This window comes from Cajanus cajan, chromosome 11 (assembly GCF_000230855.2).
Source record: "Cajanus cajan strain Asha chromosome 11, NIPB_CcT2T_4, whole genome shotgun sequence".
NCBI classification, from domain to species: domain Eukaryota; kingdom Viridiplantae; phylum Streptophyta; class Magnoliopsida; order Fabales; family Fabaceae; genus Cajanus; species Cajanus cajan.
The window spans coordinates 28155713-28227801 of NC_138527.1; the positions used below are offsets into that span (position 1 = coordinate 28155713).

The 72089-nt window shown below is 31.5% G+C and overlaps 8 protein-coding genes, 1 long non-coding RNA gene and 1 pseudogene across 13 annotated transcripts in view; 6 read left to right on the forward strand and 4 right to left on the reverse strand.

The window, feature by feature from the left end:
• The first annotated feature begins 209 nt into the window (after positions 1–209).
• Positions 210–1624, forward strand: LOC109800340 (cullin-3A pseudogene; annotated as a pseudogene).
• A 325-nt stretch (positions 1625–1949) lies between these two features.
• Positions 1950–5466, reverse strand: LOC109801141 (Haloacid dehalogenase-like hydrolase (HAD) superfamily protein). Of its 2 annotated transcripts, none has more exons than XM_083067200.1 (9): positions 5268–5466; positions 5060–5167; positions 4823–4905; positions 3867–3950; positions 3452–3527; positions 3273–3345; positions 3020–3093; positions 2421–2514; positions 1950–2222 (listed from the first exon to the last, which is right to left on the reverse strand). In XM_083067200.1, the coding sequence occupies exons 1-9, from the start codon at positions 5377–5379 to the stop codon at positions 2153–2155; spliced, it is 774 nt and encodes a 257-aa protein (XP_082923326.1). In that variant the 5' UTR covers positions 5380–5466; the 3' UTR covers positions 1950–2152. The 2 variants fall into 2 exon arrangements, with proteins under 2 accessions (XP_082923326.1, XP_020217733.1); XM_020362144.3 differs by having other exon boundaries at positions 1950–2219; positions 5268–5465.
• A 9723-nt stretch (positions 5467–15189) lies between these two features.
• On the forward strand, positions 15190–15979 carry LOC109800341 (cullin-3A; the record flags this gene model as incomplete). Its single annotated transcript, XM_083067453.1, is given in 2 exon segments — positions 15190–15516; positions 15518–15979. Coding segments are annotated over 2 exon segments (789 nt in total), but the record flags the coding sequence as incomplete, so codon positions are not given.
• A 39-nt stretch (positions 15980–16018) lies between these two features.
• Positions 16019–17054, reverse strand: LOC109800342 (cullin-3A). Its single transcript, XM_083067199.1, is given in 2 exon segments — positions 16019–16492; positions 16494–17054. Coding segments are annotated over 2 exon segments (810 nt in total). The 5' UTR covers positions 16830–17054.
• A 9492-nt stretch (positions 17055–26546) lies between these two features.
• On the reverse strand, positions 26547–38803 carry LOC145953281 (uncharacterized). The gene is made up of 3 exons (XR_014430819.1): positions 38573–38803; positions 29487–38456; positions 26547–28260 (listed from the first exon to the last, which is right to left on the reverse strand). It is a non-coding gene; the product is annotated as an uncharacterized LOC145953281 (long non-coding RNA).
• Positions 32385–35995, forward strand: LOC109800343 (cullin-3A). The gene is made up of 3 exons (XM_020361133.3): positions 32385–32607; positions 32792–33021; positions 33836–35995. The coding sequence occupies exons 1-3, from the start codon at positions 32515–32517 to the stop codon at positions 35868–35870; spliced, it is 2358 nt and encodes a 785-aa protein (XP_020216722.2). The 5' UTR covers positions 32385–32514; the 3' UTR covers positions 35871–35995.
• A 3290-nt stretch (positions 38804–42093) lies between the features above and the next one.
• On the forward strand, positions 42094–45728 carry LOC109801052 (origin of replication complex subunit 6). Of its 2 annotated transcripts, XM_020362022.3 has the most exons (9): positions 42102–42434; positions 42521–42672; positions 42750–42830; positions 42909–43020; positions 43440–43502; positions 43607–43694; positions 43838–43905; positions 45178–45274; positions 45357–45728. In XM_020362022.3, exons 1-9 carry the CDS (start codon positions 42315–42317, stop codon positions 45434–45436), a joined length of 861 nt encoding a protein of 286 aa, XP_020217611.2. In that variant the 5' UTR covers positions 42102–42314; the 3' UTR covers positions 45437–45728. The 2 variants fall into 2 exon arrangements, with proteins under 2 accessions (XP_029127415.2, XP_020217611.2); XM_029271582.2 differs by lacking the exons at positions 45178–45274; positions 45357–45728 and adding an exon at positions 44652–45161 and having other exon boundaries at positions 42094–42434.
• A 3527-nt stretch (positions 45729–49255) lies between these two features.
• LOC145953487 (uncharacterized) lies at positions 49256–50363 on the forward strand. Its single transcript, XM_083067454.1, has 2 exons — positions 49256–49677; positions 50354–50363. Exons 1-2 carry the CDS (start codon positions 49256–49258, stop codon positions 50361–50363), a joined length of 432 nt encoding a protein of 143 aa, XP_082923580.1.
• A 3928-nt stretch (positions 50364–54291) lies between these two features.
• On the forward strand, positions 54292–57925 carry LOC109801001 (sphinganine C4-monooxygenase 1). The gene is made up of 2 exons (XM_020361958.3): positions 54292–54842; positions 57066–57925. Exons 1-2 carry the CDS (start codon positions 54618–54620, stop codon positions 57618–57620), a joined length of 780 nt encoding a protein of 259 aa, XP_020217547.1. The 5' UTR covers positions 54292–54617; the 3' UTR covers positions 57621–57925.
• A 10500-nt stretch (positions 57926–68425) lies between these two features.
• The window catches only part of LOC109801319 (protein PHYTOCHROME KINASE SUBSTRATE 1), a 5156-nt gene continuing 1492 nt past the window's right edge, over positions 68426–72089 (reverse strand). For 2 of the 3 annotated variants that reach the window (XM_020362364.3, XM_083066821.1), the window contains one exon: positions 68426–70509. In XM_020362364.3, coding sequence (XP_020217953.2) covers positions 68963–70509 — 1547 coding nt within the window. In that variant the 3' untranslated portion in view covers positions 68426–68962. Of the gene's footprint in view, positions 71127–72089 lie in introns of those variants that run through there. The other variant, XM_020362365.3, reaches the window with a different exon arrangement.

Consider the following 72089-nt stretch of genomic DNA (forward strand, 5'->3'; position numbering starts at 1 on the left):
CATAGAAGTGTTTGCGAATAGCATTCACTGCAGTCCATACACAGCTTACATACTGCCCATTTGTGCTACCAGTAAGCCATATTGAAAATCCATTTTTGTTCTCAAAACTGTGTTCGTTGTTGTTTTTATTTCTTTTCATGACTCATGAGGACAATGGATTTCATGTTTCTAACAAACTATTTTGCTTCATTATTGTGTGGATTCAGAAATGCATATAATATGGTTTTTCACAAATTCGGTGAGAAGCTATACTCGGGGCTGACTGCTCATCTCAAAGAGATAGCTAGGTCTATTGAAGCCACTCTAGAAGGCTCTTTTCTGGAAGAAATGAACAGGAAATGGAGTGATCATAATAAGGCATCAGATATGATTAGAGACATTATGATGTACATGGATAGGACTTACATCCCGGATGCTGGTAAAACCCCTCTTCATCAACTTGGCTTGAATTTGTGGAAAGAGAATGTTTATGTATTCAAACCAGATAAAGACCCAACTGTAGAATAAACTTTTGAAATTGGTGTGTGGTGAACGTGCTGGGAAAGTTATTAATAGAGGGCTGTTTAGAAATATAACAATGATGTTAATGGATTTAGGTCCTTCTGTTTATGAGCAAGAATTTGAGACTCATTTTCTTCAAGTTTTAGCTGAGTTCTACCGAGCAGAATCCCAAAAGTTTATTGAGTGTTGTGCTTGTGGGGATTATCTAAAGAATGCTGAGAAGCGTCTGAATGAGGAAATGGATAGAGTGAACCATTACTTGGATCCCGGGACAGGAAAGAAAATAACTAATGTGGTAGAGAAGGAGATGATTGAAAATTACATGCTTATATTAATACATAAGGAGAATTATGGGTTGGTAAGCATGCTTTGTTATGATAAATATGAAGATTTGGGTAGAATGTATAACCTGTTCCGTCGTGTTACTGACAGTCTCTCAAAAATACTTGAAGTGATGACTTCACATAACAGAGAGTCTGGTAAACAGCTTGTCACGGATCCTGAAAGGTTGAAGGATCCTGTTGAATTTGTGCAGAGGCTCTTAGACGAGAAAGAGAAGTATGACAAGATTATAAATTTGGCATTTAATAAAGATGGGTTCTTCCAGAATGCTTTGAATTCCTCATTTGAATATTTCATTAACTTGAATCCCCGTTTTCAAGAGTTCATTTCACTATTCGTAGATGATAAGGTGCGGCAAGGCCTCAATGGAGTTACTCTTGACAAGGTGATGATGTTATTCCGGTAGATAAAGAAACGGATTGAGTCTCTCATTCAGCGAGAATTTTTGGAAAGAAATGATAGTAACAGGAAGTTGTATAGATGTCTTATCTAGAACTGTTAAAGCTTGTTGATTTCAGTGAAATTAGTCATATAAAAGGGGATAGCAGCCGGAGAACCCTTAGTGAAGTGAACCCTAAAAGAACCTAACTGCCGTCCTGACCTAGAACATTCAAGAATGAGAAAAATATGTCTTTCCCCAATCCCCTTTCTCCTTATTTATATGGGTCTCATACCCCTGACACGAATCTTTGATCATGATCCCCTAAACTGCACCCGAATCCCTCTCTATAATGAGTCTATGAATCGTATTTATAATTGTAATCAAGTCTATGCAAGAATCCTGAAAATCACAACCTTGACTAATTCTATTGGAAATCACTCGTTAATACGTCATTCACTGGTCATAGTTTGGGTTGCTCGGTCAGATGGGGATCAAGAAAGTATATGTTGTTCAGTTTGTTCAGCCGACTCAGGGTCAGAAGGGTGCAGAGCCCTCCGGGCTCTTGTGTTGGTGACGCCAAGAGCCATTACTCAGCCAGTTCGGTCAATTAGAGATCTAGAAGGTACACAACTCTCCTAGCTCGAGCGTTAACGACGCTAAGAGCCATTCCTTTTGTATATTATGGTTAAAATTAGGTTAATTGACGATAGATATGAGGCACATATGAAGGATAAAATCTTGTTTCCTTTGTAACGAGTATCATCATTTCTGGGGCAACATATTATTAACCAAACTTGGAAACCAAGTTCATCACATCTATGTTTTAGCATCATGCATAAAAAATTGAGGAGGATAACATTAATCATCCACCTAATTAAATGCTAGTTATCGGTGTGAACAAATCAGAGCTACAAACCACATTAAGGGTTATGCGTCGGAATTGAGGATGCGAATTTGTATATCAGAGAATGTCTTCACATCAATACCCCATAACCTGCTTTGACGGATTAATTTAAAACAATGAGATATAAAAATTAATTTAAAATCCAACAAAAGAATATCATGAAATGATCGACCAGACAAACTATTCTGTTGATATTAACGCGCACTTTACTATAGGGATTGACATATTAGGAGAGTTATACCTCTTTATTAAAAAAAAAAGACAATATTACTTTAGACAAGAAACTCTTACCAGCAATCAATCCCCACAGCACTTGCCCCCAGTTTATCTGCCTTTTGATCATCTCCAATGTGTAAGGCTTTGCAAGCCTCTACTTTTACTTGATCTAGGAAAAACGGAAAACATTGGAAACGAGAGTCAATCAACTTAAGCATCATTGCCAAACAAAGCGTAGTATATGTTTTCTAATATTTTTTTTACAGCCAAAAGTGGTAAAAAGATATTAAGTCATGTCCATAAACAGTTAATTTATGTGTGATTCATTTATTGTACTAATGCTTTTTACAAAGACCAAATAAAGTGTGGCAGTTGTTGTTTACTTGTAGTTTCTTACATACTCTAGCAGTTGTATACTGCAGATATCTCCTCAGAAAAGAATAAAAAAAAAATGCTGTTTGATTTTGACTGTGATCTTTTCATAAAGTACCTCCAACTATCAAGCACGAAGGAGGCATTAGATATTAAAGGATGCAAAATGATGCAAAACAAAAGCCTGGCAAACAAAGGTTCCGTAATTGACAACTCAATATCTACCATATTTCACAAGAAAGCCGAGAGCAGGTTACAAAGATGAAAGATACTAAGCATTGTAAACTAATAATAATATATACCTAGAGCTGCTTGGAATATTCTTGGATCTGGTTTTTCATATCCAACCTCTGATGATATAATGACAGCATCAAACCTGAGGTGGAAACCAGAAAACAATACCTTAAATGTTATGTAAACAGCAGACATTGTGAAATTTCTTTAAATTAAGCATCAACAAGCAATCTTAGATGAACACCTCAAAGATGCCAATAAAATGTTCAAAATTGCTACATAGTTAAACTTCTGCACATTGAAGGAATGACTGATACTCACAGATTTAAAACATTAAGATCCTTCAATAGCTTCCTTAAGCGGTTGTCAAAATTGGATACAACAGCCATCTTAACTGCGTCACTGCTTGTCATGTTAGTAAAAACAAACTTCGAAGTATGTAGATAAATGATAGGGTTAACAATGTTAATTGCTCAAGATAAAGGAAATAATTATGTAACCTCCAGCATCCTTGAGAAGAGTAATTGTTTCAAAAGCTCCATCTGGAAGATGCCACGCATCACCTTTTGCATAGTACTGACACAAACAACATTAAAGTTCAAACTCGAATGTACCTCATTATTAATTTGAACACAAATGCTGGTATCTTTTGAAACATTCTCCTGCCAGTCTATTTTCCTGGGTAAGTAAGCAATAATATCTAGAACCAACAAGAAGAAAGAAAAAGAAACTTCAATGTCAAAACCTATAATATGGACACAGGATCTTGTTTTAAAATCCTTTTAATAAGTATAAATTGATTTTTCCAAAAAGAGTAAATCATTATACAGATAAATTAGCTTTTGCTGATAGAATCATCATAAATTAGAAATGAGGGATTGTCTAATAGAACAATAAGCTGCTGAGAAACCCTACCTCATAAACTTCCTCAAAATAATCTTCATCTCCACAACCAGTGGCTTCAGAAACTACAAGTTTCCAAAATGGCCTCCCATCTCCCTGTAGTGAACAAAAATTAAAGAGTTTATATTACTCCCATTCCATTTGCCCATCGGCTGACTTTCTGTTTGCATATTAAGTTGAAAGAAATTAAATGTGGTCAGGTTTCATGTTAGAAAAAAATATATGTAAAAAAATAGAAAATCACAGTGACAGCAATATCCTGTAATGGCAATAATACTATAACACAAAGCTGGCTTCAAAGTGACATAGTAGTTGAGCAAATACACCAATCCTGTAAACTTTATTTATACAACATTTTCCTCTTTCTTTTCCTTGTAGACAACAGCAAGCTTGTGGAGAGTCAAGAGTGGAGACAGTTCATATTATTAATCACATTTTCTATATAACATCATATACACTATGTTTCCAGAGTTATGACACAATAGCTCTTAAGAATGTGGGATTGACCCAACTAAACTTATAAAACCCGTTTCTAAGATGAAAATTGTCTCTCACTTATAAACACTACCTTGATCATAATACTAGACGATGTAAGATCCTTCCAACACACTTCTCTATTCTCAAGTGTGAAGTTTGCCGCTCTCTCCTTGAGCATAAAGTTTGCAAAATTGAACATATGTGGATAGTCTAGTAGCAAGTGGCACAATATGCCCAACACCACTAGAATAAGTTTTGGTACATTATTAAAATGTGGATTTTAAATTTAAGTCAACTTTGCAATACAAGGTGATAGTTGTATCTCACTTCTAAACACTATTTTAGTATTTTAGTAATATTACTTGTGCAGGTGAGATCTTCAACCCAACAACAACGACAAAAACAAAAAATGATTGACAGAAAGACATCCAAACTTAATGGGCAATCATGCGAAACATTAGAAGAAAAAAGAACAAAGGTAGGCGATAGACCTGGTAGCGTAGCTTTTCAGGCCAAGGAGCAGCAAATGCTCTCTTAAATCCTTGCTTTATCATAGCAGGATTGACAGTCACACCTGAAGACAGACATAGTATACACAATTATCCCGAAATGATAAATATGTTACAAATGGAAGGAACATGGAGAGTCTTGTAACAAGAGTAACATATATTATGAGAAAACATGTATTTGGGGTCCTCCAAAAACACTACAAAAAGAGAATAGTGTACCGTATTTGGATCCAATAGCAGCATAAGTGTCCTCAACTGGCTTTGCCAATTGCAAAAGGGTGCCCCCGGCATCCAACAGCAACGCATCATATGCCTTCCCACTAGTACCTGATGTTTGTGTTGTCAATCACACACAAAAACAACTCAATTAAAGTATTCAAAAATCAACATCACAAAATAATAATAAAGGAAAAGGGTACTTACTTACCTTGGTTGATATGCAATGAAGAAAGTGGAAGTGAATTGCGGGGTTTGGGTTTGGATTTGAGAACTCTGAAGAGAGCGTTGGCGTGGGAACATCTCATCATGGTAGTTCCCATCGTTTCATTTCTCTTCCCGTCGTTAAGCACTAAGCTGTTTTTGGAAATCTCAATTTTAAACCCTAAACCCACCCAACCCAACTGTTTCCCGGTTCAGATTTTATTTGAGAAATCCAAAAGTCAATTTATGTGATAATTTTAAATGTTCATGTTTAAAATATATTTAATCAGTTGTTTTCTTTTAAATAGTTTCAATTTAGTTTTAGTTTATATTTATTTTCTATATAACAACTGTTAAAATATAGATAAAAAAAAATTGTGCTTTACATAATTATATTTACAAGCATGGATTAAAGTAATATATATTAGAGGGGTAGAGGCACTTCGTGTCTCTAATAGTTATTCATTAATAAAATATTAAAAAGTTATGTATAATTATTTAAAGAAAATTTAAGATTTTTTTTTTACATTTGGAAGTATAATGGTCCAATAAAAAATGGAGACCAAAAAGCGGTTACATTTATATATATATATATATACGGCGAAAGCAAAAATCATCATATAATCAGAGTTTATAAAAGAGTACTTACAAAAGATTATTGTAAGAGATTGTTACTCAAAGAGAGATTTTCTTCAAAGATAATTTTTATAACAAGATTTATATTGCAAGCTAAACACTTGATGATTTACAATGGAGGAGAACTTCTCCTTATATAGGCAAACCTAGCACTCTAAATTTACAAACAAGGGTATCTCACACCATGAATTATTAAGGGTAAAGCAGGAAAGACTAAAAAGTACAATTATTTACAAAAGGACTTCGGAGGATAAGGGAATCCAATAAAGTCGATTCTTCTTGTCGTCTTGTGATAAGGCTGTTTCTTTTGTCGTCATATGTCGGCAGGATAATAACCATACACGTGTCTTCTTTAATAGTCTTGATTTAGTCAAACATATCTTCATTACAAAGATAAGGACTAGTAGATATTGAGTCCGAAGATCCTGTTTCCTCGGGTTGAGAGTCATCTTGAAGGGCACGAATTAATTTTAATCTTGATTCAAATTCTTCTTGAGAATTGGCAGAAGCTAGTTCTTCCATAATCTTGCTTTTTTCAGCTAGAAATTGAGCATCCTCAGCTATTCTCTTCTTTTGTTGCTGAAGAACTAAGGTGGGAGAGTTAGTCTTCGCCCATTCTTGAATTCTTGATTTACTAATTAGATTTAAATAAAATTTCTTCCACCATTTAACTTTAATACATCTTGCAAGAATCTTTAATGGAATATGGTCATAAGGTTGTCTAAATATATAATCCCATGTAAAAATCCAGGTAATGTTTTGAGAGGCTATGAAAGTAATCAGTTTGTAATTGGGTAAAAATGTAGTCACTTCTTTAAAATATTCATATTTTTTGGAGACTTCTGTTGGGAATAATTCCTTAATGGGTCCCCATTGGTAAAACCATTGAAGAAACCATTTTGGAAATTTTAACGAAATTCCTCTCCTGAACCAGAAGAACCAGGAGTGGGTCTTGGATTGAAGGTATAACATATATGTCCAGGCTGTTGTGTAATCATAATAAGTATAGGTTTGTGGATGGAATTGTCTTGAAAAAGATTTTGGTTTAAAAAGGGGTTGTCCCCATTCTTCGAGAGAAATGATCTTGAGGATTTTGATTTTTGAAAACTGAATATTGTTGTTTTTGTCTTTGTTGTGATACAATTCTATTAAGTCTGTGTCAACAAGGATAAATTCATAAAAAATTCTTGGCTGGAAAAGATTTGGGTAATGGTAGTCTTTTGGAAAAAGAGTATTGAGTAATTGTTCAAGGGTTAAATCTTTCCATTATGGCTCTATTGGAATAATGTCTATGGTTTGGTCTTTGGTAATGTAAGATTCTTCATAAGATATTGAATTGGAAGGGGTAGGTATAGGTAAGGTATTGTGAGTAATATTTTTGGATGGTGTTTGGGATAACTGTTTGGATGGAGATGGCATCGAACTAGGCTCAGGGTCTTGGTCTAATGCTGCTATTGGGTCAAATTTATTATGAAATAATAGTGACGAAGTGGCTGCTTCTAAAAAGGTTGAGGGGTTTGGTGATGTCTTACTATTGAGTGATGCTGGTACTTTCTTGAAGTACTCGGCGATGCTGATAATTTTCTTGAAGCTTCAGGCTTTGCCTGTTTAACTGTATTGATGCTGGGAGAGGCCTTGAATGGCGTCCTATATTGATCTTTAGAACTTTTGCTCATTTTCCTGTAAAAACTCTCTGGTTAAGTAATCTGGTAAAGTATTTGTCTCTCCTTTAATATGCTCAATCTCAAAATCGAAACAGGATAATAATGCTTGCCATCTTGCAAAAATATGTTTTGAAACTAAGTTTTTAACATCTTTTTGTAAAACAGAAGGTGCTGCTTTACAATCAGTTCTAATAAAAAAATGTGTTAAATAAATCATCTTGAAATTTTTGAAGACATAAAACAATTGATAAAATTTCTTTTTTGACTGTTGAATACTTTTGTTGAGCTGGATGCCAAATACCCGAATGATATCTGTCAATTTGTTCTTTTAAGGCTGATAAGACTTTTTATTTTAATATTCCCCCATATCCTAAGTCTGACGCATCACTTTCGACAATAAGATATGCTTCAGGGTCAGGTATCCCTAAACAGGGTAATCTTTTGACTATTTGCTTAACTTTAATAATGACCTGAGTCATTTCATCATCCCAAGGTTTTTGATTTTTCCTGAGGGGTGCATAAAGTGGTGCACAAATAATTCTAATGTTGGGAATAAAGTCTGCTACATAATTGACACAACCTAAAAATCTTTGAAGTTGGGTCTTATCTCTTATCTCATTTGGAAATTTGTCCGAAAATTCTATTGATCTTTGGATTGGCGTTATTGTTCCCTGATAAATTTCATAACCTAAAAATTTAATCTTTGTTTGGAATATTTTAATCTTTTTAGCTGATACAACTAATCCATTTTCTTTTATTAAATTAATAAATGTATGTAAATGATCTATATGTTGATTAATAGAGTTTGAAAATATTAGTACATCATCTAAATATACTAATGCGAATTTCATATAAGGATAGAAAATATCATTCATAATGTTTTGATATTCTAATGGGGCATTTTTTAATCCAAATGGCATTACATTCCATTCATAATGACCAAAAGGAACATTAAAGGCGGTTTTGTATTTATCTTCCTCTCTCACCCCAATTTGATAACAACCGGATTTCATATCAAATTTTGAAAATATTGTTGCATGATATAATCTTTTAATAAGATCTTGTTTGTTTGGTAAAGAATATCTAATCCATTTTAATACCTTATTGGGAGGTTTATAATTAATAACTAATCTTGGTGCTCCTTTTTCTAATTCTGCTGCATTTAATACATAAAAAGCAGAACAACTCCAAGGGGATTTTGATGGTCTAATTAATCCTTTTTCTAAATATTCTTGGATTTCTTTTTTGAAATATTCTAAGTATTGTGAATTCATTTGAATAGGTCTTCAAATTTCTTCCACCATTTAACTTTAATACATCTTGCAAGAATCTTTAATGGAATATGGTCATAAGGTTGTCTAAATATATAATCCCATGTAACAATCCAGGTAATGTTTTGAGAGGCTATGAAAGTAATCAGTTTGTAATTGGGTAAATATGTAGTCACTTCTTTAAAATATTCATATTTTTCGAAGAAGCCATATCTTCTTGTGTTGGTGGTCCTAGTAGTAAGACCTAGGGGATAAGGCAGTGAAACCGTTGGTCAGCCATGGAAAGAAGTAAAGCCTTTACCACTCTTAAAGAACAATCAAAAATTTCAAAAATCTTTGAAACTATTAGCAGTTTAGGAACCAAGAACAAGAATAAGCAAATAATTATGAGAACACCAAGTATAGATAGTGAAGCCTCATCACCAAATCAATTAGATCAAGAACTCAAAATAGAAGAAATAGAAAACTCATTACACAACTGGTCAATACCTATAGTAAAAAAATGTGAAGTATATAAGCAACATAGTGGTCAACAAGTCAAGATGAAATCCATACTCTAGAATATAGTTACCCAGGAACAAAAACCAACAAAATTGTTAATTTAATTGAACAAACCTTATTAGATGAACATATAAAAAAAAAAGATATAATTTTATGCATCTAGGATTAATCCAAGTAGTTGTTAAACCTAATTATAGATTAGGTATAAACAGTCCAATATTATTATTACTTCGAGATATTAGGATGAAACAATTTCAAGACTCTATTATTGCAATACTAGAAAGTAACCTACATGATGGCCCTGCCTTTTATAATTGTTATCCAAATTTTTCAATGGATATTAAAAATGAAAAAACAAGTAAATCATTAAAATTATATGTTAAAATTCCTGATGAAATTTTAGATGAAGAATCTGGACCAATACAAATTATTGTTAGATTATATTATAAAATTACAAAAATTGATTATAATTACAAAGCTCTTAGGTCTTCACCTAAGAATGAAACCGTATTAGTTGAAGCAAACCTTAAAAAATCTTCAATACAAGTACCCAGGTGTCTTAGTCACGCTGAAGTTATTTCAAAAATTCTAGAATATTGGTTATTAGAAGATATTATAGAAGAACCAAAAATCTACAATACTCAAGTTAGAGAAATTATTCAAGATGGTACAGATATTAGATTAAGGATAAATAGATCAACATCTTTCAAGAATAATTTACCACAAATGATTTTTAAAGGTAATAGTGCGAGACATTCAATTGATGGATCCACTATTAATATAGATTTAACTAAATTAGATATTAATTCCAAAATAACTAGACCTGTTTATACTCAAAACAATGAAAAAGATTATTTGAATCCCTCTGTCTCTCAAGTCCTCAACACTATTACAAGACAAGAACCTTTTCAAATTGATAAATATTGGATTAATCAAGACTTCAAAGCTAATTATAATAAAGACTTAAGAGAATGGTATTTTTCAAATTTTACTCAAGAAGAAACTATTAATCTTAGAAATAACTATTATTCTTTTATAGAAGAAAATGAGATTAATTTTTATTTCTTTGATTGGTTAGAAAACCATTGTAAAGAAAACAATATAATTAAATCTATAAATCCTTTAACAAGAAATAATAAAACCTGGAAAACAACAAATAATGAAATTATTATTTCCGAATATCCTCCTATGACTACTATTAAAATAAAAATAGATAATGAAGAAGTAGAAGCAAGTCCATACAAAACTATTAATGAATCAGAAAAAGAAGTTAGTAAAAAAGATATTAAAAAAAATCATAATCAAATAAATTTTTCTAATAGTATGTTAAAAACTATGTCAAAACAATTAACTAGAATAGAAGATAAAGACACTCCCTCTAGTAGCATAGTTAACAGTATTCCAAAACCATTAGTCAAGCCAATATATCAATTAAACACACACATAGATTCATTAAAATTAGGAAATGAAAGTGATTCAAAAATTGAAGAGATTAAAGAATTATTATCCAAATTAACATTAGGAAAACCTTCAATAAACACAATAGATACAGATGATTTTTCGATTAATAAAATTAAAACTCATTATCCAAAAACTACAACTTATTATCCAAGATCTTCTCCAGCAGATGTTCTTTATGAAGAACGAGGAGAAGTAGTTCAAAATAGTTATTCAGGAAGTGACATCTGTGAATGGAACATAGATGGAATGAGTGAACAAAATATATTAGATTTTATATGTCAAATGTCTATGGCCGCTAGTGCCTACAAAAGACGAGGAAATTCTGATAAAGCAACAGCCATGACTTTAGTCCAAGGATTTACTGGCCAACTTAAAGGTTGGTGGGATAATTTTTGGACACAAGCTGATAGAGAAGCCATATTAAATGTCGTAAAACACGAAACAAGAGAAGAGGATGCAGTTGCTACCCTCATCTATACAATAATTCAACATTTTGTAGGAGATCCCAATACCTTTAAAGATAGAGCGGCTAGCCAGCTAGCTAATCTCTATTGCCCAACAATGTCTGATTACCGATGGTATAAAGACGTATTTATGTCCAAAATTACATTAAGAGAAGACAGATTTCAAGGATTTTGGAAAGAAAGATTCCTTGCAGGATTGCCCAAATTATTTTCAGAAAAAGTTAAAATAAGATTAGAAAGTCATTTTGGAAAACCAATACCTTTCAATACTCTTACCTACGGACAGATTCATAGTATAATTATTGATACTGGAATACAAGCCTGCAATGACTTGTAACACCCCAATTTTTATTTCACTTTTTATTTATTTATTTTTAATTAAGGGTATTTTGGTAATTTTACAAAGGTAATAGGGGTGATTTAGTAGCTTGGAACAGGCTGTTCCGGAATTGGAACGGGTCGTTCCAAACTACCAAAAAACATGTGATTTAGTAGCTCGGAACGGGCCGTTCCGGAATTGGAACGGGTCGTTCCAAACTACCAAGTTGTGTGTGAGTTAATAGCCCAGAACGGGCCGTTCTCAAGGTAGAACGGGCCGTTCCAGACTATTAAATATGCCTTAAATGAGAACGAGCCTGGAACGGGACGTTCCCAAAATTATGGCCGTTGGGGGTAATTAATGCACACCAGAACGGGCCGTTCTAGTTTTGGAACGGGCCGTTCTGGATGTATTTTTTAGCCACGTTTTAAGGGTCCGGAACGGGCCGTTCCGAATTTGGAACGGGCCGTTCCGGTGTAAAAAGCCTATAAATAGAGCTGTTTTCCACTCCCAAAAAGCACACCTCTCATTTCTGATTTCTTTTCTTCTGCTCTCTCTTCTTTCCTCTACTTTCTGCTTCAGACCGAGGGGAACCCAGCGAGGGAGATCAACCAGATCTAGTCTAGATTCAGCTTCTTCATATCCAAGTACGGGGGAAAAGGGAATTATTTATATATAGAGTTACATGAGGGAATTGGGTAGAGGAAGAACCCCTTAGAATTATGAGCAATTTTAGAAATATTTCTGTTTGAAGAATTATTGGCATTATTTGATTCTGTATATATTTAGGACAATAAATATATAATTTGTTTGTAAAAATGATGCTCTAGGAGAGAGAACGAAATTATAGAAAAGTGTCTGTAGGCTAGGTTTTGGAACAATTAGGGGTTTTACTGTTTATGTTGAAAATATATTAAATTGGTAATTCCGTTGTTTATTATATTAATTTATGAATATCATTGTTATATTAGTTGATAAAAAATGATGATTTAAATGTGAATTACTTGATACGTGTGAAACCCATTATTTTGGACATATCTGATATATGTATGAAATTGAATTATGAGATGTTGTGTGGAATGTGAATGAGATGTGGTTGTGGTTCTTCACACCTATGACCAGGGGTGAGCACGGCCCGAGATTGTTACATGAGTATCGTGACCTTGGTTAACATGTCAGGGGTGAGCACGACCCTAGGTTAGGGGTAACGTGACCTTGGCACAGTGTTATATCAGGGGTGAGCACGGCTCTGGATTGTTACGTGGGTATCGTGACCTTGGTTAACATGTCAGGGGTGAGCACGGCCCTAGGATAGGGATAACGTGACCTTGACACAGTGTTATTTCAGGGGTGAGCACGACCCGACATTGTTAAATGGGTAGCGTGACCTTGGCATAGTGTGAAGTGCAAGATTTGTGATGATTGGTTTGATTGAGAATTATGACGTGATGACAATGCATGATTGATTGAAATACGATATGTTGAAATATTTACGAATATTAAATAATATATTGTGTTTTCTTATGTGCTATATATATAGATGTTTTCTTTTCTCACCGTGCGATTTGTGGATATTTTAGGTGAGGAAGATCTGGCTACGAGTGGTATCGAGAATGCCAACGGTTGAATTGTCGGGATGCTCTGATATTGTGACATCGGGGCAAAAAGGATTTTTAGAATATAGGTTTTTATTGTAAATGTTATTTTGAAAATAATTTGAAAACTCTTGCGTTTCATTTTTTTGTTATTGTGGTTATTGAAGGATAATTTTTAAGATTCTCATGTGAACCCTTTTACCGAAATTAAAAAATATTATTTATAAGTTTTTATTATTATAATATATATGTTGGGGTAGTAAGGGTGTCACAGACTTTAAACTTCAAAATAAACTTAGAAAAGAAACAGGAACCAATAAAAGAGAAATAGGAAATTTTTGTGAACAATATGGAGTAGAGCCTATTAGAGCACCTAGTGCAATTAAGAGAAAAAACCAAAGAAAACAAGTCTCTTTTCAAAAACCTTATAAAAAATCTTATAATAATTATAAAAAATCCTATAAAAAATGTTTCAAGAAAAACAAAGATTATTTTGAAAAACCCAAAACTTTTAATAAACCTAAATCCACAAAAAAGAATATTACTTGTTGGAAATGTGGAAAAGCATGCCATTTTGCCAATAAATGCAAAACTCAACAAAAGATTAATGAATTAGAAATAGATGAGTCATTAAAGAAAACTTTAATCGCAATAATGATTAATTCTGAATCAGAAGAAGATGATTCTACTTCTGAAGAAGATAACAATACTGAAATAATTTATCAATTAGAGGAAGACTCTAGTTCAAGTCAATTATCTCAAGAAGATGATTGTTGTTTAGGACCAGACCTTTGTACCTGTAATGATTGCAAAACAATTAATATGCTTACAATAGATCAAACCCATGCACTAATAGAATTAATATCCCAATTAGAACAGAATTCATCAATAAATTACAAAAATTATTAAAAAAGGATGAAAAAGAACAAGAAGAAATTAAAGAAATAGATTTAAAAGAAATCTATTCAAGATTTAGACAACCTTCTCCTATTACTATTAAAGACCTACAAGACGAAATTAAAATATTAAAAACAGAAATAACTAATTTAAAACAAGACAATATTTCTATAGAATATAGACTATTAGAATTAGAAGGAAAAGAAAAAATTAGAGAACAACAAAATCTTAATATTGATAAGCCTTTTAGTTCAACACCACCAAAAGAAGACATTGATTATTTAAATTTAATTACAACTCATAAATGGCATTGTAATATTAAACTATTAGTAAAAAATGAAGAATTCAATATAATTGCATTAATAGATTCAGGAGCAGAAATTAATTGTATACAAGAAGGAATCATTCCTTTTAAATATTACGAAAAAACCACTCAAAAGGTTTTAAGTGCCAATAACTCACACATGAAAATTAATTATAAACTATCCTCAGCAAAAATTTGTAAAAACAAAATCTGTTATGAAACTTCCTTTGTATTAGTTAAAAATATGAATATTTCTTGCATATTAGGAACCCCATTTCTATCATTATTATATCCCTTTAAGGTTACATCAAAAGGATTAGAAACTCAAGTTTTAGGAAATACATTATGCTTTGAGTTTATACATCCTCCAAAAACAAGAGAATTAAATCTTTTAAAAGAAAATGCAACAAGTATTATAGAAAGTAAACGTAAACATATTAATTTTTTATCAAAAGAAATTCAATATAAAAGAATAGAAGAACAATTACAAAGTAAAAATATTCAAGAAACTATTAAGACTATTAATGATAAAATCAAAAGAGAAATTTGTGAATTAAATCCAACAGCCTTTTAACATCGCAAAAAATATGAAGTATCTTTACCATATATAGAAAACTTTGATGAAAATAATATTAATACAAAAGCAAGACCTATTCAAATGAATTCACAATACTTAGAATATTGCAAAAAAGAAATCCAAGAATATTTAGAAAAAGGATTAATTAGACCATCAAAATCCCCGTGGAGTTTTGAAAACTGTGTTCTCAAAACTGTGTTCGTTGTTGTTTTTATTTCTTTTTCATGACTCATGAGGACGATGGATTTCATGTTTCTAACAAACTATTTTGCTTCATTATTGTGTGGATTCAAAAATGCATATAATATGGTTTTTCACAAATTCGGTGAGAAGCTATACTCAAGGCTGGTCGCCACTGTGACTGCTCATCTCAAAGAGATAGCTAGGTCTATTAAAGCCACTCTAGAAGGCTCTTTTCTGGAAGAAATGAACAGGAAATGGAGTGATCATAATAAGGCATCAGATATGATTAGAGACATTATGATGTACATGGATACGACTTACATCCCGGATGCTGGTAAAACCCCTCTTCATCAACTTGGCTTGAATTTGTGGAGAGAGAATGTTTATGTATTCAAACCAGATAAGGACTCGACTGTTGAATACACTTTTGAAATTGGTGTGTGGTGAACGTGTTGGGGAAGTTATTAATAGAGGGCTGTTTAGAAATATAACAATGATGTTAATGGATTTAGGTCCTTCTGTTTATGAGCAAGAATTTGAGACTCATTTTCTTCAAGTTTCAACTGAGTTCTACCGAGCAGAATCCCAAAAGTTTATTGAGTGTTGTGCTTGTGGTGATTATCTAAAGAATGCTGAGAAGCGTCTGACTGAGGAAATGGATAGAGTGAACCATTACTTGGATCCCGGGACAGGAAATAAAATAACTAATGTGGTAAAGAAGGAGATGATTGAAAATTACATGCTTATATTAATACATAAGGAGAATTATGGGTTGGTAAGCATGCTTTGTTATGATAAATATGATGATTTAGGTAGAATGTATAACCTGTTCCGTCGTGTTACTGACGGTCTCTCATATTTATACATTCTACCCAAATCATCATATTTATGAGAGACCGTCAGTAACATGACAGAACAGGTTATACATTCTACCCAAATCATCATATTTATCATAACAAAGCATGCTTACCAACCCAGAATTCTCCTTATGTATTAATATAAGCATGTAATTTTCAATCATCTCCTTCTTTACCACATTAGTTATTTTCTTTCCTGTCCCGGGATCCAAGTAATGGTTCACTCTATCCATTTCCTTATTCAGACGCTTCTCAGAATTCTTTAGATAATCACCACAAGCACAACACTCAATAAACTTTTGGGATTCTGCTCGGTAGAACTCAGCTGAAACTTGAAGAAAATGAGTCTCAAATTCTTGCTCATAAACAGAAGGACCTAAATCCATTAACATCATTGTTATATTTCTAAACAGCCCTCTATTAATAACTTCCCCAACACGTTCACCACACACCAATTTCAAAAGTGTATTTTACAGTCGGGTCCTTATCTGGTTTGAATACATAAACATTCTCTCTCCACAAATTCAAGCCAAGTTGATGAAGAGGGGTTTTACCAGCATCCGGGATGTAAGTCCTATCCATGTACATCATAATGTCTCTAATCATATCTGATGCCTTATTATGATCACTCCATTTCCTGTTCATTTCTTCCAGAAAAGAGCCTTCTAGAGTGGCTTTAATAGACCTAGCTATCTCTTTGAGATGAGCAGTCACAGTGGTGACCAGCCCTGAGTATAGCTTCTTACCGAATTTGTGAAAAACCATATTATATGCATTTTTGAATCCACACAATAATGAAGCAAAATAGTTTGTTAGAAACATGAAATCCATCATCCTCATGAGTCATGAAAAAGAAATAAAAACAACAACGAACACAGTTTTGAGAACACAGTTTTAAAAACTCCAAGGGGATTTTGATGGTCTAATTAATCCTTTTTCTAAATATTCTTGGATTTCTTTTTTGCAATATTCTAAGTATTGTGAATTCATTTGAATAGGTCTTGCTTTTGTATTAATATTCTTTTCATCAAAGTTTTCTATATATGGTAAAGATACTTCATATTTTTTGCGATGCCAAAAGGCTGTTGGATTTAATTCACAAATTTATCTTTCGATTTTATCATTAATAGTCTTAATAGTTTCTTGAATATTTTTACTTTGTAATTGTTCTTCTATTCTTTTATATTGAATTTATTTTGATAAAAAATTAATATGTTTACGTTTAGTTTTTATAATACTTGTTGCATTTTCTTTTAAAAGATTTAATTCTCTTGTTTTTGGAGGATGTATAAACTCAAAGCATAATGTATTTCCTAAAACTTGAGTTTCTAATCCTTTTGATGTAACCTTAAAGGGATATAATAATGATAGAAATGGGGTTCCTAATATGCAAGAAATATTCATATTGTTAACTAATACAAAGGAAGTTTCATAACAAATTTTGTTTTTACAAATTTTTGCAGAGGATAGTTTATAATTAATTTTCATGTGTGAGTTATTGACACTTAAAACCTTTTCAGTGGTTTTTTCATAATATTTAGAAGGAATGATTCCTTCTTGTATACAATTAATGTCTACTCCTGAATCTATTAATGCAATTATATTGAATTCTTCATTTTTTACTAATAGTTTAATATTACAATGGCATTTATGAGTTGTAATTAGATTTAAATAATTAATGTCTTCTTTTGGTGGTGTTGAATTAGAAGGCTTATCAATATTAAGATTTTGTTGTTCTCTAATTTTTTCTTTTCCTTATAATTCTAATAGTCTATATTCTATAGAAATATTGTCTTGTTTTAAATTAGTTATTTCTGTTTTTAATATTTTAATTTCGTCTTGTAGGTCTTTAATAGTAATAGGAGAAGGTTGTCTAAATCTTGAATAGATTTCTTTTAAATCTATTTCTTTAATTTCTTCTTGTTCTTTTTCATCCTTTTTTAATAATTCTTCTAATTTACTAATGAGTTCTATTCTAATTGGTCCATGTTCTAATTGGGATATTAATTCTATTAGTGCATGGGTTTGATCTACTGTAAGCATATTAATTGTTTTGCAATCATTACAGGTACAAAGGTATGGTCCTAAACAACAATCATCTTCTTGAGATAATTGACTTGAACTAGAGTCTTCCTCTAATTGATAAATTATTTCAATATTGCTTTCTTCTTCAGAAGTAGAATCATCTTCTTCTGATTCAGAATTAATCATTATTGCGATTAAATTTTTCTTTAATGACTCATCTATTTCTAATTCATTAATCTTTTGTTGAGTTTTGCATTTATTGGCAAAATGGCCTGCTTTTCCACATTTCCAACAAGTAATATTCTTTTTTGTGGATTTAGGTTTATTAAAAGTTTTGGGTTTTTCAGAATAATCTTTGTTTTTCTTGAAAGATTTTTTATAGGATTTTTTATAATTATTATAAGATTTTTTATAAGGTTTTTGAGAAGGGACTTGTTTTCTTTGGTTTTTTCTCTTAACTGCACTAGGTGCTCTAATAAGCTCTACTCCATATTGTTCACAAAAATTTCCTATTTCTCTTTTATTGCTTCCTGTTTCTTTTCAAAGTTTATTTTGAAATTTAAAGTCATTGCAGACTAATTTGGGTAATCCTGCAAGGAATCTTTCTTTCCAAAATCCTTAAAATCTGTCTTCTCTTAATGTAATTTTGGACATAAATACGTCTTTATACCATCGGTAATCAGACATAGTTGAGCAATAGAGATTAGCTAGCTGGCTAGCCGCTCTATCTTTAAAGGTATTGGGATCTCCTACAAAATGTTGAATTATTGTATAGATGAGGGTAGCAACTGCATCCTCTTCTCTTATTTCGTGTTTTACGACATTTAATATGGCTTCTCTATCAGCTTGTGTCCAAAACTTATCCCACCAACCTTTAAGTTGGCCAGTAAATCCTTGGACTAAAGTCATGGCTGTTGCTTTATCAGAATTTCCTCGTCTTTTGTAGGCACTAGCGGCCATAGACATTTGACATATAAAATCTAATATATTTTGTTCACTCATTCCATCTATGTTCCATTCACAGATGTTACTTCCTGAATAACTATTTTGAACTACTTCTCCTCGTTCTTCATAAAGAACATCTGCTGGAGAAGGTCTTGGATAATAAGTTGTAGTTTTTGCATAATGAGTTTTAATTTTATTAATCGAAAAATCATCTGTATCTATTGTGTTTATTGAAGGTTTTCCTAATGTTAATTTGGATAATAATTCTTTAATCTCTTCAATTTTTGAATCACTTTCATTTCCTAATTTTAATGAATCTATGTGTGTGTTTAATTGATATATTGGCTTGACTAATGGTTTTGGAATACTGTTAACTATGCTACTAGAGGGAGTGTCTTTATTTTTAAGTTAATTGTTTTGACATAGTTTCTAACATACTATTAGAAAAATTTATTTGATTATGAATTTTTTTAATATCTTTTTTACTAACTTCTTTTTCTGATTCATTAATAGTTTTGTATGGACTTGCTTTTACTTCTTCATTATCTATTTTTATTTTAATAGTAGTCAAAGGAGGATATTCGGAAATAATAATTTCATTATTTGTTGTTTTCCGGGTTTTATTATTTCTTGTTAAAGGATTTATAGATTTAATAATATTGTTTTCTTTACAATGGTTTTCTAACCAATCAAAGAAATAAACATTAATCTCATTTTCTTCCATAAAAGAATAATAGTTATTTTTAAGATTAATAGTTTCTTCTTGAGTGAAATTTGAAAAATACCATTCTCTTAAATCTTTATTATAATTAGCTTTAAAGTCTTGATTAATCCAATCTTTATCAATTTGAAAAGGTTCTTGTCTTGTAATAGTGTTGAGGACTTGAGAGGCAGAGGGATTAAAATCATCTTCTTCATTGTTTTGAGTATGAACAGGTTTAGTTATTTTGGAATTAATATCTAATTTAGTTAAATCTATATTAATAGTGGATCCATCAACTGAATGTCTCGCATTATTACCTTTAAAAATCATTTGTGGTAAATTATTCTTGAAAGATGTTGATCTATTTATCCTTAATCTAATATCTGTACCATCTTGAATAATTTCTCTAACTTGAGTATTGTAGATTTTTGATTCTTCTATAATATCTTCTAATAACCAATCTTCTGGAATTTTTGAAATAACTACAGCATGACTAAGACACCTGGGTACTTGTATTGAAGATTTTTTAAGGTTTGCTTCAACTATTACGGTTTCATTCTTAGGTGAAGACCTAAGAGCTTTGTAATTATAATCAATTTTTGTAATTTTATAATATAATCTAACAATAATTTGTATTGGTCCAGATTCTTCATCTAAAATTTCATCAGGAATTTTAACATATAATTTTAATGATTTACTTATTTTTTCATTTTTAATATCCATTGAAAAATTTGGATAACAATTATAAAAGGCAGGGCCATCATGTAGGTTACTTTCTAGTATTGTAATAATAGAGTCTTGAAATTGTTTCATCCTAATATCTCGAAGTAATAATAATATTGGACTGTTTATACCTAATCTATAATTAGGTTTAACAGCTACTTGGATTAATCCTAGATGCATAAAATTATATCCTTTTTTTATATGTTCATCTAATAAGGTTTGTTCAATTAAATTAACAATTTTGTTGGTTTTTGTTCTTGGGTAACTATATTCTAGAGTATGGATTTCATCTTGACTTGTTGACCATATACTATGTTGCTTATATACTTCACATTTTTTTACTATAGGTATTGACCAGTTGTGTAATGAGTTTTCTATTTATGCTATTTTGAGTTCTTGATCTAATTGATTTGATGATGAGGCTTCACTATCTATACTTAGTGTTCTCATAATTATTTGTTTATTCTTGTTCTTGGTTTCTAAACTGCTAATAGTTTCAAAGATTTTTGACATTTTTGATTGTTCTTTAAGAGTGGTAAAGGCTTTACTTCTTTTCATGGCTGACCAACGGTTTCACTACCTAATCCCCTAGGTCAATCTTTTAAAAGAAAATGCAACAAGTATTATAGAAAGTAAATGTAAACATATTAATTTTTTATCAAAAGAAATTCAATATAAAAGAATAGAAGAACAATTACAAAGTAAAAATATTCAAGAAACTATTAAGACTATTAATATATATATATATATATATATATATATATATATATATATATATATATATATATATATATACTCTACATACAACATGATATTTTACAAGTACAAAAATAAATATGATAGAATACGTTATCCATAATTTCTTTAACTTTAAAACTACAAAAATAAATAATACAATGTCATGTATTAATATGACATATTAACATTTTATGTAATTTTTTATAGTATATGAAAAAAAAACAAGACTACCTAAAAAATGAAGATATTTTGTTTTGCATAAAAGTTGTTAATATGACAGATATTACTTGATATTGCATTTTCAAGTGTCCTAATATTATTAAAAATATGAGTTAGAATTGATCTAAATGAGAAAATGGTATAACTATATTTTTTTATATAGTTATAAGATATTTTTATGACTATATTATTAGATTACCTTTTTAATTTTTGAGACAACAATTCCTTTTTCACTGTTTTTCAAAGTTGAGTTTTATCCACTATTACTATAAAACTTCATCCAATAGAATATACTTTTAAATGGTGAACTTGCAATAAAGAAATTTAAAATTGAATAAATAAGTAATAACAAAATATGAAAATGTCACTTTTAAATTAAATTTAACCTTGTTATCAATTTGACAAATTGTTGAGAGTGAATATTGGTTCAAATATTCCATAACATTTCAAAGTCAAATATAAGTAATATTATGAAATTATAATAAAGTTTCATAATAAAAAATAAAAAATATATATTATCACTTGCCTATTTATCAAAATACATGTTCAAATTCTTTCTATTAATCTCTTTATATAATTGAAAAATCTCCTAGAATCTTAATTTGACGATAAAAAAAAAAAGAAATAAAAAAAATTAGTTTTTGTATATCATCATCATAAATTAGACTAAATCCATAAATATTATAAATTAAAAGGGCTAACACCTGATTTTGGATAAAAAAACATTCTTTGAAAACAATATTTTTTTGTAAAGTTTAGTAAAATAGAATTTATTGTAAAAATAATACACAAAAAAATCATTGTTAAAAAGGACTAAACTTTAAAAACACGTAAGTGAATGTAATTAATTTAATTATAAAAAATATTAAATTGAAATTGATAGAAGGTGTTAAAATTAATATGTGATATATATTGAAATTGAAAGAAAATTTTAAATCAAAAGCAACAACAACAATTAATACGTTATATATCTTATTTTTTGAAATAATTTAATGAGTACATGTTGCACAATTAAAAGATTTTAAAATCAAATAATTTAATGAGTACATGTTGCATAATTAAAAGATTTTAAAATAAAGCTTAAGCATTCATAAAACAAATAAATGGTAGAAAACATGATGGCACTAACCATAAACAGAAGAACTTGATGAATCACAACAACCTGACAAATTGGTGACAGTGAGATTGATTGTGTGCCTATTACTGAAATAGAAAAAAATAAGAAAGAATGGAAGATGAAAGTAACCGTGCACCAAATTGACATCACCATGGTTTCTCACTAATAGCAAACAAGAACCAACTTAGAGTGAAAAATGAAATAAGCAAAAAAAATAAAATAAAATATGGAGCAAGTAGCAATAAACTATTATCTAAAAGAAGAAAGGTGAAAAAAAAAAAGATGTGAAATAACCTATATGTAACAGACAGTATAAAAATCAAGAAACAATATCATGAGTATATAAGAAAATTATCATTTAAAGGAAAATGCAAATGCTATCACCCTACTTAATTTCATTTAAAATTTTAGCAGACAAAAAAAATTAAGGAACACGAAGAAGTAGTAAGAAATCTAGAACAATAAAGTACTAAGAAATTTATCCAAGTTAAAAAAAAATACTAAAACCGGTGAAAGCAAAGAGATAACACAGTATGCATGTACAGTAAAGAAATAAATATCCATAATATTTAATAATGACAGAAAACATGAACGACTTGTCAACAACGGTTCTTAACATGATATCTTAATAACAACACAATAAATAACCCCTCTATTTGAATTGTAATTGCAGATGGTAAAAGAAAACCATGGTGCCATAATAGTATCATATCGATGTTGGTAAAAGAGAGAAATAAAGATTCTACCGATAATTGTTTCAATTGTAACTATTAAATATATTATACTTTTATTTTTTGTAACTGTAAAAACTCTTACTTGCTAATTAAATCAACAAATGCAAAGAAGCGATGATGATCATCAAAGCCAATAAAAGAAAAAAAATGTAGTAGAAAAAAATGAAAATGAGAGACAAAGAGTATAAAAAAATGATTAGGAACTTTGTCAAAGAGTATAAGATAACGGTTTGTGGCATAGATAGGGTCATCAGTGATGGGTTTAACTCAGGGATTGTCGATCAAATAATTGAACAAAGAATGAATTTGGAAATTAAAAACAAAGAATGCGAATGAATGAATAGAAAGAAATAATGACAATACGAACCCGTTAAGGATTCGGGTGGCGAGCGTGCAATATTGGCAAGGGATTCGAAGTGTCCACAATTTGAATTGCGCGTCACACGTGCTCTCATCAAGATGCGATTTTGAAAACACATCGGAGCGTGAGAGAGATGGAAAGTGGGAGAGTAGAAATCATTTGTACAGTTATATATCAACAGTTATATAGTATGATGGTTTCTAATTTTTGAAAGAAGCAGTTACAAATTTAATGAAATTCCAAATTTGTACAGTTGAAGAAACAAAGTAAATGAGAGAGTTTAAGAGGTGATTATGTCATCTATTAAAAGGTAAAAAAGACAAAAGAAAAGTGGTAACCAAAACATTTCTTATCGTTTTTATATAATACTAGTGATAATAAAATAAAATTTAAAATTTAAAATTCAAAATTCAAAATTTAAAAATTAGAATTTAAGATTTTAAAATGAATTTTTAAGATTTAAATCTATTAATAAAATTTAAAATTTAAAATTTAAAATTTACAATTCAAAATTCAAAAATTAAAACTTAAAATTTAAAATTTAAAATTTTAAAATTTAAAATTTAAAATTTAAAATTTAAAATTTAAAATTTAAAATTTAAATTTAAAATTTAAAATTCAAAAATTAAAACTTAAAATTTAAAATTTAAAATTTTAAAATTTAAAATTTAAAATTTAAAATTTAAAATTTAAAATTTAAAATTTAAATTTAAAATTTAAAATTAAAATTTAAAATTTAAAATTTAAAATTTAAAATTTAAAATTTAAAATTTAAAATTTAAAATTTAAAATTTAAAATTTAAAATTTAAAATTTAAAATTTAAAATTTAAAATTTAAAATTTAAAATTTAAAATTTAAGATTTAAAATTTAAAATTTAAAATTTAAAATTTAAAATTTAAAATTTAAAATTTAAGATTTAAGATTTAAAATTTAAAATTTAAGATTTAAGATTTAAAATTTAAAATTTAAAATTTAAAATTTAAAATTTAAAATTTAAATTTTAAAATTTAAGATTTAAAATTTAAAAATTAAAATTTAAAAATTAAAATTTATTAATTAAAATTTAAAATTAAAATTAAAATCTAAAGTTTAAAATCTAAAATCTAAAATCTAAAATCTAAAATCTAAAATCTAAAATCTAAAAATTAAAATTTAAAATTTAAAATATAAAATATAAAATCTAAAATTTAAAAATTTGAAATTTAAATTTAAATTTAAAATCTAAAGTTTAAAATTTAAAATTTAAAATTTAAAGTTTAAAGTTTAAAATTTTAAATTTTAAATCTAAAATCTAAAATTTAAAATTTTAAATTTAAAATTTAAAAGTTAAAATTTAAAATTTGTAATTTAGAAATTAATATTTAAAATTTAAAATTTAAAATTTAAAATTTAAAATTTAAAATTAGGCATATATTAAATTTTAATTTTTAATAAAATATAGTTATATATTTAAATTTTTATATCCATTAAGATAGTAAGTTTAAATATGATTTTTTTTTATAATTTTAAAGGGAAAAAATGAATTCAGAAAATAGAGATATTTTAAATTTAAATTTTTAATAAGTTGGGTAAAATTAAATTCTTTTGTAAAAATAATACACCAACAAAAAAATCATTGTAAAAAAAAGACTAAATTTGAGAAATACATTGAGTTTATTAATTACGTAAACATATGTAATTAATTTAATTATAAAAAAAATTATTGTTATTATTTAATGGCACATATTATGGTTGTTAAGTAAAATTAAAGGAAAGTTTTTAAATTTAACGTGAATCATGAAGATATTCTCAATGGTGACTTTTATTTAAAATCCTTCTTATATGCGAAATAAATAATAAAAAATATGAATGAAATAAAAAGCAGGAAAAAAAAATGGAAGAATTATTTTAGTAGAAGTACAGGGAACCACAAAGTGTTGGATCTTAATTTTATTGCAAAATGTTGATACTCCAAATGCAAACAAAACATTAAAAATAACCTAAAAACCAAAGGCAAAACTAAATTATTGTCATTTATTAAAAAAAAGGCATTTTAATAGATTGATTTATTCTTATTAAATAATAGCATCCTCGTTTAAAGAAACTGTCTAAGACCATTATTTGATACCTATTTCAATGGTTAAGTTATTCAAAGTGAAAGCAATGCCATTTGTACTGAAAGTACAACCACCCTTAATTCTTCGCAATGCAATATCATAAAGTTGTCAAAGGGCAAATACCTATCAGTTATTATAAACTTTATCCAATTAAGGGAAGTCAATTTGATGGTTGAAATAAAATAATTTGCGGGAAAAAATGCGATGTTAATATTCCAGACCCAAATATTCATTCAAAAACTCCAATAAACCTATAACAAATTTGAACTATGAGAAAATCTCAACATGGAGCAATTTTTTAGAGTGAACAAAACAAAGAAATCTAATATACATAAGCGCAAAGGCACAAAAATAATAAAAAACAAAATTACTCTAACTCGCATCTGAACCTTTATAAGTCGCACTATTAACTATGTATGGTTTACGTTTTTAGAGGAAACATTCAAAATGAAAGGAAAACAAAATGAAATAAAACCAAGAATGAAGGGGATGTATATAATGGAAAGTATAATAGAGGAAGTGAGAGAGGATATACCGTAATGGAGAATAGATTATGCACCGATGTGTAGTTGGCTTAACAAAAAGAGAGGAAGCAAGAAAGATGAAATTTTGAGAGTGGGAATAATGAACGCAGTTACTTAAAAAGGTTATTTAGTGAGGAATAAAAGATTTTAAAAATATAGAAATGGCAGTTACTTGTATTATAAGATGGTGGTTATTAAGGGTAAAAAGATCATACTAAAAGTGGAGACCAAATGGTGATTATGAATATTTGTATCCCTTTTATATAATGTTATAGATATAATATTATAGTAAAGAAACACTTTCTTAACATTTTTAATTAATTTTTATCGATGATTAATCTGTCAAGAAATATTATATTTAGAGAAAAGTTCAAATTTGATACTAAATATTATATTTCACTACCTAAAACAAGGAAGAGAGAGAAATATATGCAAAATGAAAAATAATATCTTCACATCTAAAATGTTATTTGACACTTAATGAGAGGGAGATAATAGATAAAAAGAAAATTATATTTCAACGCCTCGTATGCTATCGAATATTGCAAGAGAGTGAGAAAATAAAAGTATATATAAGTATGAAAGGTGATATGATGTGATTAAAAATAAATAAAATAAAGAAAATGATCAATATTGATGAAGTGTTTAATAAAATTGAATGTTTAAAAATATTGCTCAAGAGAAAAAAAAATATAAACTCTATAAATGTTATGATGTAATAGAAAAATGAGAAAGAAAAAGTGATAATGAGTGTTAATTAAGCATTTGGAGAGAAAAATGCATGTACCAAAATTTCAATCCACGCATAATGTAATAAAAAAGAGAAAGAAATAACAAAAATTATTATTAGAGTGTATATATTTTGATGTAACAATATGACAAGTTATTACATTTAATATAGTTTTATTACTATATAACAAAAATAAAAGACAACAATATTCAACTAATCCAGGCTCCGACGCCATTGAGAGAGTCAAACCACTTGTGCCCGACATGGCTGAGGCAAAGCGCATCCCAATATCTCATGCCTAGCATGGCAAAACTCACGCGCAGTCCCAAATCAAGCAAATGTAAGGATGAAAAGTAAACATATACTTGTGGGTAATATTCAAACTCATTTCAACTTTGTGAGGAAATACCAAGTTTGACTTGGGTTTAATACGAAAAATAGCCGATTTATTGAATTGGGTGCAAGGACAGAGATGGGTATATACATACTCGTCCTGTACTCATACGCATATCCACTTTAAATTTTTAGAAACTTAGTTTATTTTTTTTAGAATTTACTTGACATTTACATAATTCTTATTTTATTTTAAATTTATTTCAAATGAAATTTAATTAATGTAAATTTCTAATTGTTATTTTATGTTTAAAAAGTTTATTTTTTGAATACTTTTTTACAAAAAAAATATTTAATTAATTTTTTGACAGGTACGAGGCAAGTACGGGGATGAGAATACGGATGAAAATTTCATACCCTTTGGATATGGGGACAGGGACAAGTATAGGGATACCAAAACTTGTACCATCCTGTCTCGTTGCCATCCTTACGTAGAGGGTCTTTACCTGACTCTTGCCTGATGTTACTCTATTGGTGCCTGATGTCAATTTATCCATAAATGATTCTCTCTCCTTATACTCAATGTCATTAAACTTAACACCCGACATGACCAAGTTAAAGATGATTTTCTCTCCTCACACCCGACACCACCAATCTTGTGTTTGACATCATGAGAATGAGAACCCTTGACCTTGAGTCACGCTTGATGCTCTGAAGACACGTCTACCATGATGATGAGTTCTACACTTGGCAAAAGCTCAAATTGTAACGACCCGGCAGGTCACCACACTCATAACCGCAGCACACCGGAAACACTAGACAGAATAGAACGAGTATATAAATATAGGATCTAGAATATAAATATATACAAATGTTCCAATCCGACTAGAGTTAGGGCGTATAATATAAAATACAATCCAAAATAGCCAGATAGTGGCTTAACATCCAAAACATCAGTCAGTTAAGACTCCCCGTCCTCTGCCAGCTATAAGCTTGCTCCTATCACAAATCTAGCCCTGCTCTGCTCCCATACAAGTATGATCATCGCAGTCCAAACACATGGAAACAACAAGGGTAAGCTAGTATAAAAAGAACAAGATATAGGAAATTTTTTAAGTAATAACAGCAATTACAACCATCAACAATTCATCCATAAACATCCTGTCAGTTATTACCACACAGTTTATCAATACACACAAAATGCGTCGTCACGCATATCACCTCGGAGATCTCCTACAACACCTCAGCCTTTCGGCCTACAACACCTCAGCCTTTCGGCCTACAACACCTCAGTCTTTCGGCCTACAACATCTAATATCAACACACAGTACAACACCATTGTACAGCTCAACATATCATCTTACAATAATGTACAAGTGATACAACTCAACATAATAACTTACAACAATATACAACTGATACAACTCAACATCAGCAACAGTATTATCCACTAATCATCACATCATATTCGCCTATTTTAATTCAACTCAAACATTATTAATAGCATGATCAATAACTTTACAACATACAACATATAATACGACCCACCCGTCTTGTTTACAACTCATCAATCATGCAAAATTACCTACCCAAACAACACCAATCAACCTAAGCACCTAAAACAACTTAACCAATGCTGACAGCTTGACCCCTCTTCACTAAAACAACCATATCTGGAGTTCTAGAACTCCTTTTTGGGTGATTCCAGCGCCATTGGAAAACTAATATCCAAGGCTACAACTTTCAAGAAGACTACAAAGTCCAATTCTGAAAGCACAAATGCGCTCAGCGCCTCAAAAGCGCTCAGCGCTTTACCTCCAAAGATTCTCCTCTAGCTCTCTGCCCCCAAAGCGCTCAGCGCTTTAAAACGGCTCAGCTGTTTGGTTCCATAAACTCTTTCCTGTCACGAAACTCCCAAAGGGCTCAGCCGTTCAAAACGGCTCAGCCGTTTGTGACAGCAAACACAATCCCTCCACCATTTTTGAACAACAATCCTGCAAAAATAAGAAATCCAAGCACATGCAATCCACCCAAAACACCCCATTTTCATCCAACAACCCAAAAAATCAATTCTTTTTCAATATGCAACCATGAAAACATCAAAACCCCAAATTTTCAATATTACTCCGAAATCCCGAAAACCTTAATTTCATCATTCTCAACCAAAAATCACCAAACATCAAACAGCTAAGGAGTTCTTAGAACTCTCTTTAAACCAAAAACTCAGCAAAACCTAGCTTCCCTTACCTCGGTTCAACGGCTCCGAGCTTCGGGAAATGACAAGGAAGAAAGAAGAGAAATGGAGAAGAAGAACGACGACCGGAGAAGAAGAACAAGCTTCACGCCCACAGCTAGCTCCAAAAGCTACTACTCAGCACCTAAGCTCAAGAAGATCACCACAAGGAATCAGAAATGAGCAGGGGATTTGGGGAAGAAAAGTATGAGAGTGAGTGAGAGTTCGGGAAAAAGGAAAGAAAAGACCAGGGACCTCACACAAATTGTCCAAACCCACCTGAAAACTTGAAATCCACCAACGTGCAACACATAATTCTACATCTAGGCGTCATAGGCAACTTTAAAACAAGGTCAAAAACAACATGCAACCATTACACTTTTAAAAACCACCAAATTCTACTCTCAAACAACTTCAAGGACCACAACTTCGTCAATTATCATATCATGGATTCAATTAGTATCAACTACAAATTAAGTGATTCTAAGCAATAATGTGTTAACTATTATTCAAAATACAAAACTTCTCTTACCTCTAGTCAATCAATCGTGAAGAGGAGAAATAGAAGAAAGGAACTTCGCATGACCTCTGACTTGATATTTCTAACTTCGAGAGCTCGAATCTCCAACTTAGCCAAGTATATTTACTATAGGAAAGAAAGAAGGGAAGGATTTTAGGTTATAAATATGGAGAAGAACACTTGAGCTCTAAAGAACTTCTCACTAACTTCTCTCTAGAGTTTCTTAAAACATAAACTTATGAAGTTTACATCTTAAGAAAAATCTTATATATTCTTCCTTAAGTTGAATCAACTTAACTCTGACTCAACTACCACATAAACAACTTAACTCTCAAGGACCCCTTGACCTTTTGAGTTTTACAACAACAATACTAACAACATGAACTATAACACTATACATTTTGGTTAATTATTGTGTTTTGTCAATAATTATATGTTGTGGTGTTTTGAGGTGTGGTGTTGAGAGATTCTGAGAGTTAAGGAACTCTTAAGGAGTCTTTTAGGTATTTTAGAGGATTTTTATAGGTAGAAGTCTAATTTGACCTTAAAGGAAGAAGTATATAAGATTTATTTTGAGACTTGAGTTTCATAAACTCATTCCTTAGAAAACTTAGAGACATAAACTAGAGAGAAGGACTCTAAAACTCAAACTTATTTTTTCTTCTTTATAGACACCCCAAAGGTGAAGATCATTGTTGATCAACTAAGTCGTGATTTGAAGTGGTTGAAGCTAAGGATTGATGTTGGTGAAGAGCTTGCAGTTACTTGGAGCTCGTCCATTTTCTTCTTCTTCCTCAATTCACTTTGATCTTGAGGTCAGGGAAGCTATAACTCATATTGCGTTGATTTTTTGATGCATGTGTTGTTTGAAAACATATTTGATGCATGGCTGTGTGAATAATTGAGATGGGATCGCATGTTATTGAGTTTGGTGTTCTTGGTTTTGAGGAGGATAAATTGGTGAACTTGAATGATTTTGGTCGTATGTTGGTTTTGAGATTGAATTTGAGCTATTTTGCAAAAGAGACTTTATTGATACCGTGTTAAGCCCCACATGAGGTTGTTTGGCATGATACATGATAAAGAGTGTGGAAGGATCTTTGTGACAATCACATCGAGCATGAGAAGGTTCACACTAGACGCGGGAGCTCTAGTGGACTCCTTGTTGTAAATTTGTCAAGCATTGGGAGGTTGCATTATTGGGCATAACCTTCCAATAATAAATTTAAGTAACTCTCTGTTTGAACCACGTTGGGTGTAGGGTATTCACTATCGAGCGTCACCTTGTTCCTACAATTGAAATGCATACAATTGTTTGATAAATTGGAATAATTATTAGATATATGAATTGCATGAACTAATTGATTATGTTGAGTGAAGTATGTGTAATTAACTATATTGTTTGGAATTTTGATGATATAAATATGTGTTTTGGCTAAAGTGATTCTTAATAACACATGCAATTAGGAATAATGTCTTTACTCAACACAAACAACTCATTTTCTACACAAAAAGCAATATGCAACAACAACATAAATCAAATCATCATATTCTTCCTCATGCACTTAAACCCTAACCTTCACATATCTCTTCACCAAATTCAATCAACTTAGCCAAAGAAAGTAAAAATCCAAACCATGTTCAGTACCAACATCACCCAACAACTCCATCATACAACAAGGAAAAACTCAAATCTAGCTTCCCTTACCTTGGGTAGCTCAGCTCCAAGGTAGAAGAGAAGAAAGACCGAGACTCTGCTATAGAATCATCAACTTGATTCAAGGATTCCACCACTTGAATCACAACAACACAACTTAAAAAAAGATTGGAAAAAGAAGAGGAGAAGATTGAGAGAAAAAAAGCTCACGGAACAAAAACCTTCTCTCTAGAATCCTCTCTTTAAACTTATGAGGGAAATAAGTTTATGAGGCTCTATTTAAACAAAAATCTTATATATTCTTCCCTTCGGACTCAAACTGGATTTCTGCCGAAAAGAATCCCCTTCTCAACACTATTAAAGCTCTTAAAGGATTTTCAGACCCCTAAACCTCTAAACATTGATTGACAACTCACTCAATAGTATAAAATAATTAAAAATAATATATTATCACAACTTACAGTGTTACACTTAGTAAACTTTATTTCCAAATCATTAGAGGTTAAAAATAATGAGTTTAAATTTTAGAAAAAAAAATATTTTACAAAAATTAAAATTAAGATCTACTCATTAATTTTACAAGGACAAAAAAATATTTATAAATTTTAAAAAGATAAAAAATAAAAAAAATTACAAAGGCCAAAACAAAATCATCTTTTTTACAATGACTAAATCTATATATTATATTTATTGTTTAAATATTTTTACATTTCTTTAATATAACAATTTAAAATGATATTTATTTTTTTAACAAAATTTTAATCTTCTTAAAATAGATAAATATACTTCTTTGTCCGTACACGAGCCAATACTTAAAATTCGTATTCTTTTTATTTATAAAGACCCGCTAAAATATTCAACTGAAATGTTTGAAGAAAAAAAAAAAGTTTCGCAGAGCTTCATCATTGATCAATCATCTTCTCCTCATAGAACTCCAAAGAAATTCAAGAAACTTCTCGTAATCCCCCTCTCAATTTTTCTGATGCTTTGTACTTCACTCAACCACTTCAGCACCCTCCAATAATGATTCATCACCTTCATTATTATTCTTAAATTTCATTTTTGTAAAAACAAAATCCATTTTTTTCATCTTAATTTCTGCTACTGAGTATCGATATTTCATTTTCTTTAATTTGAGGGAGCTTTGGGATTTGAGTTGGAGGAAACTCAAGAAAGTTGTGTTTTTGGATTGTGGGTACTTGAGTTTTTGTTGGAAGGAGAAAATGAGTGACCAGAAGAAAAATTTTCGGTTAGAAGAGTTCAAGCACCGGGAAGGCATTGATCCTGACAAGACATGGACCATGTTGGAACATGCAATCCATGAGATATACAATCAAAATATCAGTGGTCTCAGTTATGAAGTGCTTTACAGGTATCTTTCATTCTTTCTCGTGATTCTTTACTATGTGTTATTGTTTGTTGAAAAACTGTCTTCCCGTGATATCATTCTGTCTGTCTTTGATAACCACTGTGCAATTATTTGTTTTGTTTTGTGAAGATATGCATAGGTGTAATTGTTGTGGAATTTTCGATTTTTACATTCATTTGCATGCCATTTCAAGATGTGTTTGATAAAATTTAGCACTTCTCTTCCATAAAACTAAAAGAATTAAATGAAGAATTGAAGTCTTTAACATGTTGGAAGCCCACAAAAAGTTTAATACTTTCTTCATATGTAATTAGAAAGATTATTCGACTGATTAATTAGAATGATATAGAGTTAAACACAGAATTTGCATCAATTTATGAAACCTTGATTTTGTATGTCATGAAACTTAGCAATATTGAACAAGATGCAAATTATATAGTGGTAGCAACACAGAACAAATTCCAAATGTATAGTTTCAGTTGTAAATGTGGTGAATTAACATAATAATGTAATAAAAAACATGTCCGTAGTTATTGATTGTGTGCTATAGTACCACTATAGTGGCGCAGCGGTGTGATGCACTGGTGCTGCCTTGGACTGCTACAAAATCTGCATGGCAGTGTGTTTGTACAAAATTTGCTACATTAAATATGGCCATTTATGCTGCTATAGTGGCACTACTGAGCATATTGAAAATCCATTTTTGTTCTCAAAATTGCATTCGTTGTTTTTATATATATATTTTTTTCATGATTCACGAGGACAATGGATTTAATGTTTCTGACAATTCTTTTGCTTGGTTATTGTGTGGATTTAGAAATGCATATAATATGGTTCTCCACAAATTTGGTGACAAGCTATACTCAGGGCTGGTTGAAACCATGACTGCTCGTCTCAAAGAGATAGCTAGATCTCTTGAAGCCACTCAAGGAGGTTCTTTTCTGGAAGAAATGAACAAGAAATGGAATGACCATAATAAGGCCTTAAAAATGATTAGAGAAATTATGATGTACATGGATAGGATTTACATCCCACATGCTGGGAAAACCCCTGTTGATCAACTTGGCTTGAACCTGTGGAGAGAAAATGTTATATATTCAAATCAGATAAGCACCCGACTGTTGAATGCACTTTTGGAATTGGTGTACGGTGAACGTACAGGTGAAGTTATTAACAGAGGATTGTTTAGAAATATAACAAAGATGTTAATGGATTTAGGTCCTTCTGTTTATGGGCAAGAATTTGAGACTCAATTTCTTCTAGTTTCAGCTGAGTTCTACCAAGCAGAATCCCAGAAGTTAATTGAGTGTTGTGCTTGTGGGGATTTTCTGAAGATAGCTGAGAGCCGCATGAAACAGGAAATCGATAGAGTGAGCTATTACTTGGATCCCATGACTGAAAAGAAAATAACTAATGTGGTAGAGAAGGTGATGATTGAAAATAACCTGCTTATATTAATACATATGGATTCTGGGTTGGTAAGCATGCTTTGTAATGATAAATATGAAGATTTGGGTAGAATGTATAAATTGTTCCGTCGTGTTGCTAACGGTCTCTTCAAAATATATGAAGTGATGACTTCACACATCAAAGAGTCTGGTAAACAGCTTGTCATGGATCGTGACAGGTTGAAGGATCCTGTTGAATTTGTGGAGAGGCTCTTAGATGAAAAAGAGAAGTATGAAAAGATTATAAATTTGGCATTTAATAAGGATAAGTTTTTCCAGAATGCTTTGAAATCCTCATTTGAATATTTCATCAACTTGAATCCCCATTCTCCAGAGTTCATTTCACTATTTGTAGATGCAATGCTGCGGCAAGGTCTCAAGGGGGTAAGTGAGGATGATATAGAGATTACTCTTGACAAGGTGATGATGTTATTCCGGTACTTGCAAGAAAAAGATGAGTTTGAGAGTTATTACAAACGGCATCTGGCAAAGCGGCTTTTGTATGGAAAAACAGTTTCTGATGATGTAGAAAGAAGTTTCATAGTTAAGCTCAGGACTGAATGTGGTTATCAATTCACCTCTAAATTAGAGGGCATGTTTACAGACATGAAAACCTCCCGAGACACAATGCAGGGCTTTTATACCAGCCACCCCAAGTTAAGAGATGGTCCCACGCTTACTGTGCAGGTTTTGACAGCGGAGGTATGGCCTACTCAATCTATTGTTACATGCAACCTGCCAGCTGAAATGTCTGAGCTTTGTGAGAAGTTCCAATCATATTACCTCGGCATGCATATGGGCAGGAAATTGTCCTGGCAAACTGATATGGGCACAGCAGACTTAAAAGCCACCTTTGGTAAAGGTCAGAAACATCAGTTAAATGTCTCCACTTACCAAATGTGTGTCCTCATGCTCTTTAACAATGCTGATAGACTAAGCTACAAGGAAATTGAGCAAGCAACTAAGATTCCCTCTTCGAATCTGAAGAGTTGCCTGCAATCATTGGCTTTGGTTAAGAAAAGAAATGTACTTAGAAAGGAGCCTATGAGTAAAGATGTAGGTGAGGATGATGCTTTCTTTGTTAATGACAAGTTCAGAAGCAAACTATACAAGGTAAAAATAGGAACTGTAGTTGCACAAAAGGAATCAGAACCTGAGAAACTGGAAACTCGAAAACGAGTGGAGGAAGACCGGAAGCCGCTGATTGAGGCTACCATAGTAAGGATCATGAAATCAAGGAAGCTACTTGATCATAACAATCTCGTAGCTGAGGTCACAAAGCAGTTGCAGTCACGGTTCCTCCCAAATCCAACAGCTGTAAAGAAACATATTGAGTCTCTCATTGAGAGGGAATTTTTGGAAAGAGATGCTAGAGACAGGAAGATGTATAGATATCTTTACTAGAATTGTTCAAGCTTGTTGGTTTCAGTGAAATTACAGTGATACAAATGTGGTGTCTTGTGAACTAGGTGAAAAATTACCTTTGTAACACAGCCATTGATTCTTAATGCATATCAATTTTTTCTTTCGGTCATGCTGTTTTACCTTATTATGTGCATCACTTAACATGTATACTAATGTCTGTACATCTACGAGGCTCCTTTCTCCTAATGTTGGAGTTTAACCCGTGGAAGTTCTAATATAGGATATCCATTCTTGATAATGTTGCTGTTACAGCTGGAAGGTCCCAACTAAGTATTTAAATAAAGGGTGGTGTGCATATGTATTCCTTTTGTATATGATATGGCAAAATTAAGTTAACTGGATGTCATGATTAAGCCTTCTGCTAGATGAATCTCTTATGAAATTACTGGGTCATTATTAATTAACAGGAAAATAAAAAATTAAGAAAAAAGCATTTTTAAATGAGGCTCCTTAAGATATATTTGATTTAAGAAAAAGTTTTTAAAATAATTAATATAAGAAATTGTGAAAATATTTTTTTAATCATTTTCTATATTATTTGAAAATATAGAACAAAATAAAATTAAATTGATAGTATTTTATAATTATTAGAGGAATCAAGATATTTCGTACTTATATTTATTTGTGATAAGAATATAACTTTAGAAACATTTGCATATCAACTATAGCAAGAGATGAGATGAGGGAAAAAAAAGACAATTGTATAAGTAATGTAAAGTTTTCATTTACAATAGAAATGTAACTCGCAAAGATTAAAAGACTAAAACGTGAAAACAAAATTTTCATTAATTTATTTTTTAAGGATGTCGCAAAGAACAAAACAATCTCATTAAAAATAGAGAATAAAAACAATTGAGGGAGAAGATATATCTTCTACATATTGTTATAAATTATAAAGATTGGAAAGATTATAAAGATGGTCGCAATAAAAATTGAATCTAGGTCCTCATACTTCTAATTACTCCAATCTCTCCTACCTAACTACTAGACTAGCCTTACTAATTAAAGATTGATTATGACTAAAAATAATATTAGATAATTTAAAATTAGTAGTATTTTAAAAATAATTATTAACACTTGATTATCCCGTATAGAAATAAATAAGAGATTATCTCATTTTAGAACCGCCTGATAATTCATCAGCAAGAGGAGAATCTAAGTTGAAATCAAAGTATTAGGTGGAGAAAGCTTGGATAAGCATCATAGCTGATGCCATCTCCCCAATAAAACCTCACACACCTAGTGAAAACTTCCCAAAATCTTCAACATCGATTGAGCCTTTGAAGTTTAAATTTCCTTGCGCTCCCTAATCACTTCCATTGTATTATTATGAGAACCACCAACTTGAATAGCCTTCTTAGCCTTATCACTAAGCCCTAGCCCTAACTCTCATCCCTTCACCACACCAATAGCCACCTTCATGCTCTCAACAACCGTGTTCCAACCACAATGACTCACCATCCCCCCAATAGCAACAGGCTCCAATATCAACAACTGTGGGGCCCAACCTATATCAAGTAACCCTAGTTGCTTCTTCTCGCTCTCTCCTTAGAGTCCTTCATAAAAACATCATCACCTTCTTCATTGTAATTCTTCTTCACCACCCAAATGAAATCATAACCACAACCATAGTGCATGAGCTATCTCAACAAGCTGAACACAAGGAAACCCATTCAAGTTACCAAAACTAACGTACAAAACCAAACCCTCTTTCTTTGTGTCAAGCCATTCATGCCAACCTTCTTCTCCTCCTTTTTTAACACAACATCCTCGTCCAACCTTGTCCAAACCATCGTTGTTCAGGCACATGGAAACCGGGCCCAAGCTCCAACACCTTGTTCCGTACGTACACCCTCTAGTAGTGCTCCTCGTACTCACCCTCGAAGGCGTGAAAGCTATTGAACACCGCGTCGAAGCTTCTCATAGTGGAATCGTTAACCACCTTCATTAAGCTTCCGTAAGGGTTTGGCTTTCTCATCCAATCCGGTAGCTGCAACCTCGTCATCTCCCACACCCATGCAGCAACCCCAACAATGCCACCAATCCTGCGTACGTCTAGCTTTAGCAAGACAAAACACCCTTGGTGCCATGAAGACACCTCCGACACAATTGTGAGTTCTACGCATGCAAACTCATGAATTTGGTTCACACTACCTAAAAATCAAAAAAATCACTAACATGCATTGCAACCATTCACACATGCATCATTAATGACATGAATCTACTCAGAATGTCAACATGCAACAACCATTAAAATCAAAACATGCATTTCACCTCCAACATACCACAAGAACACCAAAGCCTTCGACATGCACCATACGCACTCACCACCATCGAATTCATCAACATAATCATGGATTCCAAGAATCCAAGATACATACAACTTAACAAATCAACCATAAATTAGTTCTAGTTTTCCTTACTTGAATCCATTGAAAATAAAGGAAAAAGAAGAAGTGAAAGTTGAGCTTTAACCAACAAGAAGCTTCACACCACACCACGATTTCGATTCTCAGCTAAGAGCTTTGAATCTTCGCCCAACAACCATCCTACGCACTCGTGATTCTATAAAGAAGAAGAAGAAAGATTAGCACTCCAAAGTTTCTGTTGTTCTTTGATCAGGCAGACGCATTGATTGGTAACCTAGAATACTAAAAAAATAAGCGTGTGATGACACTGACCTCAAGAACTTATTCATGGGATACGTGCAAGCCTATCATCTCAGGCAAGTGACAAAATGAGAACCAAAAAAGTATAGAGAGAAAGAAGAGAGGAAAGCTTTTTCGGATGATCAAACAATGTGGCAAGGGCCTCTATTTATAGAGTTTCGGAAGCTCGTAAACCATTCAAAAGTTAAGGGATAAACCTTATCCCATAAACCAATTGGATAAACTTTATCCGAATATGACCATTTAGAGAATAAAATATTAGATTTGATAAAGTTATACGAGAATTTTAAAGACTGAAGTAACTCTTAATTTGAAACATAAAAAATAGTTATTTTCGATTAAGGTTCGCCTTAATCAAAATAATTTAATGTAATAAAAAATAAAAATATTTTTAAATTCCATTTTTGCACACGCATCGGAGCAAATCAACATATTTGAATTACAATAGGCTCATAAGGCTCATTCTCATGTACACGAGCCCAACACCCTTTTGTTTGTCCCTTTGAAAGTGTTAGAAGTACTTTGATATATAAAAACTCAATACTTGAGTTGTCGAAACAATGTAAGACTTGTTCTTTTGAAATAACATGCATATATATGCAATAGTTTCTCTCTCTAATATCTCTATAAGATTTCTTAAGAATAGAACTTATGAAATTCAATTTTTAAAAGAAATCTTATATACTTTTCTCCTCAAGATTATATTGAACCTTTATCCAAATAAATCCTCTAAAACACCTTAAGACTCATTGGAAGTTCCTTAACTTCGAGAGTTTTTCAACCACCTCCTCAAAACAACTCAACATATGATTATCGAAAAAAAAAACATAAATTAATCAAAAATCTCTATCTTTGATATTTTATGCTCCCTGGGAAAAAAATAATAATTTACACTGATTAAGAAAATTCAAAATTAGTTAACACTGTTTTCATTACGTGGACTTTTCTGTAGTATATTCAGATGGTGTATAATTTTTTTCAAAAACAATAAATCAACATATTATACATTTAAATAAATTTATAGAAATAAAAAATTTGATTAGTAGTTTTGGCAAAAATGACTAAAATATTTCAAACCAATATTAGATTCTTATATGGGATATATCAAGGAACAGATACTTCTATTCAAATTTAGAACTTGCACAAAAATTTCCAAATGAAATTAAAGACAAACTAATTACAAATATTTTTAAGACATCTATAAATTACATAGCAGATTTTATCCGAAATATTATAACTATATAAGCACCCTTATACAACAGATTAAGAAGAAAAAATATCCCCCATGGAATGCCGAAATGTCCCAAGTAACTATTCAAATCGCACGAATTATAAAACATTTTCATTGCTTAGAAATAGAGGAGGCAAATACATGAATCGGATAATTTTTTTTAGATATATCATAATAAATTAGATAAAAATAATTTATTAATTAATTTAAATTCATTAATAATTCATATAAAAAATCAATTCATCCGATCCATTTCAAGCAAAAGATTAAGACAACTCATCTATTAACAATTTTTCATGGATGAATAATCTATCCATCCATAAAAATAATATTTTAAAAATTAAATAATTTCTATGTTAAAAACATTTTATTTCTTAAATCTTTTATAAGTCATTACAATATTATAAAATCTTTTAAAATTTACAAAACTTTTTTTTATATAAAAATAATCTTTTAAAATCTCAATCCAATAAATATATTATATTATAATCTAATGAATTTTAAAAAATAGTGAATGAATTACTAACCATTTATAAAATAAAATGAATAAATTGAATTTGATCTATTATTTATTTTTATTATAATTGATGGATTGAATAAATTTACTATGAATAAATCAAATGAATGAATATTGATAAATAAATTCATTTAACACCTCTTTAAAATTCCAAATCTTGAAGTTTGATTAGTGCCTGAAATAAACAAATATCAAAAAATTCTTAAAAAAATAAATAGTTAGATATTGTTGTGGAATTTGGCACCCATTTCAACAAAAATATTTTACCATTGAAAAGAAAATTTTATCTATTACATTGTAAATTACTAAATTTTAATATTATTTATTTAATAAAAAAGGCTGGCTAGAGTCAGGACTAATTATAAAATTGCCCCAAGCATTCTTCAAAATGATTTAAAATTCTAGTTTTTTAACATATTTTTATTATATTAGCAAGTTTTATTCTCATGCTTTGATTTTAATTATTGTTCTTAGTACGGGAGATGTAAATTCTTTACCCATTTTTCTTACAACTTTTAATAGAAATCAACATGATAGTAGTTGGGGTCACAAAATAATGTCAAAAGATTAATTAGATTGACAGATCGAACTAAGTCTATAGTAAACTTGAACAGACCAATCAACTTTATCAATTCACCCATGCTAAATCTGGATGATAACCTAGGTGATTATATCTCCAACGGTCAAGGTGTAATTCCTATGCCATATCTCTAAAAATTCCAAATCTCATTAAAAATCAAGTTATGAAGAATATTTTTAAGATCACTCACTTACCGAGATATCATGTATCATTCTAATTCTAATTTTTACGCTTACCCTAGACACTACTCTTATTTAAGTGTTAGAATGTCTTTACAAATATTTGTTCCATCTAGAGATGGCAAATATATCCGTACCTGTGGATAATACCCGAACCCGTCCCGACTTTGACGGGGAATACCCGGTTTGACCGGGTACGGGTACGGGTACGGGTAAAACCCGATATATTAAATCGGGTACGGGTACGGGTACGGGTATGTACTTACCCGCCCCGTACCCATACCCGTACCCGTTCCTATTTCCATTTTTAATTTAATACTCACTTTTAATTTAATTATATTAAAAAAATTTAATATTTTTTATGTGTGATTATTTATTATAATATGAAATAGAAAAATAACTTAATTATAATTATAATATAATAAAAAAAATAATTTAAAAATATATTTTTTTTACAAAAAATAAAAAAATAAAAAATTGACGGGTACGGGTATACCCGATACCCGACGGGGACGGGGACGGGGATGGGGATGAAACGAGTACGGGGATGAGGACGGGGATGAATTTGACTCGCGGGGACGGGGACGGGTATCATAAAACCCGTACCCGCCCCGCCCCGCCCCGTTGCCATCCCTAGTTCCATCATCAACAACTAAAATACGAAGAATGTCAACTTTTATTCAAAACATTTACAAATTATAGTAAGTGTAAAAATATTAGGTAATTGAGAATCATAAATGATATAATTAAATATTGAAGTACAAAATAATGTGTATATATAAATATATAATAATAATAATCAAATAATATCACAATATTTAAAACTTTAAAAGACACGACTCAAATATTTGAAGAATATAATTGAAAATTAGCGTGAAGTAAGATTGAACAAGTGCCTTACTTTAAAAAAAAAAATTACAAAATGTACAATATTTTGGATAATATCGATTTAATCAATAATCAACAATAAATTTAAAGTAATTAAAAAGCGCGTAAAAAAATACGTATATTTTGTTGCCTAAAATAAAAAATTTGTGAAGTTTTTGCATGAGTGATTTCGGAAGCGGAGGCGCCAAACGAAACTTTCCCGGCAAACCCCGCGCGCGCGAACATTCAAATAGCGACTTCGATCTAATTTGGATTCCACAATCTCCTCCTCCTATTCCCGCCATTTTCCGCTCCCTAATCCCTTCAAAATGCAAACGCCAAATCCTAGTTAGCGTCGTGTTTGGGATCCAAAGCCACAAATGGACGTTTCCGAGTTAGCCAAGAAACTCGCTCTCTCCGACTCCAAACTCGTCGTCCGGAAAGCGGCGGAGCTCCGCCGCCTCTGCGACGTCCAGTTCGATTCCTCCGTCATCGGAGTCGTAAGCCTCTTTCTTCCTCTCATTTCCATTCCAATCCGTTTAATTCACTTGATTCCGTTCTGAATCTCTTTATATGCTTTTCTTAGGGCGAGGTCGCGAAGTCTCTCATATGCTTGGAAATCGCCGCCACGAGGCTCGGCGTTATCTTCGACCGATCCTCTGCGGTGAGGCTCAGCGGAATGTCCGAAAGAGCCTACATCAGATCCTACAACTCGCTCCACAACGGCCTTGGCGTCAAGTTCGTTTTCGCTTTTCTTTCCATTCTTTCAGCTTTTCTTTGTTTTCTTTCTGTTAACGGAGTGTTTGGTGTTTCAGGATGAAGATAGATGTGAGGGAATTGGCGATTCAGTTCGGCTGCGTTTGCATTATTCCTCTCGTTCGCGACGGTCTCAAACTGTGAGTTATCCGCCACGTGTTCGATGAAACGCCGTCGTTGTTTCGCGTTTTGCTGAATTGTCTATTGTTTGTGTGCAGATATAAGGATCGGTTTGTCTCGTCGTTGCCGGTCTCTCGCCGTGCAAGCGCTGATTTCACGCGTCCTGTGTTCACCGCCGTTGCTTTTTATTTGTGTGCTAAAAAACACAAGGTACCTTGAATAGACTTAATTTGGATATCATATAATGAACACGTTAATATTTGTTGCAATTAGAATGATTTTAATTTGCGGTTGTGGCGTAATCCTTGACATTGTGGAAAATTGCGGATGCTATTGCTTTGGGTCAAGAAACATTTGTGTTGTGGCTGCAATTGCGGCTGTGGATCACAATTTAAAACCAATTGGAGTTATTAGATAGTTATAGACGGTAGGGTTTTTGGAAATGGTTATGATTTTTAGGGTTGTTGAGACTGAATTGTGGTCACAGTTGTAGCTGCATTGACTGTACTTGTCTGCAGATTTCTGTAAATTGAAGGATTTGGATGGAATTGTGACTGATTTATAGCCTTTATTGTTATGTGAAATGTCCTTTTGCTTTGGTTTAAGTTGTGGTTGTGTTTGTTTTGCAGCTGAAAGTAGACAAACTTAAGTTAATCGAGCTCTGCGGTACATCTGAATCTGAGTTTTCTAGTGTAAGTTCTGTTCGTGAATGTTGCGTTTGTAATGGTTTTATTGGATTTATAATTGTGATTAGTGTTGGCGATTTTAAAATTGGTTGTGAATGGCTCTGCTGTAGGTTTATGTTACAATGAAGGATTTGTGCCATGATGTTTTTGGGGTGGCAAAGGAAAAGAAGGATCCTAAGGAACTGCAGTCTAATCGAGGTATACATCTTTCTCTATTTGGTTCTTCATTCTTGATCATAATGCTTACGCGTATTACTTAAAGTGAGCTATTCTATTCATGTATTTAATAGCTATTTTCGCATTGAGCAATTTCCTTTTTGTGTCTTTCCGTCTTTCTGTAGACTTGCTTGATGTTTTGCCAAGTAAAAGGAAAGCTGAAGAAGGTGGTTCATCCGATGATGGTGCAGAGGTACTATTGTCTAGCATATATATATATATATATATTAATCTTACTAGCATTTTTGTTTCCTTGGAAAGATATATTTTGCCCTAAAGATTTCTGTTCCTCAATAAATTCAACGGGCACTGCACAAATATACTGTTCTTTTTGGAGTTAATTTGTTCTTCTCTTTCATTATGTTATGTATATAAAAAATTCAGGGATGTACTTTCTATGCAATTCTTTCACATGAAGCTCTAAAACATTTTAACCACCGATTGTTTTGAAGCTCAGTTTGTGCTGGCTTTAGCCAAATTTGGCCCAATACATTCATCATAGTTCTCTATAGATTATTTTGTAGCAATGTCTTCTGTATTGTAATGATGGGTTTTAGTAGTAAGAAGTCAGAATAACTAAAATTTACTTGATCCATTAGTTTCTCCTTATGCTTCAATGTGGTAACCATTAACTATCATTTCCAAACATAGATGCACGGTCCTATTTTGGATAGCTCTATTTATATTGATCAATTATTAACAAAGTCCTTTTGTAATTTCAATCCAATATCTATTAGAGGCTAGTTTTCTTTAGTTCTTCCTTCAATTGCTGTGTGATAGTGGATGCATAATGTACTACATATGACTAACCGGGGAAATAAGTCAGGTGTGTCTGATATGGAGGATATGATATCAGGGTACCCAAATTTCTACTTAGCTATTAAAAAAGCCACCGAAGGTTTGCCTTGACTTTCAGTTTTCACTTTCTGGTTTTCTTAGGACACGAGACTAGCTGGCTCTCCGCAACCTAAATAAGGACTATGTCTGCTCGGCTTTAAGATTATACTGAGATTTATGAGAAGTTGCTTATTGTATGGATTCCTCTCTATTTTAGCAAAGGGTCATTTTTAGTTGATTCCACCAACTTACAGTAATTTCAATTTGGAAAAAGAATTTGTTATTGCATAATTGTGGCTTTAAATGTCTAAACCAGTCAGTGTTGTCGAATTCTTTCTGTTCTCCAAAATAAATTCACCACAATCTAGCCTCCATCTTGTATTTTGTTTAAAAAGTGATGATGGTCACGGTTAATCTTGAATGCAAGATCACCATAACATGCCTTTTCATCGCTCTATTGCTCTATGTACTCTCACCATTGTGTTCCAACGGTGTGTATTTGTTTAGTATTTCGATAGCTTTTTGCTGTAAAATGGGTTTTTTCAATTTTTATGAATAATGAAGTATTCATTTTTATGTTTCTATATTTTTGACTATGGAATTCAACCAACATTTATTGTGTATCCAGCTTTCAAGTTATAAAAAAGCCAAAAAAATGGGAAAACGTGATTACGAGAAGTGGAAATCTTCTGTTCTTGCATCCAATCGTCAAAAAAAGACGAAAGGTATTGGGACAATTCTTGCATTTTCTTTTTCCCCAAATGAGCCAAAGACAGTTGACCCTATTTGTTTCTTTACTCTTTGTAGCGCCTTGCAAGCGAACTAAACAGACTCGTCTCAACTTTATCAAGGAATCTCCCGATACTAAGGAGTTGGAGGCCATGTGAGATGGTATTGTTATGTTTTACGATGAAAGATGATTTAGGTGGAAGTTCAGCACAGTATGAAAAAAAAGGATGAAGAAAGATGACATTAACTGATATAGATGAAGGATGTCCTTTGTGGAATTTCCAAAGCATTAGTTTATAGCAAGAGCTATGTACAGACTGGCATCCCCTTTGTTTAATTTATTGGTATTTGGCTTCAAAAAGGGTCATGAATACAATTACATACGCCAAGATAGTTCGTGCATATGTACATTTTTATTCGTATATATTGAGCACTTTTTACTTGACATAACGATTTGACTTTCAAATATTTAGTTAAGTTTTTAAATTTTCTATGGGTATAGCTGGAGGCATGCATGATAATTTTGATAACATAGCTGGAAACGTGATTATTGACATTATTCGTTATACAAATGATTCTATACAAAATAAAAGAACACTTGCTTCACGTACAATAGTTGAAGTTTGATATGTATAGTTGGAATTTTTTACTATTATAATACTTTTTTAAAAAAAGTTCTAAAATGAACCTCTTTCTAATATTTACATAATCGAACTTTTTTTTTTTAGCTTTTGAAATTTGGTTTTCCGGATATTGAATTCTGAACAACATATTTTGTTTTGTTTTTTATTTTTATTTTTTTATGTAAAAATTGTTTTATTAATTATATAAATTTGTATATAAAATAATTTATAATTATAAAAATTAAGATATTAATAATTTATATTTTTATAAAGTAATAAATATAATATTTTATAATTTAAATAAATTATAATTTCAATGAGTTATAATTTTAATAATATATAATTTTAAATTATTAAAATTATATATTAATGCCTTGCTTGCATAACATGCACGTAAGATGTGGGTCCCATCATATAATAGTTCGTCTCAAAGGTGAGCTTCACAAGGAATCAATGCTCTGCTCGCATAAGTACACTTAAGATGCGGGCCACATAGGGGATCAATGCCCTTAGAACGCGTGACTAAAATGTCATAGTCTGTCTCAGACATGGTCCCACAAGAAATCAATGCCTTGCTCACATAACGTACACTTAAGACATGGGCTCCACAGGGAATTAATGCCCTCAACATGTGTGACTGACATGTGATAGTTGGTCTTAGAGATGGACCCCACAATTACAGATAAGGGAATCCAAGACTAGGATTTCATTTTTCATTTCAAACAAATCCTAAACCATTATAAATAAACATAATGTTGTTGAGTTGCCCACACTCAAAAACACTTGCATTCACTCCCAAAATCTCTTTTGACCTTTCTTAATTTCAAAACATGTCTTCAATATATGTCATTGTTCACTTTGATGGCGCCATTAACACTTGTCCTAATGAAGGAGTCACGTTCAGCTCACTGTCAGCCAAATTGGTTCAAGCAAGGAGAGGAGTCACTCTACAAAGGCTGAAGAAAATAATCCACACAAAACTTCGGCAACACAAAAAAGAAAGGGTGACAATCACACATTTTTACTGCCCAATTAGACTTGGGTAGGGGTGAGCAATTACAAATCTATTGAGTTGAATGATAATGAAGATGTTGAGTCAATCTTCAACATTCATGACACAAATGAACTTCAATCAAGTATAAAAATATATGTTATGTTTAATACTTGTACATCATCATCTTACCCTACCCAGCCACCACAAATTTCACCTTCATTCACCTTACCTTACCCACGAAACTCCAAACCCACATATTCCAACCCATGATATGAATTTTGATTACGACATGCTGTCCTACACTCAACTTTTAACGGGTCCATTCATGGACCTCAATCAACTACCATCCCAGCCAATCCAAGAATCCTAGCTAATCCAAGAAACCCACATTGAAGGGAATGCTATTGTAGGTCTCCCAACTGAAGTTTTTGATCCTTTTAAAGAGGACGAAGACAAAATCCTAGCACAAGAGCAAAATCATGACGAAGACGCCAAGCCACTTGCAAAGATTCCACCATCTGCACCATACTTATCATATACCCCAGCTCAACATTTTTTAGACTTCCTGACTCTCATACATGAACATGATTTGGAGTTTAGTCATGTTCTAGGTCGAGAAACGCTAGTCTATCCGCCTAGAACACTATTTATTGGCCAACATTTCATAACAAAAGAACAAGTGTAGGATGCCATCAATAAATATCATATTGTCAATCACTGCATGTACAAGGTCCAAATGTTAAGCCAAACTAGGCTTGTAGTGGAATGTGTGATAAGTGTCTAATTAGCCTGATGAAATATAAATTTGAGACACTTATCTAGCATAATTTTTGTATATATTGATATAATTTTGGCCAATATACTTAGAATCAAATAGGGGCTCTTAATTTACGTATTTACAGGGAGTGATGAGTCTTTTGATTAGATTTTCCTCTTATTTTGTAGCTTTTGAAGTCTGGAGGCAAACGGCTCAGCCCTTCAAAAGGGCTGAGCGCTTTCAAGCTAGAGAGCTTAGCAAGTGCAACAGAGGAGAGGCGCTCAACCATTCCCAAGCGCTGAGCGATTTTGGTCCTGGAAGAATGAGTGCTCTTTGCCTCCTAGGCGCTCAACGAATTTCAAGCGCTCACCCCCTTTGCTTGCTTCATTGTGAAGAATTGTCTCAAGTGCTCAGCGGATTTCAAGGGCCCAACCCTTCATATTACTTCATGTTGAAGAATTCTCCAAACCGTTCAGCCGTTTTGAGGCACTGAGCGGTTCCTTCTCTTTCCTGCCTACCCTGTTTTAATTCCAGCACCTATAAAAGGGTAGAGGAGAGAGAAAACAAAGAACAAGTTGCACGAGAGAAGAATAGAGACGAAAGAACAAAACAGAGCACCTTGGAGCTCGTGGGAACACGGTTCTTCAGAGGATATTTTTCTTCTACCTTTCCTCTTGTTACTTTGTGCTTTCTTCTTCTATGGAGAGCTAAAGCTCTAGGGTTGGGATTGATGTAGTCATTGAACTCCTGTGTATTCCTTTTTGATTCATATATATATTACATCTATTATTCAGTGCTAGTGATTTGTATTCTATTCTTAATGCTTAGATAAACTGATCATTTATCTTTGATCTTGGATTTAGAATTTGGTTGGAAAATATTTTCTGAATCTAGACTTGAAACAAATCACCTATTAGTTTTGAAAGCTAGGGATGGTTTCAAAATTAATAATTGCAATAAGTTCTGATTCTTAATGCAAGACATTTAACTGAATGAAGTGAGGAATCTTTCATTGAGTTAAATATCTTAGAATTTCTTATGCCAAGGAATTGGGTCTGAATGAATATAGATAACTCAATGGCAATGAGTAATAGAATCATTTGCAAGAAGCAATAGGAATACATAAAAGGGAGATTGATAAAATTTAATCCAAACTGTTCATCATATCTGTTTTCTTAAATTTAATCTGACTTTTGGTTATTTAAGTTTAAAAGCACTGATCACATGAAATATCTAACATGTGTGAAAATTCAAGCTTTGAATTTACAAGTAACAATTAGCATAATAGAAATCAAAATCTACTTCACAAGTCCCGAGGATCGACAACCTTTTAACTATATTACAGAGACTTGGGTGCGCTTGCTCGGAAAACCAACAGTGTGTTGATGTCAAGTGTGATTAGCAATGTCAAGCAATATTGTGCACTAAAGAGCAATATTGGGAAATAATGAAGCTGGAAGGGCCCCACACATGTGTTTTGCCACTCATTTCATAGGACCATAATAAGTTGGGCTCACGAATGATTTCTCAAACCATTCGTGAAATTATTGAGTCTGATCTTTCCAGACCCATCTCAATCATCATAGCCCATATAAAGTCAACAATGGGCTATACCATCACCTACAGAAAGGGATGGTTGGCAAAACAACTGGTGATTGAAGACATTTTTGGCAATTGGGAGGAGTTGTACCACAAGTTACCTAGTCTATTGCAAGCAATGCAACTCTATATACTCAAATTCATTTGGAAGTTGAATACGCAACCGACATACCAAGGTGACATGTTGGACGAGGGAAACGTTTTCTTCACGAGGCTTTTCTGGACTTTCAAGCCATGCATTGATGGTTTTGCTCACTGTAAACCAATTGTTCAAGTGGATGGAACATTTTTGTACGACAAGTACAAAGGGACGTTATTGGTGGTAGTTGTAGAAGATGGTCGCAACAACATAATTCTCATTGCATTTGCTGTGGTTGAAGGAGAAACTAGTGATGCATGGTTCTTTTTTTTAAGAAACCTTTCGAGGTATGTAACACTACAAGAGGGGTCATGCCTCATTTCGGATCATCATAAGACTATCAAAAGTGCATACTCTAGAAATGAAAGTGGTTGGACTGAAAATATTTCTGTCCATGTTTATTGCATTAGACATATTGCACAAAACTTCATGCGACGATTTAAAAATGTTGCATTGAAGAAAGATGTCGTCAATATGAGTAATTTTAAAACTTTCTTTAGTTATTATTTTTTTTACACTTGTTTAGCTACTTATATTAATTTAATTTATAAACTTGTTTTTAGCATATGGCATGGTTGAGCCTAGATTCTTTTACTATTATAACATAGTAAGAGATAATAATCTTGAAGCAACATAATGGTCGAACAACATTCCAAGGGAAAAATGGACGCTTGCATGGGATAACGAACGACGTTGGGGACACATGACAACAAACCTAGCAGAGTCAATTAATTCGATCCTCAAGAAAACAAGGAACCTCCCCATTTGCTCCATTATCATGGCAACATACACCTACTACAATAAATTCTTTATCGAGAGAGGAAGGGAGGTACATGCCATGATTAATGCTGGATGTTAAGTCTCAATTATACCTCTTTTTGGACAAGACTTAATAGACAATTTCACTCATTCTTTGAACCATTGCAATACAATTGTTCTATTTTTGATTCACTTTTTATGCAGATATAGCTAACCCATATTTAGCTAACAATACCTTAATACACCTCATTTTTTGTGCAGGTATTGAGCTAGTGAATTGAGGATGGAAGACCTTAGGATTGGAAATCTAAGGAGTAGGGAGCAGAGCAGAGTGGCTGCACCGGGCGCAAGATGACCCGCGCCGGGCTTGAGAAGAACAGAGTGTTCCACCTCTGAAAGTCACGCCTGCGCCGGGTGCGAGACTACCTCCGCCGGGCGCGATCGAGACAGAGAGTACCTTAAACTCTCTGGAAGATATTGCGCCGGGCGTAAAAGGAAATTGTGCCAGGCTTACACTGAGGCAGAGAGTGCTCAAAAGACCCTGCGCCGGGCGCGAAGACTTACCCGCCGGGTGCGAAACCCTAATCTGATCTCCCCAAGCTCGTATTTGAAGCCATTTTCGAGGGAGAAACCCTCATTCACGCAGGGGCGCCTCCTTGGAGCGGTAGAAGGGATTCTCCGAGCTTGGGAACTTTCGTGTGTGGATCTTTCCTTCGGTTCTTCATTTCTCCTTTCATCTTTATTTTGTATTTGCCCTCATTGTTGTGAGTGGTTTCACCCATTTTTTGTGGGGTTAGATGTAACCAACGAATTCTAATGTAATCCTTACGTTTAATGATATATATATACATGTTGTTTCATCCATTGTTGTGTTTGTTTCTATTCTTAATGCTTGCTTTGGATTGATCACCCTTTGCATGATTTAAGGTTCCGTTGAGTATTAGGAAATACCATTGAAACTAGTTCTGAAACATTTGCCTAGTGGTGATTGTATCTAGGGATAGAGCTTGACCCATTAGTAGTCTTAAACCCTAGCCCGTAATGCGGGTGTAGATATTGGGTACTCAAGGGATTGATAGTCAATATCCACACCTAGGCTCTTTCTCTAAGGGATTAGGTTTGAGTAAACTTATGGGTTGACTAAGCAATGTATGTAACAAGAGATTAAGGATTCTTTAGTCTGACGTTTGGTGAAATATGACCCCCACAACCTCACACAACCATATTACCATCTCTATCCTTTTCCACTCACAAACCAATATTTATTTATAGCTTTCATTCCAATAGTCACAACTTTGAATTCACATGACAGACTATGAAATTGGAATTATTCTTTAGTCACGAATAGTCAATAAATGCTTATTTTACCTTCTAATCCCTGTGGATACGATATTTTTACTACTTGAACGGCCGGTATACTTGCCGTGTTTGAGACCGTTGATAGAATTTAACAAATTTACAATTATAACAAAAGTGTTTCAACGGAAATCTCAACACTGGACATGTCTATTTGGAAGTTACGTCAAAAATAATTCAAGATACGCAATCAAAGGCAAATACTCATAGAGTGATCACTTTTGATAGAATAAGCACAAGATTTTTAGTAGAAGAGACACAACATCTTAGAGAAATTCGACCAACAGGGAGGTTTATAGTAAGGTTAGATGAGATGTGGTATGATTGTGACAAATTTCAGAAAGTTCACATCTCATGCTCACATGTTATTGTTGTATGCTTACACGCACACCACAATTTTAACGTCTACGTATCTCCCATCTATACCTTACAACAAATCTCAAGGTATATGAAGGACAATTTGGAAATTGAGACAGGAAGATTATTGACTAACTTACAATGGTCCAACTTTGTATCCAAATCTAGAATTTAAAAGAAGTTTCAAGGGTCGACCCAAGTCATGTAAAATAAGAACAAAGATGAATATTAGAGAGCAATAAAGCCGTGTAAAACATTATTCGAATTCCTATTATCACACTTCTGGTCATACAAGGAAGAGATATTTAAACATTGTTCAAGGGGGCCATTAATTTTTGTTGTCAACAATTTTTTTCTTTCATGTATAATTTCTAAATTAATATCAGTAATTACCTTATTAAAATTATAAAATAATAATTATCATTATATATGAACAATAAATTTTTTTATACCATAATCTTTTTATAAAATTAAATTATTTAAATAAACAAATACACATAATATTTTATTTTATATATAGATTTTTTAAATTATAATAATAATATTTTATTTTAAATTATATAATAAATAAAATATAATTTTATATTTTTTAAAAAATAAAAAAGCCCCATTTTTAAAATTTAAATGATTAAAATTATAACTTATTAAAATTATAATTTATTAAAAGTATAAATTATTAATATTATAACTTATTGAAATTAAAAATTATTAAAAATATAACTTATTAAAATTATAAATTATTAAAATTATAACTTATTAAATTTATAACTCATTAAAATTATAATTTATTAAAATTATAAATTATCAAATATATTACTTTATAAAAGTATAAAATATTAATATTATAAAATATTAATCTATTAATTTTTATAATTATAAATTATTTTATATACAAATTTATATAATTAATAAAATAATTTTTACGTAAAATTCGAAATTTGATTTCCAGAAAATCAAATTTCGAACGCTATAAAAAAGAGGTTCAGTTTCGTAAATACTAGAAGGAATTCAGGAAATTTATTTTAAAAAAAATATTATAATAATAAAAAATTCGTATAGTTGGGAGTATTTATACTTAATGTATAAGAAATAAATATTACTAGAAGCAAAAAAAAGTCTTTCACACAATGCATCAGCTTTTTGGGTTAACAAAAAATTCAAAAGAGGCGGCTACAGTCTAAGTCTTAGGAAATTGTAAGGTTGCCTTCTGACTTTATACACAAAATTTAATGGAAATTGTTTCTCTTGTCATTTATGAGCCTCCGAAAAACAAACAACTATGGGCGTCCAAGTTTTTTAAATTTCTAGAAGCTATGTTTTGTGGTTGCATCCCTATCTAGTTAACTCCAATTTTTATTTTTATTTTCTATTAATATTTTAAAGTTTTGTCTAATTTATATTTATATATGACATATCAGTCTATCTGTATTATCACAAGGCAATTCTGCATTTAGATATATATATTTTTTAATTTTCTTTATATAAAACTATCAACCAGTCTCTAAATGTTTTATGTGTGTGTGGTAAGTGATGTATAGAATAAGACATATTAAACAATATATTTTAGGGAAATGCTAACCAATTCGTAGGGTATTCTTTAAGAAATTAAAAGTAATTTTTTTTATTGAAAGATATAATTGGAGACCCAATACTATTGTTATTTTTAATAAAAAAAATCATCTATATTAATTCCTTAACTAGTACCAAGGATACTGATTAGTAAGATTATTATTTTTGTTTAATTATTGTATATAAACATAAATTATATTCTAATTATAATAATGGTTAAGATGCTTTTCAATTTTTTATTTTATATCATAAAGTGACAAACAGCATCAGAACTCATAATTCATTTTAAGGGTTGTCTTAACTAAGTAGGAGTTAGTCTAACAATAGAGGTCAATGAGAGAAACTATAATTAAACTTTTTGTTAAATATATTACCTTTAACGAAAAAAACAGAGAGCTTTTGTAACTTACATTAAGAACATGGTATAGGATTCTTTTATTGTTTGTCATGGACTATATCAAATCTAGTTATTATAATAGTTTAAAATAGCAAACAAGTTTAAAATGAAAATTTTTATACCCCAAAAGGTAAAAAAAAAAGAAGAAAACATGAGTTTGGATTCACTTGTCCTTTGCCATGTGTGGCGCATAACTGACTCTGTGTCAACTCGAACGGCCACACATTCAAAACAGGTTCCCACCTTAACCGGTCAAACCCGGCGTCGTTTTGATAATGCCACTCCCCACGGCTCCAATCCTCTGCGGACACGACCACACGAACTCCTTACTCCCAACCAATAACAGCCTTTTCCACGGTTGCAACAACGCCCACTTGTGCGAGGGGACCACGGTACGTTCGTAGGCCTCTGCACACACGATCGCGTGATATTTTCCGCTAGCATGAAGAGTCACGAACCTGCAAGCAATTTCAACATTCTCTCTTTTCTCTCTCTCTCTTTGGAATCTTCCTTCTGCGTGGAACCCTAACTCTGATTACGTACCTACTCATTATTTAATACTTGAGCTATTTTTAATTGGGGTTGCAGGCTTAACCAATCAATCATTTGGGGTTGGAGGAACAAGAGGAGTGAGGTTCAATTTTTCGGTTTTTAATTAGGGTTTCTTCGTTTGGTGCCGATCCTCTTGTTTCTTGAGACTCTGAAATTTATGCAAGTTTTGACTCTGGTGGGTGGTTGTTAAATCAAATCAACGAAAATAATCCATTTTTTCTTCTGGGGTAGTGGGAAATGGATTTCGGGGTTTCTGATGAGATGTTAGGCACTTTTGTGCCAATAGTAGTTTACTGGGTTTATTCTGGGATTTACGTTGTTCTGGGGTTGTTTGCTGAGAGTTATCGGTTACACTCGCAGCAAGAAGAAGATGAAAAAAATTTGGTGTCAAAGGGTGCTGTCGTTAAAGGTGTTCTCCTCCAACAGCTAGTTCAGGCTGTGGTTGCAACCCTCTTGTTTGCGGTAAGTTTTAAGGTGATAAATTTCTGGGCTTTTCTAGCTTTATTTATTTGTGAATGATTCTTTATGAGAAGATGCATTAATTAAGTCAATTTTGCATTGGCAAAACAGCTTTTAAGAGGTTTAATTGCCCAACAGCTTTATGTTTTGGCTCCTTTACGTCTTTTGAGGAATGGAATACACTAGACACCTAACAAAGTAGTCGTTTCATTATTTTTTATTTGGTTGTGTTTATTATGTCACAACTCGCAAGTAATCCTCATTTGCAAATGTTATGTGTGCTTTGCCTAATTTGCCTAGTTTGCCTAGTTTGGTATGTAATAATGGTGTTTTTCCTTGTTGATTCTTATAAGGTTTAGTTGCTATTTTGTATACGTGGCTTTCATGCTCAATTCTCTATTAGGGGTTGAGAATTTAATGCGTGTATGTGATTGAATTGTTGTTTGACCTATATGTTTATCATAGGCTAATCACATAAGGAAGAGTTTGTAGCTGTAGATACTTTACTAGGTTATACCTATAGTCATTTCTAAGGGGTATGTTATGAACCCAAATTGAGTATCTTGCTTTCAAAAAGGCAACAAGTTCAGACCTCCAGTGCAGAAAGTTTGTTTTAGTTTCCCTGACTAGAGGACATTGAACTCTTGATTTTGTCTGCCTTCATAACTTTTTTGCGTGCTCGGGATGTTGAAAATTATGCTTGTGGTGGATGTATTAATAGTATTCTGTTCCCCTGATAAAAAATTCCATCCTAATGGATTGTATAAGGGGGACTTTTTTGAGTGGAGTATGTTGACTTTCAAAACCAATGAACTAACCTGACTCTTTAATGTGTATGGAAAAAATTGAAGAACATAATCCAGTTTTGATGATAATGGGTGACTGATTACTTTATACTTCTTAATTTTGGCTTTTGAATAGTTTTTTGTGGAAAACAAAGGGAATTGACTATTTAAACAGACATAAGAACATTGAATAGTTACAGTTGACTTTTTTTGTTTTTTAAATTTTTTATAGAAGAAATTCACGAAGACAGTGAAAAAATTACCGAGTGATGGAGAATAAGGAATCGTCCTGGATCATAAGAGCATTATGCAAAACAACAATGAAAAAGTAGAAAATCATTGGAGCAACCCAATTACTCAAAATATAAGACCTGTCAAAAAGGCCACGGGCTTTACACCAAATGCCTAAGCTTATAACAAATCTTATGCTATACCATTGAGACTTTCTTAAGGAAGTGTTTGGTAGAAGGCAAATTTTTTCACATCAAGGAATTATGATTTCTAGTAATCATAAATATCCAGATATCATAATTTCTAGGAATAATTAAAATGTATTTGGTTGGTCATAAATGTTTCCAAGAATATTTATATATGTTACTTGGAATTTGAAGATTTTTATTGCATTAAATAAGAAAATAAAGATACTCCTTTTGGACACATATATAAGTAAAATGCCTTATTTTACACAAATTTAAATAGTTAGTTAAATTCATTTAATTTTCATGATCTCATACAAAACATACACTATATTTTCTAAAATATTATTAAAAAATTATTGTAGATAGTGCTTTCATTTATTGTCTTGTGTATTTTTGGAATAATAACATTAAATAAAGTTGAATTTGTTGAAATTTGCATATATTTCAATTCAAGGAATTTGAGTATTTTATGTTTATATATAGGTCTAGAAGGAGTAACATGATATTTTTACTGTAATAAAATACTTTTTTTTTAACATGGAAATCTTTTCTTTTAACCGAGGAATGTTAGATTCCCACTTTTTCTATGTGAACAATTTTGTGGCAACCTTATTAAGTAAGAAGCATTCCCGGGAAACAATGTTTCCCAGAAAAAAATAATAAACAAAACATGGAAAATTAATATAACCAACTTTAGATTCTTGGAAAAATAAAAATTCTATGCCAAATTCCTCTTAAAAGTATTCAGATTTGCATTCTTAATTAGACAAAAAATAATGTGAATAAGGATTTGTTTTGGTACACTAAAGGTTAATGGATTTTTTTTTTCCATTTTAAAAAAAGTTGATTGACTGTGCAAACATTTAAACCAATGGACTGTTGTCTTGCTAAATCTTGAGTAACATTTCGTTGTGGAATTCATTGATCTAATTGTACCTTCTGTGTTTAATATGTTGAATTATTGCAAAATTATGATGGGTTCTGGATAACAAAATTGTAATTGGGTCTTTTTTTTTGTGTAGCTGACAGGAAGTGATAGCCAAAATACTACCAGCCAGAATACTTCTCTACTTGTTTTAGCAAGACAGTTTGTTACTGCTATGCTTGTAATGGACGCATGGCAATACTTTATGCACAGATACATGCATCACAACAAGTTCCTATACAAACATATCCACTCTCTACATCACAGACTCATTGTACCCTATTCCTTTGGAGCTCTGTACAATCACCCTGTGGAGGGGCTTCTGAATGACACCGTTGGTGGGGCTCTATCTTTCCTACTCTCCGGGATGAGTCCTCGAGCCTCGATCTTCTTCTTCTCCTTCGCCACAATTAAAACAGTGGATGATCACTGTGGCTTATTGCTCCCTGGCAACCTTTTCCACATATTTTTCAAAAATAACTCAGCCTACCACGACGTACACCATCAGCTCTATGGCAACAAGTACAACTTCTCACAACCATTCTTCATCATGTGGGACAAAATCTTGGGTACTTACATGCCTTATACGTTGGAGGAGAGGGCAGGTGGTGGTTTTGAAACTAAACCTTGCAAAGTTTACAAGGATGATTGATTAACCTTTTTGCTTCACGAGCATTTTTATCTGTATTAGTATTGTTTTTCCTTGTTATGAGCAGCACTGCCTGAGTGGTCATGCCTGTATATACATATCATGTGTCCTGTTCTATATTTTTGTTTCCCTTATGTCCATACTAGATAGACTTAATAAAGGAAATTAAGGAGTTACCTATTACTGTTTGATTTTCACCTTTGTATTGCTTGCTGCTACATTCATATCATATCGTAGTCATACCTTGTATCCTTGTATTGCTTACGCATGCAATCTTTGATATCCTAATACTTCATTTGTTTTGCCCATTGTGTATCTCGTTCTATTTTCTAGCAGGGTCAATTTATTGCCCAACAACGGTTGTTTAATGATTGTTGTATCTGTAAATGGATCTGTATCTAATCATGTACAGGGTGGGCCCCAAAACAATTTATGATTGAATGAGATAGATGTATGTATCCACTTAGCATTTGTAATCTAGTGTAATCTTAATTGCTTGTGGGGAAGATGGGTATTATGATGAGAAAAAATGCCAAAATTGCTGTGAGCTTCTCCTTCCTCTAGTAATTGAGCTGTCGGACCCTATATGCACAAAATTGAACAAAAAATTGATGTGGTTTGTTTCCTTTCTTCTTTTTTCTCATATGAGACACTCTTTTGAAAACAAGATTTACAAGATTCTCTTCTCATATTGACATAAAACTTCCAGGTTAAAAAAATAATCAACTTTTTATAAGAGCCATTATTATTGATAAAATGGAAAAGAAAGGGCATTCATTTGAGGCCATTTGTTTCTATGATGATACAGGCTTAAATCGAAGAAATATATTATGAAATTGTATTTTAATTGAGACAGGTGGAAATATGTTAAATTGTGCTAGAGATCAATGGATAAGTCTGCATTAAGTTTAAATTAGACCAGTTTTTTTATTTTTATTTTATTTATTTAGAAAATAGATCGAACATGTTGACTTATTAAATAAAAATAAATAAATGTGTTGTTATTATTATAATGTATTGAAATTATATATATATATATATATATATATATATATATTAATTTTGAAATGTTAAGTATGTTAACTTATATAGAATCAAGAATCGAGTTTTTAAGTTATTGAAAGATAAGTTTGAATCCAATTTATAGGTTTAATTCTTGGAAAACTTAACATACATATTTCATTTTTATCTTGGTGTTAAATTATTACAAAAAGATGTCTTTAAATAGAATTGTATATTAGAGTAAATTTTTATATACGTCAGGCTAGGTCAACTGATAAAACTTGAATAAAAATATATATTTTTAACCAAGGTTGCACTTATCTAACAAAACCTAGCCTGACCAAGCCAAAAATACATATGACAAAATGTTGGTTAGTAATTACAGAAAGGGTTATGGTATTATCACACAAAGGAAGGGTAGCAAATAAACTTTCCTTAAAAATTGATCTCTTCAAAGGGAAGTTGGTAGTCTTCGCCAATTTATATAATTATAATGGCTAGCATCATTTCAACAAAAAATGAATGAACAAAATACCTTGGTTGAGGTTAACCGCAAGTAAAGTAAAATTTCCAATTTTGTCTGCATATTTATTTTTTAATTATAGAATAATAAAAGACAAATGTGGTTGGTTGTCTTCTGTATGGTGGCTATTTTATTTGTACATTCGTTTTTAACGAGATAAGGGTAGACTTTAGTCTTATTTAAGTTTTATAAACAAAGTTTATACTTGATAAAAAAAAAAAACAAAGGGAGCCATGTGTACGAAGATATAGTTGCAATTATTATAAAGTATACAAAAAAAGTTTTGCATTATAAGGATAGTTTTCGAGATGCGATGTGACTGCTTGAACATCATTTAGTCTCCCTAAAATAGATAAATTATTATGAAGCTGGATCCTCAAATAAAGACACCATGCAAAGGTGAAATTTATCCCTAACCTTGGATATTGTTGGTTGGTCTTTTCATCTTATCATTTGAATAATATTTTTTTTCGTTACACTTTGAATATTTTAAGATAGAATGAAAAAAAATGTTTTATTTTATTATTTGAAAAGTGAATGGAATGATAAATAAATAATGAATAAATGATATCTTTTTTTATATATTACTAAATTAGGAGATTTGAATGTTAAATATATAGTTGTGTTAGATATATATTTATATTAAAATGGGTTATTTGACAATTACTATTTTTGAAGGATTAAAATGAAGTCTTATAACCCTGACATTATTTATCGTTTAGACAGAATACAAAGCAGAGCCAATGATTTTTTGAGCATCTCAAGTGCCCTTATGAATTGTGATTTCTTTAGTTATGACAGGATTGTTGGTTTTATCTTTTCTTTGTCATTATTGACATAATTAATTAGCAAGTTTGTATTGTCATCCATCTAAATCAACAACCTAAAACCCTTATAATTTGTAGAGATTTTGTGGTTAGAATGATAAATCAACAATGATAGGTCGTGTTCATCATCTAACCACTAACAGGTATACCTTATTCACTCTCTTTGCTCATCATAAAGATTTAGAAACAAGATGACTAGAATATGACATCTAGAGTTTGGTACGACAACACAACCGAGACTTAAACTAGAGAAACTTAGAAAGTTATACACCTGGTATTTTTATTAATATATTGCTTTTTTACTTTACAAAAACTAATAAATAACAAATATTTTTCCCCCTTTTTTTAAGAATTGTCATGCAAAGTCATCATAATAGAGTCAAAAATTCCAACTAGGTCGACAACTAAGACCCTATCAATCATTTACAATACACCGAAACAACAAATAGTTTTTTTTGTTAATAAACCTAAAATTTGAGTTTTATTAAACTTACCCTTGGATCAATCGTGTCCTGACATATATTTGATTTCCATTTTTCAAGTTTAGGAATACAGGTGGACAAGAAAAAACTAAATTGAATTGAAATGATGATAAATTAAATTAAACTGTACTATAAAAATTGAAGTGTTTGTAAAAAAATTGATTTGAATTGTAAAAGTTGAGCTATTTTTTATTTATTTATAAAAAGTAAATATTAAATGTGTCTAAAATAATTTATCTTAATGATTTATCTTGGTAATCTAATAACCTAAACTTTAAAAAAAGTGATCCATAACAAATTGTGTGAATTTGACCATATCTAATGAGCCAACAAGACTATGTTAGGCTACTAATATTTAGGCTTGAAACCTATTAGATCTATCGGATCTATTTGGCTTGATATTTTATATATATATATATATTTTCCTTTTAAAAAATTAAATAAAATAGAAAATAAAATAAAGTTAATGAATTGGTTCAGTCTTGATGCGTCAAGAGGTCAAAACAATTCAACTCTATTATAACAATTCAATACAATTTAACTTGTAGTTTAATTCAAGTTTTATAGTGTAGTTCAATTCAATAAAATAAAAGAAATATTTAATTTAATTTGTTTGAACTAATGCATGTGCAGCTTAGTTTAGATAAACTTTTTTTTTTTAATTCAATATTATTTTTATAAGTTTATTTCAGTTTATTTTGTGCACCCTATTTAAGAGACTCTTTTATTAAAAAAATGGAACATGAATTGTATTATTGAAGATCACATCAATGCGAGATTACATGTGACACTTATATACAGTTTGCATTGTATCATCCCTAACAGAAAAACTGACATAACATATTACCAGCTATTATAGTTACTAACCCTTGGTGGATTATAGAGAGTTTTAATGCCATAATCTATTTCGTGGCCCTTCGCAATCACATATGGTCACAAATATCATCTTTTGTCCGTGACATAAAAATAATGGATAGACATTAAAAATGACAACTGCTTAATATTCTGATTTATTGATTGAAGTGGACCATTAAAATGTAATTAAGTTGCACCACATATAAGGTTGCTCAAGCAATACAGATGACATTATTTTTTGTATAGTGCATGCAGATCTTCTCTATTTTGTGGCATTAATATCTTTCTGTCTTTGAATAGCTGGTTGACCACAGTATGGAATGGTTGCATGCTTGGCCATGGTCTATGGAGGCTCTATGTGGAAAAACTTCATTAACTACTCAATGGAAAAGTTTCACATTTGCTGCATTTTAGAGGGAATGGAGCTTCCTACTACCAGAAGTTCTAGGTAGGAGAAATTATTAGGGATCTTAAACTATCATGGTCCTAATATATCCGTCACATGATTGAGTATTATTATTGTTTTTGAAAATTGAAAAAACCGACTAAATGTTACATGGATATTAGCTAGGATCATAAATATGTGATGATCTTTGATTACCCTATTCTTTAGAAAATATATAAATTATAAATTTAACTCAACTTTATAAATCTTATAAAAATATTATTATAGTTATCTCATTAGTCATCTCTAAATAATTTCTCTTGGATGAGATACTAATACCATATATGTTTTCATCCGAGGTATGAATAAAATTTGTTTGACTAATTGGATCATGCATTTATTTCAGCAAAATATCAGAATTGAATTGCAATATTAGCAAGGGCCTTCTAGCATGTTAAACTGATTCTAATTAGTGATCTCTATGTGCATGAATTTCTGGATAATTGGGTTGACAAAAGAAAGATGATTAACCTGATGTGGTATTTATGGGGTAGTTTTAGAATTAAATGCGGATAGCTTCATTCCTTGGTGATCATGTTAAGATGTCGCTATTGCCAGTTGAATGCTGCTGTAATGACATTCTCTCCAATTGAGGTTTTGAAAGTTATCTATTGGACACTGAAACTTTGTCTGATCAGAACATGATTAGAAAGTGCTCCTGGCATGAATTTTTTATCCATTTCACAACGAAAGGAGAAATTATTAGAACATCATTGCCTATCATTACCCTCTCATTGTATTTAAAGGATGATTAGCTTTACAATATTTTTTCCCACGGTTGGTTAGATGCCGTTATGGATGTTGGGAATATGCCTAAATATCTTTAGGAGATTAAGTTAGTTTTTTATAAGTATTTTATTTATATTTCAAATATTTAGATTTAATCAGTTTTGATTATTTTAAGATTTATTTCCTTATTTTAGAATAGGATAATATCAATATTTGATTTTGTATAACAAATTTTTTCTATAAATAGAGACTCATGAATAAAATTATATTATATTCATCTGATAAAAATAACTCTTATAAAATATTTCTTCAAAAAAATATCATAAAATAATCTCATCATTGGTATCAGAGCTAAGGTTACGATCTTGGAGATGGAAGTAGAAATAAACTTTTCACAAATTTTTCCACCTATTTTTGATGGAGAAAGTTACGATCTTTGGGCGGTGAGAATGGAGACATACCTAGAAGCTTTAGATCTCTAGGAAGCCGTAGAAGAAGATTATGATGTTTCCGCGTTGGGAGACAATCCTACTGTAACTCAAATGAAAATTCACAAAGAAAAGAAAATCAAGAAGGCAAAGGAAAAAAGTTGTCTCTTTGCCTATGTTTCACAAAATGTCTTCACCAGAATTATGACTCTCAAATCGGAAAAAATAATTTGGGATTATCTAAAGGAAGAATATGCTCGAGATGAAAGGATTCGAAGCATGCAAGTATTAAATTTAATGAGAGAATTTGAGATACAAAGAATGAAGGAGATTGAGACAATCAAACAATACTCAGACAAATTGCTTGGCATTGCTAATAAGTGATGGGGGTTATATTGTGGTATTTGTTTGAGAGGATATTTTATGAGTTATTTTTATAAGGTTATTATACAAACATACTCCACAATAATGAGATACTGTCCGCTTTGGGCCTTAGCCCTCACGGTTTTGCTTTTGGTCATCACCCAAAAGGCCTCTCAATCATTGAAGTATGTTTGTATTATATAAGTTGTTATTTGTTATGTTATTTTATCGATGTGGGACTTGTTTGAATCTCAACAATAAGGTACGATTATTAGGAACGCAATTTCTTGATTCTAGAATTGTTGAAAAAATTCTAGTAACTATACATATGAAACTTCAATAGCGGCTTTGGAGAACACAAAGGATCTGAGTAAGATCACTTTGGCAGAAGTGTTACATGCATTGCAAGCATTAGAAGAAAGGAAGCTTACGAGAGAAGAAGGATTTATGGAGGGTGTATATTTAGCCAAATGGAAAAACAAAAATAGTGGCAAAAACAAGAAGAAGGAATTGTTTCAAGAGAACAATCAATATAATAACACTCAAATTTTTTCACCATGTCCTTATTGCAAAAAGACTAATCATCCACAACAGAGATGTTGGTGGAGACCTGATTTAAAATGTGGCAAGTGCGAAAAATTAGGACACCTAAAATATGTTTGCAAATCTCATGAGCAACAAGAAGAAGCCAACATTGTTGAAGATCAACAAGAAGAGGAAGAAGAACAACTACTTTCAATGTCATGCTTTATGACTAAAAAGCCCTAAAAAACTTGGATTATTGATAGTGGTTGTACAAATCATATGACCTATGATCGAGAAATCTTCAAAGAACTCAACAAAACTGATATCTCTAAAGTTCAAATGGGGAATGGAGCACACCTTGCAGTAAAAGGCAAAGGAACACTTGCTATTAAGAGTCATTCAGGTTTTAAATTAATATCTGATGTTTTATATGTTCCTAATATTAACCAAAATTTGTTGAGTGTTTTTTCAATTATTAGGAAAAGGCTATAAAGTGTTATTTGAAGATAAAAATTGTGTGATTAAAGATATACACAACAAAGAAGTGTTCAATGTTCATATGAAAAGCAAAAGTTTTGCTTTAAATTTGGAGAAGGATGAGCCAATTATAAATGAAGATACAAGTGAAGAGCACAAAGATGCATATTTTCAAAAGAAGTTTGATGATCAAGAGGAGAATGAAGATGATGAAAAACCACCTTCAAAAGAGAAGTTCAAGACAAATGCTAAAGTGATCCCACTCAAGAAGGATTATAACAAAAATCACAAAAAGAAGAAACCAATCAAAAAGAGAAAAGGCAGATTTTGATACTTAAATTAGGTGATAAAGATATTCAGTCAAGGAAGAGTGTTGGAATATGCCTAAATATCTTTAGGAGATTAAGTTAGTTTTTTATAATAATATTTTATTTATATTTCAAATATTTAGATTTAATCTGTTCTGATTATTTTAAGATTTATTTCCTTATTTTAGAATAGGATAATATCAATATTTGATTTTGTATAAAAAATTTTCTCTATAAATAGAGATTCATGAATAAAATTATATTATGGGTGTAAAAATCCGTATGGGTGTATAATTAATAAATCAAGATAAAGATAAATATTAAAGTATTTGTGTGCAAACATTTGTTAGATATATGTTATAATAAAAAAAATTACATAATTTTTAAAAAAAAATATATATCATGTGTTAAGTAAAAATATGATACTATTTAAATTTCTTTTATTTAAGTTTGTAAGATTGAAATATTTTAATTTTTAATTTTTATGTTAAACTTGTGTAATCGATTTATTTTATTAAATTTATTTAAACTTATGGGAGTAAAGTACTTTAATAATTTAATTTAATTTTTAAATTGAAGAATATTGATTAATAAAATTGTGTATAATATCTGAATAATTTAAGCTTTAGTTAAACTATGAATTTAAAAAAATTATTAGAACAAATAAAATTTTTGATTAATTTTTTTTAAAATTATTTATTTTTAAATAAATATTTATGGATATTCATAGATAATCACAAATATTAAAATAATACGAATACTTACTTAAAAAATACTTTTATAAAAATAAAAATGAGTATAAGATGTATATTTATCTATTAGAATGGATAACGAAAAATGATTACTCTTAAAACGATCCACCCCGTTCTATCATATTTCTAGATATCTTTCTTTTTTTGTCATATAAGAAAATACTTTTGAAAATCTAAATATAATAAAAATATCATAATTATATCACTGGTATTAATTTAAAAGAATATTATAGATTAAAATTTATCACCACCAACAAAATAGTAGTTCAGTCTCCACAAAGCTAAAATATAAAATAAATAAAACAATAGTCCAAACAGTAGTTTTAATGTCTTAAACCTTTTCATAAAACAAATAAATTAAAGAAAATAAACCAATCTTAATTATCTTCTGAAATATATAGATATTCTATTAAAAAGAAAACAAATCAGATTTAGTGTGTATTTAGTTCAAGTTTTTAACGTGATAAATCACGTTAAAATGAAAGCTATCGAATATAACTTTTATATTTTAAACGTGATTTTTTGTTCTAAATTACGTTTTGGACGTGTAAACATGTATTTACTTATTGTGTCTCGTCTCTATCCAATTTTTTTACGGGTTAAATAGAATATGTCAGCTGGTGAATTGAAGAGACCAACCCGTCTGAAAAAAAAAGAATAAGATAGATGGTTGACTTATAAAGTCCACCCTTTTTTTATCACTCTTACTTAAAGGTTTGGTAGTATTGTTGTTTTGGATTCAATCTTATGCTTTACAAAATATTTTGAAAAAAATATGATTGACATGAGTGATTTTTTATATTGTTTTTAATAATATGAGTGTTTATGACCTATCTTATTTTGTTCCACTACCCTGACAAAGTCACTTTTGAGTTTTGACAGATTTTGATTTAAGAAAATAGATTTGTTGTATTTTGAGAACCATTGAATGTTATATATTTTAATTTTAAAAATATATTTTTTAAACAATTGTGCATTAATATTAATTTTTTTGAATTAATGAATAACATTTTATATAATATGATATTATATTTATATTGATAATATCTATTTTAAAATATATAACATAGAATATACCTTAATTATAATTATGTATATTTTTAATTATAAGATTTAACTATATATATAATATAAACTTGATATATTATGTCAAGAAATATTTGACTCGGATTTATCTCATATATTATCGAATCTTAATTGGGCTAAGTTTAAATTCAAATAATCAGCTCTAACGAACAAATTTTCAAGTCATGTAAGAATACAAATAAACCATCCCAAAAATACACCTGAAATTAGGAGTAAAAGTTGAATATTTTGTGAAGTTTGTAACTACTATTTGGAGGATTAAAATGAGGATTCACTCCATAACAATTATAGCCCTTTTTAATTTTTAAACAGAAGACAAAGCAGAACCATGAATTTGTTGAGCATCTCAAGTCCTCTTATGAATTATGATTTCTTTAGACAGGACAGGACTGCTGGTTTGATCCTCTCTTTGTAATTATTGACATAAACATCAGATATGTTTTTCCTTCCATCTCTAAATCAACAAACTAAAACCCTTAAATGTTAGAGAATGTGTGGTTAGAATAACAAATCATCCATGTTAGGTCGTACTCATAATCTAACTACGAACAGATATACTCATTCATATACCTTACTTGCACTCTTGGCTCATGATAAAGATATTAGACACAAGATGACTAGAATGTGACCCCCAGACACATGTTTTCTTCACATTTTTCAAGTTTATTGGCTCTTTTTAGCTCCACGTGAAGGCTTGTGGGGCTCAATTGGTGTGCTTAAATGCCTTGTGGCCCATGACAATCACATATGGTCACCAATGATCATCTTTGGTCAGTGATACATAAAAAATAATGCATAGACATTTAAAGTGACAACTGCTTAATATTCTGATTTATTGATTGGGGAGACCAATAATCTGTTAATTTGCACCACATACAAGGTTGCTCAAGCAATAAAGCTCGTAGGATGACATTATATTTTGCGTGTAGTCTTTCTCTTTTTGCGGCATTAATATCTTATCTGTTTTTGCTTTTTCAATAATAAATGACTTATTGACCACAGTATCACATGGCTCCATGCTTATGGGGGCATATGTGGAAAAACTTCATTAACTGCTGAATGAAAAAGTTTCACATTTGTTGCATTTTAGAGGGAATGGAGCTTCCTTCTAGCTAAGAAAAACTTGATGTGATACCATACCATATATCATATATGCTTGCATTTGAGACATGAATCAAATTTCATTTGATCGGATCATGCATTGATTTCAGCAGAATATCAGATTGAGTTGCAAGTGGCTTCTAGCAAGTTAAACTAATTCTAATTTCTATGCGTGTTGATGAATTTCTGGATAATTGGCATGACAAAAGAAAGATGACTAATTTGATGGACCACATTATTTATGAGATAGTTTCAGAATTAAAAGCAACAAGCTTCATTCCTCGGTGTTTGTGTTAAGGTGTCGCTTTTGCCAGTTGAATGTTGCTGTAAGGACATTCTCTCCAGTTGAGGTTTGAAAGTTATCTGTTGGACACTGAAACTTTGTCTGATCAGAAGCTCCTCATTGGTAACACCTTTTGTCTTTATTATGGATATAAGCTCTTATTATCACATGACATGATTAAAAGTGCTCCAGGCATAAATTTTTCTTCCATTGTACAACAAAAAGGTGAAATGATTATAACATAGTTGCCTATGATTACCCCTTCATTCTATTTAAAGGATGCTTAGCTTTACAATCAATTTTTTCCTCCTATTTGTTGGTTGGATGCAGTTATAGCAGATACATCTCACTTTTTTTTTTTTTTTTTCTTTTCCCTTTTCTTTCAATTGTGGTCCTATAAGAATAATATCGTGAAAAGTGAAAATTTTTGAAAATCTATGCTAAGTCATTCTTATAAACAAGCTATGGTCCTCAGGGTAAGATGCAACAATGCATAAAAACAAAAATCTATGAAACAAGCAGGCTCTTGATAGGAAATAGCATTGAAGTGGCGGTTTCCATTGCCTTGACAATACGAAGTCACCTTTCATATTCCATCTTTCTTTATATGAAACCAAATGCATGAATACAAGGCATCCATTCTCATTAATATTTTTCTACCAGAAACTGCAAAAACTGAATCAAAGTGTACATAACAAATCAAGTGGAAGAATACATTAAGATCAGCAAGAGGGAGACACAAGACGCTCATTTCCCATTTGAGATGGGGACTTTGGACTAAAAGCATTTACTTCTGCTACCATTATTGTTGGATAACACATGAGCTGATAAAATGAAAACTCTATCACACAAATTGAAACTCAAGATACATAATTGAACAAAGAGTAAACCTTCACTTTAGTGTCTTGTATTGTACATGTCAGTCATTTTAGTCTTTACCTTTATTAAATTCACTTTAGTCCTTAACTTTATTAAATGTCATTCACATTGTTTATCAATTTTTTTCACTAATGTTAAGGACTAAAGTGAATGACATTTTTCAAAGTTAACGACTTGAGTAAACTTTTAATAAAGACTAAAAATGATGATGCAGGTCGATTAGGTGAGGGTTTACTCATTGAGCACAATCCAAATACAAACACACGTATTCAAGCAGCATCTAAATGTACAACAGTTGTGAAGGATGTGGTGAGAGTGAGCGCTGAAGTGGGGCTGTGGCATAAGCATGGTGCTTATGTCTTGCACCAAAACTATCCTCCTTTGTCTCTGACTTAAACTCTCTCACCTGAGGGAAGGTATCTGATCTGCGACGAGTATGCGTGTTAGAACTTGGTTTCTCATATGCTGTGAAGGCATCCATAGCAACTCCTACAGCTTTATGGCTCTTGCAACCCAACAGCATGCTTGGACGCCGCCTCTGCATCTCTTTGATAGCCTTTGGTTTAGCATTTGAGGAAACTAAGGATGTCCTAATTGGACTCCTTGTGGTTGCTATTGACCTTTGATCATCATAATCTGACATGGCTGAGTACTCTAAGGCACTGGCAGTGACCACACTCCATTCTATGCTTGCCTCACTTGGTGCATAACAAGTTGTGGGGCTGGCACAGCTAGAGATTACATTGGATGTTGATCTACCAAGGAAGGAGTTAGATTTGCCTGTGAGGCTTTCAATCTCAAACAAGTCTGAACTAGCATCACTCTCAGCATCATTGTAGTTTCCACCAGAAGTTGCTGAGAAATCAGGTTCTTCAATTTTAGGAGCAGGATCCCAAGAGGTCTTTGCCAACCTTTTATCAAAGCTCATGGACTTGCTCCTGCTCTCCAATATTGGAGAGCCAAACACTTCCAATGACTTCCTTGGCTTCTCTACTTGTTGAAGTTGCATTTTGAGCAGTTGATTTCCTGAGTTAGAATTCACAGCTGAGAGTGTTAAACTGTTTTCTCTGCTTAATCCAACTCCTAACTTCTCTGGCCTTTGGAAGTAGACATCTTTGTTGATCAAGAGTTCTGCATGAGGCTTAGCCATTTTGACTGAATGATTAGCATCCGGATCAGCATTGAAAATATTTCTTGAAGTTGTTTTTCCATGAGGAGCACTTTTGTTAAAACTGATTTCACCTGCATGGTCACTAATATCAACAGAATTTTTGTCAGAACAATAGCATTTGCAACCAAGACTAGCCAGGAAACTCTTTTTCTGCAATTTGTTTTTCATGTTCCTTGAGGAATTCTTCACAGCACTTTGCAACAGTGCACTTTGGCTGTTCAAACTTGATTCAGACCTTACACTTGGAGTTCCATACTGAACCTTGTACTTCCTAGCTACCAAAGTTGTTTGTTCATCTTTCTGGTGTAGTTGCTGGTGCTTCTTTGCATCATTGTTTGGAGCACTTGGAGGACTTTCCATCTCTTCTCCATTGAAGTACTTCTCAGCCTCAAACACCCCAATTTCTCCATCATCTTCCTTCTTTACTCCCTGGTGAAGAGGATCCTTTCTGTTGCTGACAAAGCCATGGCCTGATTCAGCCAGGATCTCTTCTTTGCTGTTCAAGTAAGAAGAGAAGGAAGCATCACGAAGATGGTAGTTGTTATTCTGAGATAACTGATGCATGTTGTTATTGGAAGTGGCTGCTATGATAACCATAGTTAAAAGTATCAAAGTACTCACAGAAAATGGTCCAACAGAACCTGTTTGCACAGAGGCTGATAGAAGAAAAGACACAATAAGAGACTGAAATAAAATAAAAACAGTGGTATAGACAAAGATACTAAAATACTTTGAAGTAAAAGAACTAATATTATGACAACTTTTGGGTGCTAATAGGCCACAAGAAAAAGGAAAGGTAGCAAGGTTGAAAGGAAAACTTAGTTATGTGAAGGGAAGGCTAAAACTAGATAGAGGAAAGGAAATGGTTGCAGGAGAGAATTTAAAATGAATAGCTGAATAACTGCCTGTCACATTTAAGAGTAGCTCTATAAGTAGGCTAATGGAATATGCAAAATGTCAAATGGGTAGGACCATGTGCCTGTGGCTAATTGACACTTCATCAATAGTTTTAAAGCTGATGAAATTACGTTGAATTCTGATGAATGATGAGTTATTTTAACATTCTGCCTAATAACATGCATTAGCACAGATTCTTTCATAAATGTGGAGAAATTTTAGCCGCCTATGTTAACCATGGTATGTTCGTTATAATGGGAGCCCCTATGATTTGTCTCCTTCCAGGTGATAGGGTGATAACTACTTGAGAGAAACATGTTTTTATCCATTTTGATTGTATAATATATATGTAGTCCCATCATTTTGAAAGTATTGCTCTTTTTTCCTTTTCACAAGTGGATCTAACCTAGTGTATAGTCTATTCTAGTTTAATACCCCTTTAACTAAATCAATGTTGAATAATCAAACGAGCAAGTGAGATTTAATCGGGACAAACGCTTAAGAGAAGGGTCACCCCTGATATGACTTTTGCGATAATACCAAAATAAACTCTGACAAATGCTGAAGATTTAATTGGTCATTTGATACACTTGTATGGAGGTTTTTACATGATTGAGAAATTAGAAATTATTCATATGTGACTTTTAAAGTAACAATTGTAAAAGTTAACGATCTTATCATAAAAGGTAATTTATAATTGAGTAACAGTGTAAAGAAACTTTACGGTATCACTGCATTTTAATTAAATTCAAGGAGCTTACTGGTACTTGAATGCAATTAATATAATTGGACTGCTGTTTGGGATAGAATGATGCTTTGGAAAAACTGATTCCTTGGTTACATTTTGAAAAGGAGCAATGTTAAATACTCTTACAAATCTTTCTACTATTTTTATATAAAAAATCTCTTGAAAAATATATAATGCATTCAAAACCTACCATATAAAGGAAGTAAGAGAATTAGGAGGAGGATGTAGAATTATTCTTCAAAAGTGTAATGTAATATCTTCTAAAAAATCTTTCCAATATTTTATAAAGAAAGTATTACATGTAAAAAGTAAATGAACTTAATGTCTTGAAAACATAACATTCAATATTTACCATACAAAGCAAGTAGGAAAATATCATATGAATATAGAGTTATCAAGGTTCACTAATATGTCATCAGTCCAAGTGGAATTGGAGTTAGATTTATTAAACAAATACAAGATCGCTAATTCAAGTCTTGTGGATGAGAAAAATGTGATCGAAAAAAGGGAGTTAGACTTGCGGATGAACCAGATCTTACAACATAAATTAGTCATCAACAAAATTTATCAATAACATGGTGACAAAAAAGA

Coding starts and splice junctions, on each gene's coding strand:
- LOC109801141 (XM_083067200.1), bottom strand. CDS start 5,379: ATGGGAACTACCATGATGAGATGTTCCCACGCCAACGCTCTCTTCAGA. Junction 3,951..4,822: donor CTGAAAAGCTACGCTACCAG/GTCTATCGCCTA, acceptor TGTTCACTACAG/GGAGATGGGAGGCCATTTTG. Junction 2,223..2,420: donor GCTGTGGGGATTGATTGCTG/GTAAGAGTTTCT, acceptor AATCCGTCAAAG/CAGGTTATGGGGTATTGATG.
- LOC109800343 (XM_020361133.3), top strand. CDS start 32,515: ATGTTTGAAGAAAAAAAAAAAGTTTCGCAGAGCTTCATCATTGATCAA. Junction 32,608..32,791: donor AGAAATTCAAGAAACTTCTC/GTAATCCCCCTC, acceptor AATTTGAGGGAG/CTTTGGGATTTGAGTTGGAG. Junction 33,022..33,835: donor AGTTATGAAGTGCTTTACAG/GTATCTTTCATT, acceptor GTGTGGATTTAG/AAATGCATATAATATGGTTC.
- LOC109801052 (XM_020362022.3), top strand. CDS start 42,315: ATGGACGTTTCCGAGTTAGCCAAGAAACTCGCTCTCTCCGACTCCAAA. Junction 42,673..42,749: donor CACAACGGCCTTGGCGTCAA/GTTCGTTTTCGC, acceptor TTGGTGTTTCAG/GATGAAGATAGATGTGAGGG. Junction 43,021..43,439: donor TGTGTGCTAAAAAACACAAG/GTACCTTGAATA, acceptor TTTGTTTTGCAG/CTGAAAGTAGACAAACTTAA.
- LOC145953487 (XM_083067454.1), top strand. CDS start 49,256: ATGGGCTATACCATCACCTACAGAAAGGGATGGTTGGCAAAACAACTG.
- LOC109801001 (XM_020361958.3), top strand. CDS start 54,618: ATGGATTTCGGGGTTTCTGATGAGATGTTAGGCACTTTTGTGCCAATA. Junction 54,843..57,065: donor TTGCAACCCTCTTGTTTGCG/GTAAGTTTTAAG, acceptor TTTTTTGTGTAG/CTGACAGGAAGTGATAGCCA.